Source organism: Pezoporus flaviventris, unplaced genomic scaffold, assembly GCF_033815535.1.
Source record: "Pezoporus flaviventris isolate CSIRO_AGI_PZ_B2104156 unplaced genomic scaffold, CSIRO_AGI_Pfla_v1 ptg000007l, whole genome shotgun sequence".
NCBI classification, from domain to species: domain Eukaryota; kingdom Metazoa; phylum Chordata; class Aves; order Psittaciformes; family Psittacidae; genus Pezoporus; species Pezoporus flaviventris.
The window spans coordinates 92,777,581-92,849,669 of NW_026892555.1; the positions used below are offsets into that span (position 1 = coordinate 92,777,581).

At 42.3% G+C, this 72,089-nt stretch overlaps 3 long non-coding RNA genes across 6 annotated transcripts; 2 read left to right on the top strand and 1 right to left on the bottom strand.

Annotated features, from left to right (window-relative positions):
* Nucleotides 1-17,051: 17,051 nt before the first annotated feature.
* On the bottom strand, nt 17,052-40,694 carry LOC133267317 (uncharacterized). Of its 4 annotated transcripts, none has more exons than XR_009742737.1 (5): nt 40,603-40,694; nt 39,960-40,254; nt 33,133-33,233; nt 22,729-22,823; nt 17,052-17,188 (listed from the first exon to the last, which is right to left on the bottom strand). It is a non-coding gene; the product is annotated as an uncharacterized LOC133267317 (long non-coding RNA). The 4 variants fall into 4 exon arrangements; XR_009742736.1 differs by having other exon boundaries at nt 33,126-33,233; XR_009742739.1 differs by having other exon boundaries at nt 33,126-33,233; nt 40,496-40,688.
* On the top strand, nt 22,605-25,848 carry LOC133267318 (uncharacterized). The gene is made up of 3 exons (XR_009742740.1): nt 22,605-22,856; nt 22,887-22,964; nt 25,642-25,848. It is a non-coding gene; the product is annotated as an uncharacterized LOC133267318 (long non-coding RNA).
* Nucleotides 40,695-40,820: 126 nt separating the features above from the next.
* LOC133267320 (uncharacterized) lies at nt 40,821-57,074 on the top strand. The gene is made up of 2 exons (XR_009742743.1): nt 40,821-40,975; nt 56,810-57,074. It is a non-coding gene; the product is annotated as an uncharacterized LOC133267320 (long non-coding RNA).
* Nucleotides 57,075-72,089: the final 15,015 nt, after the last annotated feature.

The window sequence follows — 72,089 nt, forward strand, 5'->3', positions numbered from 1 at the left end:
AAATGTGCATGGCTTTCATCAAGTTACATATATTTATGTGGCTGGCACATAGCAAAATGAGACCAGAGTATGAGACAGTGAAGCTTGTGATAAACTCGAGGATGGTGAGCAGAAGACAAGTATCTGACATGACGAGCACAGCAACATACAGTCAGCAGAAAGTTTGCTTGGAACTGCGTGTAGTAGTCTCCTACTACTTTCTATGGCAGGAGTGCATGTAAAAGCTATACATTTAAGCACTGAAAGACAGGCACTCTCAAAGACATCTATCTTCAAGCTCCACTTGTAGAAATGTGGTCTCTCAGCATGAGAGGGCCAGGATCAAGTGTGCAAGAGGAGGAGGAACTCAACCACTCCTACAGGCCTAGGAAGTCATTGAGAGAGCGTAGGTATATTTGCGTGAGATCGCTCAAGAGTCTCTTAACTGTGACTCTTTGAATGATGGATACATCAGTGGCTGGGAATATCGTGAGTATCAGAATGACCCAGCATATTCCACTTCTGCATTAACCCTTTTTCAAGCTGGGGAGGCACCTAATTCCATGGTTACTACCAGTGACTGGTAAGGGTGAATAGAAGAATCTAAATCTACATTTCTGGAAACTGATTTAGGTCCATTTTCTCTGTTTATTTGAAATTTCCTTTTCTATATGAAGAGATAGAGAAGCATAGAGAAGTACAGATTATAAATGTGTAAAAAATGCAAGGTGATGGATAACATATATTTTGAAGATTAGGAAAAATTCTGGGAAAGGACAGACTCTACCTTAGAGAGATCAGATCTTTGATAGAGAAGTCTGTCAAGGGGTAGATTAGGTAAAAAGTTCTAGTTCTACCTTTCAAAATTTTCATTAGGCTGCTTGATATCAGAAAACATTTCTGTACCTGGTCAGTGATTGGACTAAAATCCCAGCTGAACTGTATCGGAGACGAGTTTTGGGTTGGAAAAACAACCTAAAGGCAGCCAGGCTTGTCTGACTAGTGAATGCAATAAGAAAAGACAGTTAAATAAAAATCTGGTATTCCATTGTGAGAAATGTAGGTGAACCAGAATACATGACAGAGGTAAAGTATGCAAAGAAAACTGTCAAGTTTCAAATTCGTTAGAGCTGTTGAATGAGGTGACCATGATGTCTATCTGTTAGCTCAACTGGCCTGCATGTCCTAACATATAGAAGGGGGAGAGGAGTAGCACAGAGAAGAGGTGTATTAGAAAGACAGCGTTTGGGGTTTTATTTCCTCATTTCATGTTAAAGTCCACAAAATGCTTTATAATACCATGGCACATAGATGTAAAGTCTAACCTGAACCATAGGAAAAGCCCAGTTCAGACGTAGTGCAGTGCCCTAGGTGTCCGCAACACACAGGATGAGTACATACAGTATGTGTAGGTCAGTATCTAAGTTCTTTCATCCGGACTGATTTGCTTAAATAGCACTTTCAAGAAATTTACAGTCTTTTGAATCTGCTGTTAACAAAAAGAAGCCCCAAAGAAACCCTAAAACAACAACAAAAAAAGCAAACCTAAATCCCATTTTCCACTAGTGATGCACTAATTCCAGTGTCCAACTTAATTTTTGACTGCCCCAGAACGTGGTGTTTTTCTCTGCATGGGATTGCACATTAAATGCAACTCATGAAGCTTCTCATATTCTAAGAGTTGCTGCTTTAAAGAAAACTGTGCTGCATGCTTTTGTGCAGGTACAGAGGTACAGGCTAAGTAGGGACTCATCACCTCAAGAAGCCAGCAGAAGACTCTCCATGACCACAAACGGTGCTGTCTTGTTTCTGTAGCACTGAGTTGGGTAAAGTTTAAAGGCAGAGTAATTCTGTGCTGTCCTCAGTGCCGGCATGTAGGGAGTTCTTGGCAGCTCAGATGGTGGGTCATAAATTCTCCTTCACCAGTTTGGGGGCTTGATTATTCTTTTGTGCTCTGCTGGAAACATTACTTATGAGAATTGGGGCATTTTAATTTGGCTGTGCTACCACTTTATTAATATTTGAACATCTCACTGTTTTCTGTCTTGGCACAACGGGATCCACAAAAAGAGGCTAAAAGAGAAAACGCTCCCCTCCCTGGCACTGGATTCCTGCCCTTTTATTTTTAATTACTTTGAATTATTTCTGGAACTTTTTATGCCATTTTGAGAATACAAATTAAGTTTTGAGTGTAAGAAAGAATACTATAGAAAGCAAGCAAATGTGGCCTTACATGTTCATCCAGAGACTGCATCAAACAAGCAAGGGACAGACTCTTGCCAATCTATCCATTATATCCTGGCATAACAATAATCCATTAGCCTGAGCAAGGCCTATGTGAACTGTATGCACATTTGGCTAGACCCACTCAGTTTATTTAGCCTCTGGTGTCCTCTGGATTAAAGCAGGCACTCATTAGAGAATAGTATTTCTTCCACAAATGCTGTTTTCCATCATCTGAGGGAAGCGACAGAGCTTTTCAAAAGCCTTTGGTATTTGAGGACAAATGCTCCCTTCTTGTAAATGTTCATCCAAGATTCAATAGGTTTTAACCATTAGTGTTTCTAAAAGCAAAAGTTATCCTGAGGGTAAAAGAAGACCAGAATAGTGGAAGATTGTGCACCTTTAGCTGGGATTTACTACTTGACTGCAATATATTTCTGTTTCCCAGCAGCTTGCTACGAAAGGTTAAACCCCCGAAGCTCAGACCCCTGACATTTCTGAGGCATACCTTGAGATCCCAAAGTAAAAGTTACCTCATGCAGTGGGATAATTCTGTCCTGTGGCTTTCCAGGAGGATTCAGTCACCAAATCAGGAGTCAGAAGGAAAAAGCACCTCAGAATATTCAATAATTATCGGACTGTCAAATATAGGGTATCTGATTCCTACTGGCACTGCAGCATCTTTACACCGGTTACATAAAGGGCTTTGAAACTGCAATTATAGGTGCATTTTACTCCCCTTCAGGCATTCAGACTTCAGAATCCCCCTCAGAGGAGTGGGATCCTACTGTATGTGCCAGGGCAACATAGCATTTATTTTCTTTAAAATCACTTTGGTGTATTTTTGGCATATTCACTGGGAGGGCTATCGCTCAGGATTGTAAGAGCATTGAAATACACATATCTTCAAGTTAACCCCCCCCCCCCCTTCATGAGGTTAAACCCTGAATCTAATAAAAAACAATGTGAGTCCTCACATTTTTTCCCAATAGTTTGTGATCTTTGGCTGGAGAAGATGATTTGTTCATATGGACTTTGCTGCCCTAGACAGTAGTTGAATTAGTAGCTTTACGGTAAGTGTGTCAAATTCAGTCCAGATACAATTCTGTTACCCTGAACTGCCAGTTGTGTTGCTATCCAATGTGTGTAAAGCTTCATAGGTTAACTTACAAGACTTCCATTTACTTATATGTTTTACTCTGAGTTTCAGTCATTTGCCAGCAATTGCTTTGTGATATACACAGAACATACCCACTTTTGAAATTATATACTTTGCATATTCTGACATATAAATAATAATGCCTAATAAAAGCAAGAATGAGTTTGAAACAGCTTTTTTTCCCCAGGATGTAACTGATTTTGTACTTTCCTTCCATCTTTGGAGCACAAAGTCTATAAACTCTGTACCATATACTTTTACCGTAGAAGGATAAAGTCCCGAAAACCACAGCTTACCTATATGTAACATTTCTGCAGTTCAGGGTAATTCCCCCTTTCAGCTCAACTTCAGGGCTGTGCTTTCTGATAGTAAAGAAGGACCAGGTGCAGCCTCTGCCTCCATCCCTGAGGAATTATTAGGCAATAGCATGTGAGATAGTTGAGGTAATAGGGTCAATTATAGCCAGGGTTAAATGACAGACCCACATACCAATTAGCAAACAGGCTGTTTAAAACTCACTGGTTCATAGTATCTGAGCTTAAATATTATAATGGAAAAAGACTCAGTGGATCTTATTAAGGTATTATTTCATTATTGATTTGGTGAAAGGTATTCAATACTCTTGGCTCACATATGAAGATATTTATTGATACAAAAAAGAGACAGATATAAAAAGAATATATGTTGACTCTCAAAAAGGGATTTAACAAAAGGAAAAATATCCAGAAGTTTAAAGTTTCTCCATTCCTCTTCCCCCAAAACAAAGACCTGTAGTAACGAATCCAAGACTCTACTGGGCAGAGGATGAGTATTTCCCACAGTCTTTCAGAAGCACCAGTGTTACAGCAAGTGATAGTACTGGGAAAGCAGGTGACATGTAGGCTGGGTGAATCTGCACAAAGACCAACTTAACCACTTTAACTATAAAGACCCCTTAGGAAAGGTTCTGTTTTGTCTTGTTTTGCTTTACAAAACAATTTGAAGGTGTTCAGAGGAGCCTGGGAGGAACAACAGGTTAAGTTGGTAAGTGAGGGTAAGTGAGCAGCAGCCTCCTGCCACAAAACCGGGAGAGAGCTGGGGTAGCAAAGGGGATGCTGCTGTCAGCACCTCAGCTGGTTTCAGCTAGTGCTCTAGATAAAGTCTGTGTGAGACCTCACGTGATCAGTTACAACAAAAACCTAGAACTGCATCCAGGAGCAAAGAAATCAGTGCAGAGGATAAAATACATTCATAGCCCCTCAGATATGCCCTGCCTGACCTCAGTCTGTTTGTGGAGAGGAAGGTACTGGTTGAGGGCACCTCTTCCTACCCTATATTTGCATAGCTTTGTACTGATATCTGTCTGTCTGTCTCTCTCTGTTCCTCCCAAGTTAGTGAAAGAGTTCAGTGCCCACAGGTAGGTAGGAAGAATTCAGGCCACCATGCTTTCATCATCTGCAGGGCTAAAAGGCATTTTGAAATGCTGTGTCTGCAGTGGTGTGTCTAAGATAGAAGAATGGTAAATACATCACCTGGCTGCTCCTGCTGCTTCCCATCCTGCAACACTCAGAAATGAGTGGGAGTCTGCCTGGAATGGGCTCTGCTAGCTAGCAGATCCACATGGACTAACAGTTTGTTTTGTGTACATTCCCTGAGCTGAGAGATCTTCTGCTCCTTCTTCCTCACGTTACTTCCACCTATCTGCCTAACCTCACTGCTGTCTGCTCCAGATGAAATCAGCCCTCCAGCAGCCAAGCCTGGGATCCAGCAAGCATGAGCAGCAGTCAGTCCCAGCTAAGGAGGATTTGCAGGCGGTGCTGTTGTGCTTTGTTTCCTCTGCTATGTACTGAGCAGAAAGGGAACCAGACCCCTGTTACCATCAGGAGAGACAACCTATCAGTCTCCTCAATCTGCTTAGTCCCCTCAGAGGGAATAGGAAGGGGCTGCTGAAAGGCAATGTCATCTATTCCTGCCATGTCAGCAACACTTCATACTATCAGAGGCAGCTGATGGGACACAAAGGAGAATAGTAATTTTATTAACCACTTCTCTTGTGCTGAAGTAGAAATCTGAATAACTGGCTTGTCCCCTGGGTTTATTGGATGTGGTTTGTTTTGCAAGTGGGAAAACAATTGTGAGTTTCATGCCTCAATGAGCTAACGTGTTTACACAACACTGCTGACGCAGCAGAAACAGGATACAATATGTGTCAAATATTGCTTGGGCTGCAGGCAAAATAACTGTTGAGCTGAAAGGCAGTGCTTAGTGCAGGACTCCTTTTGCCAGGGGCAGCTGTCTGGTACGTGTGAGGGAGAGGGGAAGCGAGTGGGACTCGGTGTTCAAATCCCTTGCTGCAAAGCAGTTCCAGAATGAGGAGAAATTTTCCAAGGTAGCTACTGCTCTTCTGATAATGAATAATAGCTATTCCCATCAATTAATTTGTTTAAAGAGGAAGCTGAATGGTGCCTAGATCTCAGCTTTGCCCTTAGGATCTGACTCAAAGCCATCTGAAGCCTGTGGGAGACTTCACTGACTTTGGTGTGAGGCTCGTTTCTTATTTTGGATTGTGAGGAGATAGATTTGCACAGCTTAATTTCTGCATCGGGATGTCTGCACAGCAAGGAGAGAGGGAGCTTTGCTCTTTCTGACACACAATAACACAGAAAGATGGGCATTTCAGATGATTGGCTTAAAAGAGCTATCCTATAATGGCAGCACAATTACAAGCCTGCAGGGAAAATTTCTGGGCTTTTGTATAAAAAGGACCAAAGAAGAACACAAAAAAGGCTTTACTGAGTTACGGTGCCAGGGTTTCAGTTACCAGTTTGCTTGGAAAGCCAATAAGAAGGCTTAACTAAAGATATTTCCAGCACGGAGACCGTATACAAAATGGGTGGATATGCAAGAGCAGGGCAGGACACAGAATGGGAAAGAAGGAGGGGGTTGGTGCGGTGGTGGTGCTGTTCAGGGGCAACTTGCTGCAAATAAGAATCACTACAGAAAGTGAACAGACCAGCAAGGGGCAGAGAGGCTTTCTGGGCAGAGAAGGGTGGTCTGATGCTCTCTGAAGAAAAGAAGAATTAAAAAAAAGAAAAAGAAAGGGAGAGTGAAGTCAGCTGCCAAGGAGTGCTGGGGCCAGAAAAAGCAACAAAGCCCTATTTTTAATGTAACTTTTTTTTTTTTCTGCCAGTAAAAAATCAAATGATAAAATAGGCTAGAGAAAGGAAGCAATTGGGAATGGCTGAAGAGGATTCCCAGCTGTGCTTGCAATCAGTGCAATTCATGACTCACAACATGCTGGCCACATCATTTCCCAGGAGCAACATATTCTCATGAACAAGCAAAACAAGTGAGAGACAATCTTTAAAGGCTCTTTGGATCATTCATGGCTTAGTTGTGAAATCGCCCATGAAGCAGCTCACTGGCTTTGAGGGTCAGGCTAATCTGAGGATTGGTCAGCTTTGCTTTTCTTTCTGCTTCAGCTGCTGCCCCATCCACCAGCCCTTTGCAGTGTGGCTGAGGATGTCCATTCTTCCCTGTCTTCTGACCGAAAGGAAGATCTGGGAATGAAACTGCTTTACTGGCTTTCAAGCAGCTCTTATCCTTCCTGTTTCCCACAGGGATCATCTTCTACCCTGAAAAGAGTGGGGAAAAAAAGGATCTGAAAAGAATATTTATATCTTTATGCGAAGCCAAATATCTCTTTGCCATTAGAATTGACTACCTGTACCTAGGTCCTACTAATTCTCACCTGACTGGTACATAAATCATCTGATTCAAATGATAACACTGCAGGTCCATCCAAATCTCAGCTTTGACTCAATTGAGTTAGACTGCTGTTTTTACTGAGTAATTATTTTTAAAAATAGAATAATGCACTTGCACCACTCCACCACAGTGAAATGTTTAGCAATATATATAATTAATATGCAGCCACACTGCTAAAATAAAGATGAAATATTTAGTTCTGCAGTAAGCTTGACGTTTTCTCATGGTTGGTGTTTATTTACTTATTCTCACGGCTGTGTAATTTTTTTTCCTCATTTCAGAAGTCTCATCACTGATTAAAGGTTTCACAACCTGTTTATAATAGTGGTGTGGATCACGCAATGACAGTTAGGTTTATAGTCCAGCTAAAGTGCCAAGCTTCTGTGAAGCACTATTGCTTTCATCAGTTTTCTTACCCAGCTTTGACATCTCCCTTGCATTGGAGTTTTCTGTGCAGAGGTTGCAGCTACACCCACATGTCGCAGATAATCTCTTTTCCTCAGGGAATTTTTCAGATTGGTTAGCACTCTCTGTCCCAAGTCAAAACTTTGAAATATCCAAGGGAACTGGAAAATAGCAAATACGAAACATCAAAACATCTTGTTTCTACTTGACTGAGACACTGAATCTTCTATAAGGTTAAAAGATCTATTTTTTTAATACTGAGATGTTAGAACTTAATATATCCTTGATATAGCTACATTTTCAATGAAGAAGGAAAATAACACATACAGTGCACTAACGGAGAAAGAAAAATAAAATTACCAAAAATTAAATACCTCTTGGAATAACATGCTCTATCCCAGCAGAACTCCCCCCTCTCCCTCCCAAGAAGCCAAAATGTTTTTCAACACTTTTCTTTTGGAAATGTAATTGGATTTTGTGTGGATTTTTATAATTTTTTAACAAAATGCATTCTCTGAAAGAGCATGTCTGATGTCCTTCCAGCCAGTTCTCTGTTAGAATGCAGCTTATTTTAGAATGCAGCTTATAAGCTTTAATAGAAGGGGAAAGGACTTCTTTTAGGAAAACAAGATTTCAACTGTAAGGATATGAAATACATAGGCAAGGTATCTCGTGGGAAATCAGGTGGCAAAAAAGTGTTGATTATTTTATGCACTATAGCTGAATCACATCCTTTATATACATACTGTAAAGGTATCAAGCCAATGGGCCAATTAAGTCCAAGGATCTCTGCTCCAGAATGAATTTAACAAAATGCAAGTAAAAGAGGTGGCAAAGCTTTGTATTTGCCTCCTATTGCAGTAATTAATAAAACTTCTAGAAAAAATACAAAGCCATTTTAACTTAATATTTTAACTTCTGCTTACAGCTGGGGCCAAGAGATCTCTGCTAGTTCTGCTCTCTTTTGGGACATTATCTTTGAGATTTGCCCTGGACTTCTCAGATTTCTAGTGAGTGAAGTCCAAGAGCTGAATTTCAGAGCAAACAGACTTGTGAAACTCGGGTGCTTTTTCTCTCTTCATTTGGGGTCTAATTCCTGGGGAGGCAGGTCATTTCCAAGTCACTGGGAAATTCAGAGCTTAGTATAACAGTAAACAGACCATTAGCTTTAGTTTTTGATCTAAAAAGGAGTTCTAAAAATGTGAATCAGGGGAATACAATAGCATTGGTTTGCCCTTGCAAAGGCCAGTTTCACCACAAATAAGTTACATCTTCAAGATGCTGACCTTCTCTTGACAGACCCCCTCCAACCTTCCCAGCAAGTAAAAGGCCAGAGCCTGACCACAGTAACAAAAAAGAAAAGAAAGAAAGATTTTCTGTTGCTGAGAGATTTCATTAAAAAAATCCATGAAGTATTGACACATCTGCTGCTTCTTCTCTTTGGAATTCTTGCTAGACAAGACTTGACTAATTTTGTTTAGTCCAGCCAGCAGAGGCTCCAGGATTGGCTACCTGGAATAACTCTCACAGTAGCATTTATCTCTGCACAGTTTGGGAATCTAGGGAAAATGCGAATTACAGTATCGAAATGCTGAGCCAGCAAGAGGAACAAGGAAAGAATGTTTCAACTTTCGGCATGAGAAAGGGGATGTCTCAGCCTGGCAATATTTATAAGCTGATATAAAGCTGTTTATGTCACAGTGGTCATACGTTCCTTAAATGTCAAGTCACAATCAATAACCTCACTGAAATTTGACCCTGTTGGGCATGGTGCAGGAGAATTGGATGCTCTCCAGGCTATCGGCTGAAAGGCATGAAACAGCACGCAATTGATGAGAAGCTATCAATAAAACCTCAGTATTGTTTTGAGTTCAATTTCAAGTAATTGCTAGACATCTGAGATTGAGTCTGACAGACATGAAGAGGGTTAATGTTGGTTCCGGGTAATGAAAGTAGGTTTCTTGTTCAAAATAGCACAATGGGACCTAATAATGAAAAGGCTTCCCCCTCCAAAACAAAGGTGCTGTAGGAATCAGTGAAGCCAGTGTTGTTATGGATTTGTGCCCTGTGTTCTTACAGCCTTCTCCTGTGGAAACCCCTCTGTGCTTCACTCTTTCCCCTTTGCATCTCCAGCAGCTCCAGTCTCTCCCTCTATTCACTGCACAAAGCAACATGTGCCCTCTATTTGTTACTCCAGCATTCACCAAAAATTCCAGGTCGGGGGTGGGTTTTCTATTTTTTTTTTTTTTTTCCTCTTTCTTAATGATAGAAATTATTCTGGCACAAAATACAACATCTCAATTGCTTTTCAAGTGAATTCTCTGTAAAAGTGTCAGCTCTCTTCACAAAACTGGGACTTACTTCACACCCTAAGTTAAAGCAAAGGTTTAAATGGTACATTTTGCCTCTCCATTTTAGGCAGGTTAAGTACATATGGGGAATTACAGTAGCAAGATTGAGAAAGGGTTACTTGTTAAGCTGCTCTTAAAGTAATTATCCGTGATCATGTGTTGGAACCCCCTTTTTATATTATTTAACAGGCTCTGCAAAATAATTTGTCACAATGTTCTTTAGTGATGCATAATTCAGGAAATGAGTCCTTAAAAGAAATGTCTTCCCCCATTCTCGTCCTGTTAGCTAGGAACTTGCCAGAACACAAACTTCTGGCAGAAATACTATTGAGCGTATAATAGCACCAAAATCATTGAAGGAAATTACAGTCTTCAGGAGCCTTTCAAATCCCACACAGCTCAGCACCAGTTTTTCAGCTGAGTTCTCTTGTACTCTGACCCTACAGTATTTCAGAAGTAGTCAGAGGCACTGGTGCTATCAGGCTCAGTGGGAGGTTTGATCCTGAGGCTGAATCAGGATTTACTGGTCAGACTGGCTAAAAGAGAAGATGAAACTAAGAGGCAGTTCCCTTACTACAGTTGCATCCTGACCAGGAAGTAGAAATCTGATGATGCTTTTTAACTTCCTTGGCCAAAGCCTCATGGAAGCAGGTAATCACATAAAATTAAAGGTGTATTTGGAATCTCTTTGGGTTTTTTTTTCCTCCTTTTGCTCTCCTTAGGAGGATACTTCTTCACTTTAGTCCATGGCTTGCCCTCTACCCTGGCTGTGAGACAGGGCTAGACTGCTGGAGAGTGCACTGATTGACTGTAGAGAGGATTTGTGATTTATGAAGTAAATACCGAGCCTCTGGCATGAAATGGTTCATTTGCAGGTAAATTTTCCTGCCTTTTACTAATTATTCCAGCAATTTCTTTAGATAGTATTTTGGAAAGCTTCACTATGGAAGAGGAAACCAAGCCTAACTGGACCTAACCTTGATCTGATGGCTAGTCAGATGGAGGATAGGAATGGGAAGAGCAGGAATGGGAGATTCTGCTGTTGCTCTTGATGGCTTTTTAAAAATTAAATAATTTAATGAGCTTGACATTTGGAGATTCTAGTTCCTATCTTTCTCTTGACATGAACATGGATAGATGTGCATATTTGCCTGTGGAAATCACTGTGCTAAAATTCATGGTTACTTTTAAGGTCAACTGACATATCCTGAAATCACACCTGCTTCAAGTCACTTCCTTCATGACCATGCTGTGTTAAAACATATAAAATGGTACAGTCTGAAGACCTTTAAACTCTTTTTAATAGCAAAGAGTAGCTGGATTTTTTTGCTTCTTCAGAATAGGGGAAGTTTGATGCGCACTGAAAGCAAAACCAAATATATATCTTTGAGCTACAGGGAAATGTGATCTGTGATAAGGGCAATTCAGCTTCTTGAGGTTCTGCTTCACAGGGTGCTTTCTGATGGTGTCCTTCAAGTCCTTACCACCATCACACTGTAAGCACTGGCTTACAGTACTTAAAAAGGTCTCCTTCAAGGTACGTGTTGGTAAGGAATCCATCTCATCAGAAAGGCTCAAGGAAGACTGAGTATGAAAGTAATCACATAGATAGCAGAGCTGGACTTTTCGGTTTTATTTGTTTCTGTTCAAAATGTATTTCTTCTCTACTACTTTTTTTTCTTTTTTTTTTTTCACTGAGGAATCTCGAAGTGGATATAGGTAGGACTGAGGGAAAAAGTTCCTACTCTTCTTTGTTCTACAGTCTACATAAGTATGCAAGCCCAACTTAGCTTTCTATGGTAAGAGAATAGAAACAAGGAAGTAGTATTAAAGATTGTCTCTATTCAGTTTCCTCTTTCAGGAATGCTTATCCCAAACCTTGGAGCCTCTATTGTCATGAAGCTAATCTATCCTGCTAATAGCCATGTGGAGCAACAAATTGATTTCTTGCCCAAGTGGATAGAATACATTTAATCTAATCACCATCTGGCTAAAGGGGTTCAAATTAATCTTGCCTGGCTGCTTTGTTTATTGTTCATCTCCCCTCAGCTCCCTGTGCCCAAGAGCACCCATTCCACCTTGATCCTCTTCTGTTTCTTACACTTAAATGTCATGTTGGCATTTGCCCTGAGAATGGTGGGAAGGTTTCCATGTCTCCAAACTGCTGTCAGGGAACCCCATGAACTACCCTCTCCTGAGGATGCTTTGGAGCATTTACTGTGGCATGTTTCACAGAAACTCTGGGAAGAATCACAGCCTCCAGAGACCATTTCATTTAATTCCCGATATTACCACACAGCCTCCCAATGGACCCAGAGATCTTTGCAGAGCTTCTGGAATAATAAAAGACACTGTGATGAGCTTAGTTTGACAGAGCAAAGACTGCTCATTATGGGAAGTTCCTTTCCCATTTTTGCTACATTTTCTAGTGTCTCTGAAAGAAGAAATGAAGAAATCTTTGAACTTCTGAGTTCCAACTGTTACCTCCTGTGGGGGGACCTCTGCTCCTGTAGAAGTAATCTTCCTATGTGCAGCTGTCTGTGTTGGCCAGCCTGACCTAGCCACTCAACCAGCCCATGTGATCACTTTCTAACAATATATTTCACCAACAAATGCAGAGCCTTGCAACTATGGTAATTTTCTTTGATCAACAGTTGTTAATCTCATTACTTTAAAGACTTGCCTTCTTGGGATTGGTGAGTCAGTAATTTGAGTCTACTTTATAATCCAATCTAATAGAAGTCAATTATGAAAAATAACAAATGAGAAAGGAAGCAAGCTCACTAGGTTCATTCCTCTTTGGATTTGTCATGAGCTGATCTTCTAAAGAATGCACATAAATATTTCCTTCCAGCCAGCTTTGTGAATCCAACTCAGGTTTCAGAAATTCAGCCTCTAACAACTTCCTACTCTTGTATGTGAATCCTGACAAGGTGGTTGGTTGTTATTTTTATCGTTGGTTTCCTTTTTCAGATGTTAGAACGTCAGAGATTTAAAGCCTGATTGGTCAGATGTAAAAACAGAATAAACTTTAAAAATCTTTTTGATCTTTGTAAATTTTAAAAGATCCATAGGATCTACAGCAAAAAAAAAAAAAAAAAGTTAACATTTTGACAAGGTATAAATATGTAGCAGCATAGGAAGAAAAGTATACCGTAACATTGATAACTGCAATTGAAGCAGCAGGTATTCAGTAAGACTCCATTTTATTTGTCTTTATGAGGGCACTTGCATTTAGAAATGAGACAAAAAGCATGCACCATCCCTTCCTACTACTTGCAACACGGAATTAAGCAAATCTCATAAATGGATGTTTTCTACACATCAGAGCTTTACACATCACATTACCGAGTTTTGCTTCTGTAAGATTTTTGGGGACTTTTTCTTCCAATGAGGAACTGCTGAACATAGTGCTCCAATATGAAGGTTTATGTGTAACATTGGAGCTGTTTGCAAGGCTATTTGTAGAAAGGTGTGTAGTGTGGGATTGGTGATCAGATATCATATCCTGAGAGCGTCATTAAAACCCTACCTTTCTTTGTAGTACACTGTTGTGAACATTTGCAATCAGGCTATAGCAAGAAAAGGGAGATAATGTTAATGAAGCTGATGCCATTTAGTATAGTACCATCTACTTAGACATCATGAAGAAGAGAACTTACTTCTAAAGGACACTGAAAACAGGCAGCCTAATCTTTGCAGATTCAATACTTGACCTTCAATTAAGATTCAGGTTTGGGGTAGAGAAGGGTTGGAAAAAAAAAAAGCAAATTGTGGAAGCAGCTAAGCCCTAACGTCAGCTCAGAGCAGCTTTCCTTCTTGATGTAAATTAAATATCACAATATCATAAGGATCTTGGTATATTGTTATTCAGATTTTCAACATCACAACTCTCATATATGTGGCTGGGAGTATTAGTGTAGGCAGTATTGTGAACACCATGCATTGCTAAGCTACAGCTGCCCTTCCCATAAAGGGGGGAAGGGGGAAGCCCTCAGTTGCAAGCAAAATCACAGCACGACACATTATCCTGTGAGAAAGCTCTTACTTTCTGTGCCTGAATAATATGGGTATACTGTTACTTGCTCTGAAATCCTGTTGGAGAAAGCAATTACACTATTACTTGTTGTCCTGAAACTTGTCGAGTTGCAACTCAATGAGTGTCCTGAGAAACAGTTTGAGAAGCACCCCTTTTATTAAACCACAACAGATTTGTTTTTTGTTTCTCTGTTGCAAGAGTATCGTTGCTACTTATATATATACATATGTGTGCATATATATATATATCTAAATAGCAAAGACCAGCTGCATGTGACCTCCCCCACTTCAGTTTTATCTGAATTATTGGGTTGATGTGATAGTATGAACTACTGCAAACGTAAGAAATTTGGAAGTACAGCTGTGAGGAAAAGTTTAAATTAGATTCAGCCAGAACTCTGAATTATTACTAGCATAGCAAATTATTTTATATTTGTTGTGAAAATTTTAGTAGAACTGTGATGGCTTTTAACCTAAATGACACAATTTTTTGTCTTCACAAGAACTTAAGTGTAATGTCATTTACTTCTACTAGCAGTTTGAAATAAAATTCAATATACAGTGGGAGGGAAGATTTATTCTTAGCATGCTTCTGGCACACAATCGTTGGTAATTTCCCTCTCCTGGCCTTCAACTTGCATATCCTGCCACACTACTGAGGGACTAAAGGAATTGCAATCTATGTCACCAATAAAGATGTGCACATTGGTTTAATTCAGCATATGAATGTGTTTCCATTCAGATGAAGAGGTAGCATAGCAAGGTTAAGCACTTTTTTTTTAGATTATCTTATTAAGTCCCACTGGCTGCACTGACTCCTCCCCTGTAAACTGCAGCTCATCAGCCTGATGATTGCCTCTGAACTAGGTTATCTGTGCTGCATTACTGAACTATAATTCCCACCGCTCATTATGTCATATGGACATGTTGGTCACATCCTACCCTTTCTAGAAAATATGAGATATTGCAAACTGGAAGATGCTTGAAGTCAAAGTGGATTATGCTTTCTTTACATGCATGTTTCTTACATCTTCTTCAGTGAAAAACAAATACATGGGTAATGGTTTTACATTTTATTTATAATCAAATGTGGACATTCTGCTATACTATCATTTATGTTGTTTAACTGCTTGGTGATGGGTTTTTCTTTGTTTCTAAGATGAGGTTGGAACAGAGAGATTGTGTATCAGCCTGTGCATGCCAAGAGAGAAAAAAACGCAGCGGGTGTAGGGTTTAAAACTTGATGTTGTTAACCTGTCATTAACGTTAGCTCTCCTGAAATTAAGGCAGATTCCCAATGGTTTATCAGCCTCTGTTAAGGTTTGCTGTTGCTAATGACCATTGCCAGTAAGAATGTCACCCACAAAAAGCTGCTCTGGATTCTGCAAACACACTGGTCCCTAAAGTGAATATGGTGAATTTAGCTCTGGCTGCTCAGTCACTATCTCACCCCACCTTCACAACTCTGGAAAGCAGACACATTCCTGTGTAATATACAGCTATAGTAGCTTGCATGACAGGGACACAGTTTTGAATGGAAAGATACACAAGCAGTCTGCTCCTAGTGCCTTGTATGTTTAGCACGAATGTTGAGAGCTGCATGTTGTGGTTGTGGCATCATGTAATCTCATGGGTGTGCCCCCACCACATATGACTTCTTGATGATGTCTAGGAAGCTTTATTTAAAAAGAAGACAAAACAGTTCAAGCTCGTGCTTAAAAAATGGGAAAATAAATGACATTGTCTATAAGCTCAATGAGCCATATTTCTCAGTTTACGAGCAATGAATTAACTACTAAATAAATGGGTCGACACAATCAAAATGTAAATTGTAGGGAGAGGAAAGAAAAAGAAGGGAATAATTTGGAAAACTTTAATTGTTCACAGTAGCATAAATTCTTAACTTATGGCACGTTGACAATAGCCCCTTACAAAGCCTTCTTGTAGTAGTCAGTGGGTGTACCATATAAGCATTTGAGTTTGGATCAGGCACGTTTTTCTGCAGTAAATCTCCTGACTGCCCCCCACACTCCTACTAAGTTCTGGTTCATACTGTGGGGTATTTCTGGAGCATGCAAACTGGATTCCTTTTGGATGAAACTCAACTGCAGTATGTGCTCCAGCAATGCTTTTAGTGTGATCCGATTGTGAGTAGTATTCATATCCTTGGGATCAGACTAAAGCTAGTTTAAATTAATCCCCAGACAAGCACATATAGCGCAGATATGGGGAGCTCAGCACCATTTGTTCCATTTTATGGATGCTTTTTAGGCCACGCTTGCTACTGAATTGCAAGTATTGAATAGCAAGTGTTTTTCAATACTTGTTATTGAACATCCAAAGTCTTTGCTAATACTTTTTCAGTGTTTTTACTCTTCTCAGACACTGTTCCTCAGGTTCAGAAAGTGCAACTGAACTGAAGGCATCTGAAGGGTGTTCCAGCCAAGGTGTTAGCCACTGTGAACATGCATGCAATAGTTGTTTCACACATCAGTGATAATCAGAGATCACCATCAGAAGGCACCAAAAAGGACAGCTGAATTGCTGTTAAGACCACAAACGTGTGAGGGGTAATCTGATGACATTTTTGTGCCTGAACTTTGAATACTGGGTTTTCCACTCTAGCAGCAACTTTGAGATATAGTTCCCTGAGAATAATATGAGGCCAAAACAAAGATCTAGTGCAACATCATGCCTCTGACTGTGTCTGATAGTGGAGAAAGAATAAGGAGTGTAAACTGTGGTTCTAGCTTCAGAAAATCTGTCACTTCTTCTGTAAATTGCATCTACATTATCAGGTTTCATCACAGACCTTTCTTCCATTAATTTGTATAATTTCTTTTTGAACTCATTTATGGTTTTGGCCTTGCAAGCATCCTGTGTAATGTGTTCCACAATTTCATTATGCAGTGTGTGAAAAAGTACTTCCTTTTCCTTTAAGTCTGTTGCCTGCTAATTTCATTTGGTATCTTTACTTCTGATGTTAGAAAAAAGAGTGAATCATTATTCCTTGTTTGTCCTTCCCAAGTACTCTTTGATTTTACAGACCTCTATTATAGCCCTTTCCAATCACCTTTCTTCTGCCTTGAACAAGAAAATCCTATGACTGATAAAAAAACCCCACAAATAAATGAACAAAAGCCAACTACTCCTTATCTACATTGGCATTTTTATTCAATGTGAGGTCTGAAGCAATTACTTTCATTTACTATTCATTTCTTGGTTGCTTCTGGCTGTACCAAACTAAAACCTGTGCTTCAGGGTTGCTGTAAACATGTTACAAGTCCTACCAGAAACAGAAGGGTCTAAATCAATGACTGGTTCCACAGTCAGCTTTGGACCCCATGTGTAGTAAGGACATTCAGCCCAGGTGACTGAACTAAATCTAGCCTGAAATGATTTCCCTTCAGTTGTAGAGCTCTCAGCATCAATTGCTTTGATCTGTCAGTTCAGCCTTCAGCACCTAATTACTTTCTAAAGTAGATGCGACCTTATTTTTCCTGTATGGAAGCTTTATTTAAACCTCAGTTATCCCAGTTACCTGCTCTGCACTTCACCTCAATCTACTAATTCCTCTTTGTGGTGGTTGGAGCAACACAAAACATTTATACAATGGCACAATGATGTTTTCTTTTTTACCCTTGATTTCTTTCCTACTGATTCCTAACACTTTAGACACTGCTTTGGCAGATGACAGCCACTGAATTGATATTTTCAGAGCCTTGTCCACATAACACCAAGAACTCAGCTATAACACTGTGTATATGTGAACACACATAGATGTTATTTTATTAATGCATGATTGTCCTGGGCTTAAACCACAGCAATGATATTTCACAAGTGTCAGAATTAAATTTACTTTGCCCTGGTATTATCCAGTTGCTCAATATCATGAGATATTTCTGAATTCTTTGCAGACAAATTGCATTTTTGTTATCTTGAATTATTGAGTATCATCAGCATACTTCATTATTTACCCAGTTTTTCATCTTATTTTATTTATATAATCCCAGTACACATCACTGTGTTATTCCACTAAACTTTCCTCCACTGTGAAAATTGGTCATAGAATCACAGAATGGTTTGTGTTGGAAAGGACCTTAAACATCACCTAGTTCCAGCCCTCCTGCCATGAGCAGGGACACCTCCCACTAGACCAGGTTGATCAAAGCCCCATCCAACTTGGCCTTGAACACTTCCAAGGGTGGAGCATCCACAACTTCTCTGGATAGCCTGTTCTAGTGTCTCACCACCTCCCAGTAAAGAACTTACTCCTTGTATTTCATATAAATCTCCTGTCAGTTTAAAGTCATTCTCCCTTGTTCTGTCCCTACATGCCCTTGTAAAAAGTCCCTCTCCAGATTTCTTGTAGGCTGGAGACTTTTTTTTAAGTATTGGAAGGCTGCTCTAAGGTCTCCCTGGCGCCTTCTCTTCTCCAGGCTGAACAAGCCCAATTGTTAGCCTGTCTCCATAGAAGAGGTTCTCCACCCCTCTCATCATATTTGTGGACTTCCTCTGGATTCACTCTAACAGGCCCACATCCTTCTTGTGTTGGGGGCCCCAGAGCTGGACGCAGTATTACAGGTGGGGTCTCACAAGAACAGAGTGGAGGGGCAGGAACACCTCCTTTGACCTGCTGGTCACACTCCTTATCCACCAATGGTGTAACTCCGTTGTGGAAGGCCACCAAATTTGTCAGGCATGATTTGCCCTTAGTGAAGCCATGTTGGCTGTCACCAATCATCTTATTTTCCATGTGTCTTAGCTTAATTTCCAGGAGAATCTGCTCCATGGTCTTCATAGGCAGCAAGGTGAGACTGCCTGGCCTATAGTTCCCTGGGTCTTCCTTTTTTCCCTTTTTAAAAATGGGGGTTGTGTTTCCCTTTTTCCAGTCATAGAATCACAGAATAGCTATGGTTGGAAAGGACCTGAAGATCATCTAGTTCCAATCCCCTGCCATGGGCAGGGACACCTCACACTAAACCATGTCACCCAAGGCTCTGTCCAGCCTGGCCTTGAACACCACCAGGGATGGAGCATTCACAACTTCCTTGGGCAACCCATTCCAGTGCCTCACCACCCTAACAGGAAAGAATTTCTTCCTTATAACCAATCTAAACTTCCCCTGTTTAAGTTTGAACCCATTACCCCTTGTCCTATCACTACAGTCCCTAATGAAGAGTCCCTCCCCAGCATCCCTATAGGCCCCCCTTCAGATACTGGAAGGCTGCTATGAAGTCTCCACGCAGCCTTCTCTTCTCCAGGCTGAACAGCCCCAACTTTCTCAGCCTGTCTTCATACGGGAGGTGCTCCAGTCCCCTGATCATCCTCCTGGCCTCCTCTAGACTTGTTCCAACAGTTCCATGTCCTTCTTATGTTGAGGACACCAGAACTGCACACAATACTCCAGGTGAGGTCTCACGAGAGCAGAGCAGAGGGGCAGGATCACCTCCTTCGACCTGCTGGTCACGCTCCTTTTAATGCAGCCCAGGATACGGTTGGCTTTCTGGGCTGCAAGCGCACACTGAAGCCGGCTCATGTTCATTTTCTCATCGACCAGCACCCCCAAGTCCTTCTCCACAGGGCTGCTCTGAATCTCTTCTCTGCCCAACCTGTAGCTGTGCCTGGGATTGCTCCGACCCAGGTGTAGGACCTTGCACTTGGCATGGTTAAACTTCATGAGGCTGGCATCAGCCCACCTCACAAGTGTGTCAAGGTCCCTCTGGATTCCTTCCCTCCAGCGTTATCAACGGAACTACACAGCTTGGTGTCACCAGCAAATTTGCTGAGGGCGCACTCAATCCCACTGTCCATGTCAGCAACGAAGATGTTAAATACAACTTGTTTCTGGTCTCCAGCCGGACATTGAGCCATTGACCACAACTCTTTGTGTGCAGCCATCCAGCCAGTTCTTTATCCACCGAGTGGTCCACCCTTCAAATTGATGCCTCTCCAATTTAGAGACAAGGATGTCACGTGGGACAGTGTCGAATACTTTGCACAAGTCCAGGTAGATGACATCAACTGCTCTACCCCTGTCCATCAGTTCTGAAGCCCCACCATAGAAGGCCACCAAATTGGTCAGGCAGGATTTCCCCTTAGTGAAGCCATGCTGGCTGTCACCAAGCACCTTGTTGATTTTCATGTGCCTTAGCATGCCTTCCAGGAGAATCTGCTCCAAGATTTTGCCAGGCACAGAGGTGAGACTGACTGGTCTGTAATTCCCCAGGTCATCCATTTTCCCCTTCTTGAAAATGGGGGTTATATTTCCCTTTTTCCAGTCATCGGGAACTTCACCTGACTGTCATGATTTCTCAAATATGATGGACAGTGGCTTAGCAACTTCATTTGCCAGCTCCTTCAGGACCCGCGGATGGATTTCATCAGGTCCCATGGACTTGTGCACGTTCAGGTTTTTAAGATGGTCTCAAACCAGATCCTCTCCTACAGCGGGCCCAAGGTCTTCATTCTCACAGTCCCTGTGTCTGCCTTCCAAGACTTGGGTGGTGCGGTCAGAGCTGAATATCAATCAAGAGTCTTGGGCGCCCCTGCCCTCTAGGGCTATATCCTATGGAACCTTACTAAGCAGGTTCCTGAGGAGGCCAAAGTCTGCTCTTTTGAAATCCAGGGCAGTGAGCTTGCTGCACGCTCTTCTCACTGTCCTGAGGATCTCAAATTCGACCATCTCATGATTGCTGCATCCAAGGCTGCCCTGGAGCGTCACATTTCCAACGAGCCCCTCCCAGCATGAGGTCAAGCATGGCACCTCTCCTTGTTGGCTCCTCTATTACTTGCAGAAGGAAGTTGTCTTCCACACAACTGAGGAACCCCGGATTGCTTGTGCCAGGCCGTACCGTCCTTCCAACAAATGTCAGGGAGGTTGAAGTCACCCATGAGAACAAGGGCCTGCGAGCGTGAGGCTTTTCCTATCTGTCTATGCGAGTGCTTCATCCGCAGGTTCCTCTTGATCAGGCAGTCTGTAACAGATCCCCACAGTAATGTCTCCCATAGCTATATTCCCTTTAACCCTGACCCACAAACTCTGTTGACTGCTCACCTGTCCCCAGACAGTTCCATACTCTCCAGCCTATCCCTAACATAAAGAGCAACTCCCCCTCCCTGCCTGCCAGGCCTGCCTTTCCTAAAGAGCCTGTAACCTTCCATTCCAACACTCCAGTCATAGGAGCCATCCCACCATGTTTCTGTGATGCCTATTATATCATACCCCCGTAGATGTGCACACATTTCTAATTCCTCTTGTTTGTTCCCCATGCTACGGGCATTTGTATAGAGGCATCTGAGCCGAGCTCCAAATGAAGCCGGCTCATTGGCTGGAGCGGCTGGAATATATCTACATTGTTCCAAGCATTTATTATAGGTTCTGGCAACTGACTGGGTGTGTTGGGATGGAATGATGCCCCCCTCCCCCAACACATCTAGTTTAAAGCCTCCTTGACCAGTTTGGCAAGCCTCCTACCAAAACTGTTCTTCCCCTTAGACCAGCTCCACCAGCCCCCCATAGACCTAGCCTACAAACTTGGGTCCCGTGTTCAAGGCACCCAAACCCCTGACTATGACATCACCCTTTTAACCAGTTATTAACCTGGCTAATCCTCCTAGCATTTTTTTTTCCCCCAGTCAGTGGGAACTTTACTGGACTGCCACCACTTCTCAAATATGATGGATAGTGGCTTAGCAACTTCATCTTCTAGTTCCCTGGGGATCCACAGATGCACCTCAGCAAGTCCTATGCACCTTCATGTCCTATATTCCTTTGCTTCCTACCTTATACCAATTTACCACCCCACATGAAAATCTCATCTTTTGCTATAAGACTTCATAAGAAACTTTTGGATATGCAAGTAAACTGTACCAGTGTGGTCACCCTTTTCCATCTGTTTATCCTCTGTCAACATTCATAGATTTTGGTGGTGTGACTTCCTTCCTCAAAAGCTTTGTTGACTGTGCCATTATATTGAATTTATCCATGTGTAAATATATTATGTTCTTAGTTGCAAGTAGTATATCTGGTCTGGAAACCAAAGAAATTGTGTCTAGTTTTCTGGACCACCTCTGTTCCAGAACCATTTTTCAAATAGTGGTATCACTTCTGCCACTTTCTGTATGTCTGAGATGGAGACCAGTTTTCAATATTTTATTTTCTTCGGAACTTTTGGGTAACACCACATGAATGTAGGGGTTTACTATTAATTGTTATGATGTATTTTAAAACCTCTTCTACTGACATTTTGATATTAAACATTTGCTCAGACTCATTCCTTCAGATTCCACTGTGAAAAATTCCATAAGCTTTCCTGTAATGAAATCTGATACAGAGAATTAATTTGTGTTCTTGTGATTCTGGCTAAAATCCCCCAGGTTTTCACTAACAAAACTGACTTAGGTTTCCATTACTAAAAAGTCTCCATCATTTCCACAGAAGTGTTACAGATCACCAGGAGTTAAAGAAATTGCAGAAGGAAAAGCCTTATTAGCTCAATTGTTTATTCTCCTTGTCTGGTCTGAGATCACTGTGATGACTATGCCAGATAAAGTTATCATCTGTGGAAACTGGGCATTCTAGTATCTCTGCTACACCCATTAGTGAAATATCAAGATATCTAGGAGACCTTTAAAAGTAGGGATGTTATTTTTTTATTTTCTTCTTTTCTCTTCTTTTGCAATTTCTTTTATTGGAGTCTTGTTGGAAATCTTCCTGACAGACTATATATTAAAAAAAAAATAATCTGCAGCTATAGTCCCAGTCAAGAAGGATTAATTGACTTTAATGGTTCCTTTGAATTAAGACTGTTGCTGTCTACTCACATGACTTCCAAGGCCTTTTTTTATTCAACTTCCTTCAATGATTCTGGGCTCTGACTTCGCATGTTGTGGATCTTTAATCATGAATTATCAGCCAGCTGGAACAGCAGGAGAAGGATAGTTCATACATGGTCTGAGCTCCAGTTAGTATCTGTGAGAAGTACACAGAAGCTCCACTGTTTCCTGTCTAATGCTGGCAGAGAAATTACCAGAAGCTTACCACTCCAACAAGTTTTAAGGTAAGCTTAACAGCTAAGTGTTGATACTGGAATATTTGTCATCAGCACTCAGGGGAACCATTCACACCTTCTATTTGTATAAACTTTACATCTTAATGTGAAAAACCATATGTAACCAACACGTGTAAAGCTGCATTTGAATTCAAATGAGATTAAGAAGTTGTTCCCTGACAGTCTTGTTTTTAGAAGTCTGTACTAATGCCTTGCTGTTAAAATATCTGATTTTTTTTTTTTTTTTGTCATCAATGCTGAATGCCATTTACTGTGAACTGCTGAACCTACAACAACAAAAGCAATAGCTAATCTTAGTTCCAATGATAGGGGCCACTTCCGGCTATCATAAATTGCTATTTCCGCACATTTCTGCCATCGTTGTTTCTTAGGGTTAAATCCAAAAAAATGGCCCTTTGTGATATTGATATGAATCAATGGAGACACATGTAAGTGGGAGATGACAATAATTGGAGAACCTTGATGACTAAGGAGTTGCTAGCTCAGGGACTCCCAAATAACAACCCAGCCATCTGTCCAGCCATTCAGCTGCCTGCTGTGAAAGCTCTGCATTTAAAAATTATTATCTACTTTAACAATAAAGAAGCAACCACTTTAGCATCAACTTGCAGAACAGACAGGACTAAGGGAACCATTATTTAAATATAACCCTTTCAGCCAGATAGGAGGAGGAGGAGGAGAAAAGAACTCTTCCTTATCACTCAAGCACCCTAACAGCAGAAACAAACAGTGAGACAGAGTTGGAATAGTTACTTCTAGTGCTTCTAATCAACAGAGCAAAATCAAATTGGCGATGTGTCCTTTCCACCCGTTTCCCACTACCTTCTCCTCTTTCCAGAGGAACTACAGAAAGTATTGTTTCATACAAAACCCAGACAAGATGAAAGGCATTGCCAAAACCCATGCCTTAAAAAAAAAATAGACTACTGAGTGCTTGCTTAGGTGATGAAACAGATGGAAATTAATTGTTAGAAAAAAAACAACCTCTGGTAGCAGTTAGATGGAAAAAGGTTTATCTTGGCCTGAAGAACACTGTAGATAAAAATGGATACTAAAATGAATGCTTTTCTTCTGGGTAATACAGCAATTAAAACAGCTTTTCTCTTTTGATAAGTTGGAACAGTTGATGTTCAATTGCCAGAGAGAATAAACTCCTCCCAGCACCATCTTTAAAAGCAAGAACTTTATTTACTGTGTACAAGATTCACTGGACATTTGGTAAAGCTGCTGTAAGAAAGCAGCACCCTTCTGCTGTTGTGAACACATGATCTGCTCAGTGAAGATAATCCAAGCTCCCTTCTTTCATGCATTTAGCCTTACTAATAATTCAGATCTTCCTGGGCAGAGACTGTAAATGTCATCAGATTAAAACAGCCCACAAAAGTAATTTTTCTTGCTATTCTGGGAGCTAGGTACTGGTTACAGTCTTCACTCATACGAACTAATCATTAGTTGTAAGTGATGTATTTGCAATGAAAGAATAAGTAGTATACAAGTATCGAAGGACTTGGCAAGTTTCATGAAACTGTGAGATAACATGCTGTGGGGAAACGCTGGGAGGTAGAAGACTTGCCCATCGTTTCAATGATTCAGAATGTGTCATTACACACAAAAACATACATGTGTGTATGCACACGCCTAAGATCAAATGATGTTTATAATGACCAACCAAAACATTAGCCATGTTCTTGAGGAAAGTCTTATAACTGATTTATATGATTTATGGTTAAATAAATCAGTAGATATATACATACATTAAATATACACATTTTCTGTACATGTATTATGCTCAAGTGCTGTCCTGCCACTGGTTTAGAGCACATTTTTACTTCTGTTGAAATTCTTAGTGTCTTCTATTACAGAAATGGGCTTGTGGATTTTTAGTGGGCTCTGAAGGTAATGCACAACTCCTTGTTGTGCAATGTATACTAGAAAGTGGCCAAACCTAATGACAAGGCTTAGACCCTTAGATATGCCTGACTGTAAAGTGAATAGGAAACACACTTTGCTTTAAGTGTACTTATTTGCACACTGTAATATCCGCCTGTCTATGATATCATTAAGTAAAACAGTTTGGGATCTCTCAAAGCGCACAGGGCCTTGTTCACCACACTTGGCTTCCTAAGGGAAGGGGACTGAAGCGCCTCAAGTGCTGTCCTGGAGTCATCATTTCATACAGCAGTGGGTATAATCCAAACCTCTCTGGGCATCACAACTCTCAAAAAATGAGAAAGAAAGGTCCCAGATCAAGGCTGAAGGTGTATCTTATTTCTAATTTCATCCTTATGGTCTCTGAGTCAGCAATAATTGCCAGCTATTAAAAGCAGGCGCACAGTTTAAGTTTGAAAAATCCACTGGAGCTCTGACGGTGGCTGTGTTTTGAGGTTTATAGTTGTGATTGCTCCCTCACACCTTGCTGAATCCTCTGGATGTCCTTCACAAAAATTTGGGCATACTGTCCCATTCTCTGATAAGAAAGGCAGAAATGTAGTTATCTGTCCCATTCTCTGATAAGAAAGGCAGAAATGTAGTTATCTTCCCTTCTCTGCAGGTGAGCTCTCTGGTGTTTTGTTTCTTCTTCATCCAAAGAAAAGTTGAAGAGATAGAGTGGGTGAACAGACACTGGGAGTACAGATGCTTCATAGACATATTTTTATTTTCTCAGCAAGGTATCATCTGTTCCTCAGAGCATTTTCTCTTCTGCTTGCTTGGAAAAATGGTCCAGACAAGGATCAGATGTTTTTTGTCATCTCCAGGATAGATTATTGAGTTGTGTCACATCTGAAGCTGAATGTGAACAGAGTGTGCAAGTTCTGGCTTGTTTAGAAATTGGCTGTACACTTTCTGAAGGGTTCAAGCCTGTGCTCAAATCTTTCCCAGAAGCAGTGCTGCTTCAGTGCTCCCAGTGCTGCTTCATTTCCAGGAGAACAAAAGGTTCAAGCCTTTGCTACATGGGACACCCCAGTTTGATCTAGGAACTATCTTTCACTATCTTTCTCCTGGTCAGTGCAGTTTTCAAAGCCCAAGATGAGGTGTGAGAGGACCAGGAGTCCATCGTCCCTTGCCACTGGGGCTCAGCTACGTAATGAAGCACCCTCCAAACAAGATGAAGTGAATCATCAGTCTGCTTGCTTGCATGAAGCACTGAAAAGTATTCTTTGAGGAGCATCTTTCTTTTATGCTTCCAGATCAAAGAGCCCTTTTATTTCCATTAATTCCTCAATCCCAAACACAACTTTGACTTTCTAAATGCCAATGTGCTAGATACCACAAAGACTACTGCTGTTATTATTTTATGCTTATGGGGTTCTGTTTATGATGGGCAGCAAATAAAAAAGTCAATGTCAAACACTGATACCAAATCTCCTTATGTAATCTTCTTCTGCCTAATTTTGGTTTCCTGTGGAAACAGGCATTGCAGAGGCTTAGAAAGAGGATAGGTAACTGATATGCTTAAGGATGGGAAACCCTTTTATTCTTAGCTTCAAAGCTTAAAAGAAAAACACAGAATAAAAGAGAGTCTTCAGAGTGTATCTCCTGGCCTGAGGCAATGGAACAACCCTGTAATAGTCTCCCTTTTTTTCTCAGGCACCCTGGTAACATAAATTACTTCTGTTCTTTCACAAGATCACATTAGGGCTGTCTCATGTAGGATCCCCCAGTCTCAAGGCATGACTTCGAATGGCAAGAGAAAACCACGTAAAGCCTCACAGAGTTACTAATTCAACTCATGTCACACACATATAGAATCACACAGCCAGATACAGAATGTGCCATGGCAAATTGCAGCCATGAGGAGCTTTGGCAAAAATGCTGCTTGACAAGTGAACTCTTTGTTTCAACAATCCCCCTAAAACTACGCATCAAAGAGGAACAGGTTTGCTTTATCATGTTGTTACCAGCGGAGGACACCTATGAATCTCAGTGGCTGAGCACTCTTAGGTCTTGTTGTCAGTAGTAGCTACTAAGGGCTAGGACACCCAGCTGACACAATCAAATTACTGTGGTTTACCAGGTATTTTACCAATGTTACAGACAGGTTATGACCTGTTTAAGTACCAATGAAAGAACACTCCTGATTGAAGACATGTAGGAACTGCTTTAGAGCTGTCCTTGGTGGGCCTACGCTGCCATACTGACAATTTGGGTTGCCTGCTCCTCTTCCTGCTGTGCAGGGCGTAACATTTGGGATGTCTGCTTCTTTTCCAGTGCTCACTTTTCCTTCACAGTTGCATATGCCCTTGAAACAGTTACACGAACGTTTGTGTGTGGGAGGGGTTGGGGAGGCTTTGGGGATGAAGTGGGACACCTTCATGGAGTACTGTATGTTAAATAACAGACTGAGAGAGGGAGTGATGAGTCTCTCAAGGAAGCATAAACACTATGTACTCATTAGAAGGCTCATTATAAATAAAGTACAGGGAAGGTGCTCTGAGAGCAAGCTTTTTCGTTGGTATTTATTAGGACAAAGAGCTCCTTTAATAGGGCAACTGAAAAACACTCTGCTGCAATCATTAATAGGCATTACCACTTTTACTGACTTCTTGGGAACAGTTTTGCCCTTCTCACTTCCTCTGCATTAAAGGGACAGGCTCTTTTTTCCATATTTATTCCAAAACTACAAACCAGGCCAAGCTTTGCGGGGGAGGAGTGCAAAACCCCAAGAACTTTTACATCTCAGCCCAGAGGCGAAGCTTTGCTGATCGAGTGAAACAGCAGGCTTCTGGATTTCCTCTATTTTGGGATTTCCAACTGGGTACCTCAACCCACCAGAGGAAAAATATAGCAAAAAAGGGGAGTAGGAGAGAGAGAGTAGCTCACTCTGAAGTTTCACTATGTATTTTATCACTTCTGCCAGGCTGGAGCAAAGTTGTCTGTTTTAACTAAGCACTGTGCTTCTGGTTGTCAAACCGCAAGGACGGTTGTAGTTTGGCACCTGGAAATTGTAGCCATTTTCTGTGTCAGGTTAACATAGCCTTCTTGAAGCTGTGAGAACTACCAGTCTGCTGGAACACAGCTACGGTGAACAGGAAGGTCTGCTGTTTGCACTTGTTATTTTTCCCTCTCCCCAATGGAATTTTAAGGTATGCAAACATTATATGTTTTCTGACATTTCTTTCCTGCTTGTTGTTGGATTTTACCTGGCTGTGCTTGATAAAGGTCCATGGAAGCCTGAGCGCTACGAACAATTTGAAAGTTTTGCATTATGTGATCTTAAGCCAACACATGCGATGAGCACTTGGAAAGAAAAATATTAAAAATAATTGTGAAGAGAAGTGAACTTTGTTACTTTTCTTTAAAAAGCATACCCATGTGAATTTGAATTGGCTGGCTCTCCCTTCTGCACAGGCGCATGCATGTAGCAGTCCTCCTGCTTTTCAGGAGGAGATGAAGCAGGTGAAATATTTTGCTGAGAGCCAGTGCCTGCAATTGCATGTGTTGCATCCCATAGAGGATATTGCCCTGTACGTCTGCATAGTCATCACAGCAAGGTGCGGTGGAGAGCTAGGCTTGGAGTAATCTGTCTCCTCTATCAAGCTGGATGAATAGCATAGTGCTGAACCCAAGCTGACTTGGCTACACTGCTTCTGGGCTGGAGGCACTTGCTTCCAGCTGTCCCAAAATGTGGAAGGAGTGCACACACAACTGCTTACGCTCAGAGAGGCCTGTGTCAGGCACTGCCTGAACACTGGCAGACAAGCACTGCATACAACATGAACTGTGTGTACACCACAGCTTTTTGTCCTAGTTGTCCAAGCACACCAGCTGCCAATCAAACCCTTGAGAAGTCTTTCTCTGCAGTCTCACTCTTCTGGTCCTCTGTGTTTGCATTTCCTGTTTGCTTCCTCTGTCCTTTTCTCCTTTAGTTCTGTTCATATGGTTCAACACTGCATGGTTCCTTCAGCCCCAGATATGTGACAGTGCTGGGTGAGATCAGCAGTCTGTCCTGCTCAGCTGAAAGGAGAAAGAACTGGGTGCTCTGAAGAGTTTAAGAACAGTCCAAAAAAGAGGACAGAAGTAATGTCTTTGCCTTTTCATGTAGCATTAGGCTTACTTTGGTGTTCATTTTGTCTATAGAGAAGCTTACTTAGAACGAAGAAAGTATTCTAGATGAATTCTCTGGCTTATCATTTCTCATTCTTCTTGCTGTCACGCAAAATAAGTATCTCTTTCTAGGTTGTCTGTGTTATATATTTACTTAGGCAAAGTATTGACCATTCGCTCCCTAAATAACTTTCCTCAGCTGTCTGCAGTGAAGGTTAATGAGAGAACTGTCAAAATCAGTATTGAGCTGTGAGTTTTGTCTTTGTGAAAAACCTGCAGCCTTTTGGTCAAAGGTTTTCTTTTAAATTCATGAGCTTAAAAAAGTGCATAACACTCTTCAGACAGGCTTAGTTCATTTGAAATCAGGCTTGTATCAATTTAGATTAGACAGACAAGAATCGATGCAAGCTGTCATCCATACCAGCCAATGCTAAATTGAAGTGACAGCAACCACACAGTGCTTTACACTAGTTTAATCACTGGTTTTAAAAACAACATTGAACTGCTATGACCACCTTGTAAAGAAAGGGCTTTGCTCCACCCCCAGACATGTTGCCTGTGGGCTTTAGTTGAAACAACAGGAGCAATGATGAGCATTTCTTATCTTTCTCCTTCTGCATGCACCTCTCTCAAGACCTTTCTGTTTTACAGGGCAGAAACTCCAGAAGGTTTTAAGGAAGGGCACACCCAGGTGGAACAGCTCAGTGCCGTGTAGCAGTACTTGCTCCAAGCAAGGTAGCTCAGGGACTGTGATGCCCCCCACGGTGATATGTCCAACCTAAGTAAGCTGGGCTATACCTGCCTTAAAAAGTACAGCCAGCTAGGACTGTGGGCTGCATGGTAGCTGAGAGGTACATGGCAAGAAGAAATATGGATGAGCATTTCACGCTGTTCTTGCTGACCTCCCATTTTCTGCTGCTGACTGCTGGGCTCTGGGTAGGAGCTGCAGGACACCTGCTGCTGTTCTCTGTACTGCAAGCTGAACTCAGCCTCCTGGAGCTAGTGCAAAATACCCTCAGAGCTTCCTCCCTAACACAGACTTTTGGAGGAGGACTTTTTCTGAATGAAATAAAGGGGGGTTGAGTGTTTGGTTATTTTACAAAATCTCTTTGAATTTCATTTTGCAGAGCAGACCTAAAAAGCAAAATGAAGAGAGGTTTGCCTATTAATAAACTACATCCAGGTCCCAAAATCTGCAGTTACGAAAGAACTGGGGAGCTTGAGCTGTGTCTGGTGTCCCAACTGCTTATGATACTGTTACAAACAACAAACACGCTCCTCCCTCAAAAAAAAAGGGGGGAGAAGAAACCAACCCCCAATAACCTATTTACAGCAGGCCTATGCTGAGTATCTAACTTCCTTGTAAATTAATCTGGACAACTTCCCAGATAACATATCTGTCCCTCTAATTCCTATCTCAAGGATAAAGTTGATCAGAGAAGAACTGTAGAGGACTGGTGAGTTATTCTCTCTGTTTATCAGGGTAGCACCTGGAGGTGATCTGATCTTCCCGCCTCCTCAAAAAAATAAATCTGTCTTCCCTTGGCTAGCTCACAAATCTGCACTCAAACCCTTCTGTGCCAAACATGTGCAGGTGTACAGTATGTGTGTTACTACTGAGCCATCTGCAGCCTCCCCTGCGTGGCAGTTGTTTTACTTTGGAGTTCCTTTCCCAACCAAATGGAAGTCCACAGACAGTTTCAATAGCACAAATTAAGAAGCTAATGCTTTCTCACAGTGAGATCAACTTTGCCTGAGCTCACGTTGCAGGAACAGGAGATGTTTTCTTTCATCTTGCTTGTCTCAGTAAAGAAAATATATGACAGGCAAAGGAAGAGATATTGTAGGGTCCACCTTTATCCCTCACACAGGGCATTTGTGCACAGACAGTCCCACTGAAGGAAAAGAAATGCTAAGGATTAATTTTCACACCAAAGGATTTTGGTCAGCTGGTCTGAGAGCACTGAGGATATGCCCACCCCCAGAGCTGGCCTCCTCAGCAGAACTACCCTGGATCTCAAAATCACACTGAGCACCCACTGTCAGATATATAAGGCATCCCAGCTTCCCACTCCTCTCCTAGAAAGCACTGGCTTCTCCCCCAGAATAAGCCATTTCCTATCTCTAGCCTCCTTAGATTGTGACATGCTCAGCATTACTGTGAGAAAAAAAAATGCAGCCCTTTTGTTTGTAAGGGAAGGAAGACAGTACTGTATCCATGAAATTGGGAATGTCACCATTTTCCGGTTGTCCCAGTTGGTGCAACAGAAAGCATCAGTGTGCCCTCCTGTTTTTCATAAACCTCAGGGAGCTGTCAGCCAACACGCTGAGCCGGTGAAATTGATGGCTAACTAGATGAACAAAAGTGCACTTTGGGGACCTCCCCGTAGTCTGTCGTTCACTAATGTTGTCCTCCCCTTGACTTCCGTGGGCTTCCCAGGGAGCCAGCTGTTCCCCACATGCAGGTCGGCAGCTATGTTGCATTTGTGAGTGTAGGCACAGCTGTGAGTGGTGAACCAGAAACAGGTAGAGAACTTGTCCTGGTACCAGCAGGAGATAGTATGGATGATGAAATCTGGAGGCTTCCCACAGCGTCTAAGCACTTCTGCCTAATGTGGCTTTGGACCCCAAAAGCTATGCCCAACTGAGTACCAGGGGCCTACAAATAACATGCTCTTAAAAATCCCAAACAAACACTGAGAAGCTTTCAGCCCTACTGAGCAGATTCTTTGTGTAACATTTTCAGAGATTTCGTCCTGAGAACAGGCAAATAGACACCTGTCCACACCCACAGAGAGAGGTGGAAATTGTGACTGGATGAACAAATTTTTCAAGGCCAGGCTGGACAGGGCCTTGGGTGACACGGTTTAGTGTGAGGTGTCCCTGCCCATGGCAGGGGGGTTGGAACTAGATGATCTTAAGGTCCTTTCCAACCCTAACTGTTCTATGATTCTACGAAATCAGTGTCTAAGTGCTTCAAAAGAAGTGTTACCTGAGTTAGCATAATCCACTTCTGCTCCTCACAATTTCAGGAGCTTTTTTTATTTGCATGTTTTCCATTCTTCTGTGTGGTTCTGTACTTTAGCAGGAGGGACAAAAGATGGGTTAGACCACATCATTTGATCATTTGATGAAAAGGAAGAAGTTCAGGATGTGGAATTTCTGCATATCAGCAGGAGAAACATGTCAGCTCAGACTTTTCTGGACTGAAGTCAGAATGTTTAAAATTTAAAACCAAGCCACACAGCAAAGGTGTGCTTTCCCAAAGAGTCTAAAAGTGACCCCCCAAAATCACTGAGACCCTCCCTTGTTTGTGTCATGTAAATAATCTGGAAAGCATAATATTTAATATAAGGAGTCAAGTGTTTTACATAAGGTTAAATTGCATCCAACTGTATACTGCACTTGTAGAAAGCCTGCCTGTGTTTGCTTGAAACAATACAAAGAGCCTCAGCCAGTGTTTCTGGTGAGTGGAAGACCTTTGATTCTCCCAGTGCCTACAAAGTACTGTCTGCATCTCTGATAAAGTCACTGTTGTCTCCAATTCTGAGAAGGCACTTACGGTTTCTTCAGTCCTAGTTTGTATTCTCTTTGCTTTTGGCCTTTTCTCCCCCCTCCTTCCTACTTCTTCCACTCCTCCCATCCCCAGCTTCCTTTTATATGTTAGTGCCTAAAGAGAACAGGAAAAGCAAGAAAAGTAGCCCCAAACTGACATTCAGTTATTATAGGAAGTTTTTGTAACTGCATTTTATAAGTTTTGTTGTGTGTTCCTTTTACTAAAAAGATTTACTAATCCCCCTGGAATGAAAATGATTCAGGAAGCGTCAGTTCAAAGTTATTCAGAGAAGTAATTAGCAACCTTAGCCAGCTCTTAGAAATACCAATTTAGGCCAAATCCTTGTGCACAAAACTTTCTAGTTACTTATTGTGTCTGCAATGCGGACACAGCCTGACCTTGGATAGATACTGGGTTCACCGTTTGTCTCTACAGGCAAACAGCCATTAATCTAGTATAAACATCAATATTTTTGTAAAATATAATCTTCCCCCATCATCACTTTATCACTTTGTGATGTACAAAGTCTTAAACTTAGTTAAACTCACCACATACATTGTTTGTCTTAAGTACGGTTGTTTTCTGCAGCAATCAGGTGTTATTCACACAGAAGTTCTTGACTGTCCTTGACTCTGCCTTGAAAGGGAACACACCCTCTGTGAAGCAGAGATGCAAGAGTAAATATTTGGCACTAGTATGTTCCTTTCGGACCTGCTTCCTCTGTGCATGGTCAAAGATTTTATTTTAGTGAAAGTATTGTATTCCTTCCAATGAACCTGAACACTCAGCTGTCTTACTGACATCAGTCTGGCAGTTTCTGTGTGAATGACTCTAGGTGTCATTCCACCTAGAGGAACTGTCCATAAAAGCGAGCAGTGGCATCAGTTTCCAAACAGACTGAACACAACGACTTGTCTTACATATAAAGCACTTTCCAGCCTGACAGTTGTCAAAGTGCCTGTCTTCCAGTGTGTACTGTGTATTTTGTTTTCATTCTTAAGTGAACTCCATTCAAAGCACTGATATGCATGCATACTGTGTGTGGAATCACCTATGAAAAGGATCCTGTGCTTCCAGCCTTCCCGGGTTTCATGGAAGCTGCTCTCATTTGCATGTACAGAAGAAACCAGCCTGGGCTCAACAATTTTATCCTTGCCCCAGAAGTTCTCCCTTTTAAGTTCCAAGGGTGAAAGATAGCCATGCCTTGTTTAAGGGCTATATTACTGCATTTTGCAAATGTCAGGAACTGAAAGCTTAGCAACATTTGGGAAGCCAGAGCATTACTTTAATGGAAGAAATGATCAAATTAGCTAAAGAAACCTCACTATGACAAATGCCATCCTGGCTGAGCAGTTTACAATTTACTACCACAGAAAGAGCACAGAGGAAGGTAAATACTGACAAAAGAGCGTTCTTTTCCAGGCAAACTGCTTTTGAGATGAATGTCAGCTCCTTACCTTATAATGAGACATATCTATAAATCCTTTATGTGAAAGGTTAATAGGAGCTGGCAGTCTCTGACTTGTGCGGTTCATTCAGTGCTACAAGGAAAGAACCACAGGCAGCACATGGCAGAAATGAGCCTAAGTGCCAGAAGTCAAAACTGGTATCTCCCACAGTGATTAGACGGCACATCTGATATATGCTAAAGCAGGACGACTGACAAATAGCTACTATGTGGAGGTGGCAAGGTCTTATATATATAGTAACTACTTTGGCTGCCTAGAACCGAGCCATCCCATATGTTTTTGAAGAAGTCCTAAAAACCTACAGCCAACCACTGTAATGAATTCAGGGGGTAGTTTAATGGAAATCTCAAGAAGGAATGTAATTAGATGAAGTCAATTAGGCTGCTTGGGGATTTCTAGCTGCTGTTGTTGCTATCTGGGAACCCTAATAGGACGATTAGGATTAACTGAAATCAGCCTGATTGATTAGGGCATATAAACCTACATATGCCAAATTCCAGGGGGACAGCGTGTTTGAGCTTGAATCCATCTGGAGCTATGAGTCAGGAGGATGAGTTTACTTTTCTGGCCTTGGAGAAAGCGACAGATCAAGACTAGATACACACAATACAAGCAAAGCCAAGCAGTGACAGAGAAAGGCTGCGAGGGAAAGGACTGATTTTATCTGTTACGGCACTATGTGTGAAGGCCATCCAGTCTATCCTGAGGAAGTGAGATTAATACTAAGCAGATCTTTTCCTTAGAAAAAAACAAACCAGGAATGTGTGTGTAACAAAATACATCTACATCTTCTTTGTACAGCTTTTTAGGCACAAGTCTTTACTCAGTATGGCTGTGAAATTTCCCAGGATGTCGAAATCTTGTTATTACTACAGTTCTCTTAGTTCCAGAGCCAAATTTGAAAATGTGAACTTAAAAGTGCATGAAAAAACTGTCAGTGAGTAAATCCTCATGCTTTCATGCTTCTGTGCTACGGGGTCAAGCACACTCATGCTTATTTGCATACATTTAAAATTCAACCTATGCTATGCATGGGAACCCCACCTGCAACCTGCTTTAGAGGACAACTGAGTTATCTTGGCTGTATTTGTTGCAGAGAAAGATCCTTACGACCACAAAAGTATTTCAGGAATAAAGGCTGGGGCGTGTGTTGGGGGGAAGCAGAGAGAAGGGGGGAACAAAAGACCAGCTCTCTCTATTCAAAGAAGCTGCTCTAAAGCAAGGTAAAGCAGCCCAGGCAGAAGCTTGAGGGATCTGATCCCAGTCATTACCACTCATGTGAGGGAGAGGATATGTCAAGGGTAGGGAATGTCTTGGGGGACCTGCAATATGGTAACTCACTTTCAGCTAAGTGGAGAACAACAGCTTTAGCTGTACAGTTTAATAACAGGCTAGGCCACTTTGTGCACCGGCAGGGCTGTTAATGCACAGTTGTCTGCCTTTCATTGTTAGGAGAGGAACCCCGCAGTTCCCACTTGACAGCCAGGAGTAAAATTATTTTGCCACTAACATTTCTCTTCGGCACGAGACAGTGGGGTTGCGCATTGCACTCATCCTGCCTGCAGCCCTCTGCACCTGCAGCTCCCTGCTCACAGCACAGGAAGGTTCCCATGGGCTTGGAAGCAAGGAATTTTTGCTTTCCTCCCCCGGCTCCCATGCTATTCAGCTCTATTTGGGTGGCATACCCGCCTGTGTACCATGGCTGCCAGCTGTGGAGTGCTGTGCAGCATCCTGGAGTGCCTCCAATGGTATTTTGAACAATTAGTAACCAGCCCGGCATGATCATATCCTAATGAATTACTGAACTGTTTTCTTCTGGTTGAATACTGTGCTAAATGCTGAAAGAAAGTGGACACCTGCAGATTGTATTGGCCAAGACCTGTCAGTGAGAATTTGCCTGAGTTAGGACCACAGGACTTGCCTCAGCCCTTCCCAAATATGTCCTATATTGACCTTAATATTGTTAATTTCTCTTGCTGTTTAGAAAGTATGTGTCACATAAGCATCACGCTGCAATTCAAAGGAACAGAGGCCCTATCATAACACCAAATGCCACAATCACTACATGGTACTTCCTTTAGTTACCTGCTGACCCATGAAAGCATTTTTCTTCCATTAACTGTGCTTTATTGGGAAATGATGGGGAGCAGAGGATTTTTCCCAGTACTGCCAACTTGCCCATATTATTAATAATCCAGCTCATGTAGTCACAAAGCCAGTGTAAATCTTCCAAGAGAAAAGCCATTATCAAAAATAGATTACTCAGAGAAAAATGTCTGAATTTATCCAATATTTTTTTTGCATCTCTTGCTTATTTTGCCTCATCTTATCAACATACTAATTTGATTGTTTATAAAATTTATAAAAATTTACTCTGGAAATAATTTTAATGAAAGCACTTGCTTCACTGAGAAATATTGTATAATATTTCCAACAACAATCTTAACATAAAATTTGGTAAAAATAAGGAAAAGGAATCTCCTTTGAATTCTGCTCAGCAGAAACTATTTTGCTATCACTCCCAACAAGTCAAGCAGCTTTTCTCCTTTTCATAAATGTTTCATATCTATGGCTCTGATTCTGTGGTAGGTGTAATCATATAGGTAATTCTTTCAGCAAAAGAGATCACCTCTGACAGCAGATACTAGTGTGTTTTCTATAACAAACCAGTTACTATTGACTGGGGCATCTGCTAACAAAGATGATGTTGTTCTTTGTGTTGATTTTTTTGTGTGCTATAATTCTATTTTTTATTAAATTGTTTTATTGCACCTGGCCTGCAGGAAGATTTTATCTGTATCAGAAATGGCTTGACTGTTCATTTTTATTCTAGTTTAAAAAAACTAAAATCACCATATTTCTGGTAGTTAGTCCCATTTTTCTTCACAATCAATCCCAGTATCCAGACAATCCTGGATAAGCAAGAGATACTGCAGGCAGCACTTGCTTCTATAGCTAGACCATTTCACAGCTTATTTCATTTGCTAAGTTTTCACAAGATTTGATAGAAAGTCTGTGAAACTTAGGGGAAAAATACAGGATTGTTTTTCACATGGTGGCATTTGACCAAACAGGAGGGAGGAGGAGGGGCAATGGGAAAGTCAAAAGCGCAATAGAGGCTGGAAATTCTTGAACAGATGTAGCAGGTGTAAACATGATTCCTTATTTTGGTTCCTGGATTTAACATCCTCCTACAAGACTTCCATGTGCTCAGAAAAAAGGTTATATGTGCAGATGGTAAACTGCTAAAATGCCCAGAAGGTTCAAAGTCATCTGCACTTGTGAGGACAGGGAGAATTTCCCATCATCTGACTCACAGGTGTTTAGAGCACTCTGCATTAGAGGCAGGTTCGGCAGTGCTTCTCTGCTTCAGCAGATGCCTTAGGTTGTGTGTTAGAAACATGCAGGCTCTTTTTCTCATGATGTCCAAGCGGCTAAGAACATTAGGAGAGCTCCCTGGAGCAAGGAGGTGGGGAGAGACTTTTTGGCATGTGGTCCACACATTCATTACAAATTGAGGCTCTGGGCTGTTGCTGTCCCTGGGCTGCTGCTCTCTCTTCCTGACACATTGCGCTGCCTCGGGTCACTGCCTCACTGCTTGCCTGCCCATTGTAGTTTTGATCATACATTCCCTTTTGGCACAGGATGATTATTTTCTGCATTCTGCTAGGTCCTCTTCCCGTTTGTCCCTATTAGTCCATGGCCAGCACAGGAACGAAAAGAAGCAGGTGTCTTAAATGCTTGGCTGACATGCTGGAATGGGGATGCACCGGGGACAGCTCTGACTGCATGAGTACCGCTCGCAGCATGTTCTGACCAGCTTCACTCAGCACTAGCAAACAGCGAGAAAGCATGAGGCCTGCCCCCAAAAGCCTCGCTCGTTATTAATAATAAGCATACCTGTCAGGTCTTGTGTGGTGGAAGGTATGATGATACCACCACCAGGTGGGCAAAAGGATGGGCGCTGCCTCCACAGGTTTGCCCTCAAACCAGGATTGCCCTGAAGGCTCCACTCAGTCCATCCCATCTGCCTCCACCACAGTGTCCAGCTGAGGCCACTGCACTACTGTGTCAGATGTCCCCATTGCTGTGATGGGCTGACTAGCACTTGGGACTCCATGTCTTTGGCCAGATCCTCAGCTAGTGTAAATTGGTTATGTCAGCTTAACAGCTGGCCTTCATGCCAGCCAGCCTTCACCAGCATCACTCCAAATATGCTGCAGGGTCAAAGAGAGCCTCTCAGGACCTCCCTGAGGAGCAGCTGGCTCAATCCAAATCTAGGTGAGATGTAATCTGTGCTGATGGAAAGAGAAAAAGTAGTCAAGGTACCCACTACTACTTCCTCCCTCCCCAGCACCCCACTGGTTTTGCTAGAATTCTAAGTAGGTATCAAATCCATCTGCTGGACTCATACTCTAGAAAGGGGATGAACAGCAAGGTAGCAAACTTGTGGGTGACACGGTATTATTTATGGTAGTAAAAACATGACACATGACAAAAAAACCATCTCATGATACTGAGTAATCGGGTGATAAAATGAAGGAGGAATTTCAGCGTAGATATGTGTACTATAATGAGCAAAACAGACAACTTTACATACAGAGCCAAGGGTACTGGACTAGCTGTTAGATCTGAGAGATTAAATCCTTGAAGTGCTATGAAATCTAGATATATTTACGAAAATGCCAGATCCATCCCCAGCTGCATTCAAAAAGGCAAATAAAATTTTAGGATTTAGTATGGAAGGAACAAAACCGAAAACACTGCTACGTCCTCGTATAAATGCATCTGATATGCCTACATCCTGACGTCCAAGCCCACTAGCTCAAAAACAGTAATGATGGAGCCAGAGGAAAGTCCAGGATGTGGGATGGCTATTGTATTAGGATTTCAAAATAGATTAGAAGTATCTGTCTGAAAACTGAAAATGTGAGTGGGATGTGAAAGAAGTCTACAAAATAATGAATGGCACCAAGAAGGCAAATAGGGAATGATTGTAATTGACTCTCATAACAAGAGAGCTAGGAGCATCAGATAAAATTATTAGGTGGCCTGTTCAAAACAAACAAAATAAGGGCTCTTCTTTTACACCCTGCTTTTTTGGAGCGTGCCACTAATTGTCACAGGATGCTGCAATGTCAAAAATTGATATGAGTTCAAAAAGCAATTACACAAATTCATGGAAGCAAAAATCCATCAAGGGCTATTAAATTTAAAGATACCACATCTGTCTCAGGGAAGTCCCTGAGCCGCAGCTTGCTGGAGTTTGGGACAGCATGCCAGGGAACTATCACTGCGTGCTTACCCCTCTCTTATGCTGTTCCCCAGGCATCAGCTGCTGTTTGAGACAGGCTATTGGACTGGATGGACTTGTCTCAACCAGCATGGCTGTTCTTGTGTTTGGATGCCAGGAAATTAATTTTTCCACATCCAGTCTGTCGGAAATGATGCCCTTTCTTTCATACAAGGACTTGGGTAGGATGATTCGTGAATTTGTTATCTCTTGATTATTGTAATCACCTGTAATGGGACTTGAAGTCTGAGGCAACACAGACGTTATTCAGAGCAGACGTGGTAGTACTCTCTACAGCATGAATAAAAGCAAGGGGTGTAATTTTCGCTGGCTCTTAGGGCCCTTCCTCTGCCCCCACCATGCTAATTCCAGACCTAGTGCTCAGTCTTCAAGGCCTGAATAGACAGGGCTTCACTGGTAACTAGAAATTCACCTATCAGAAAACTCTGAGGCATGCTTTGAAGTGCCACATTCGTGGGACCGCAGCAAACTGCAGCAGCTTATGACAGCCTAAAACCTCACGAGCAGCCTGTCAGACAACAAATCTTTTCTTCTTTATGTATTTACAATGTAGATATATTCTAAGATGAAGCCTACTCCTCAAGCTTTTCGGCACCCACCAATGCTTATAACTGCGACTGATTCCTGTGGTAAGCAGCTTCCTGATGCTCTCAAACACACGAACAATGGGTCGCAGATACCCTTTTTTTCTGCAGAGGCTTGTGTCTCCTTTGCACTGCACTGGCTGAGGCGAAGATTGAGAGCTGCGGCATGCTTCCAGCGCTTGACGAGTCACCACGGTACACACACCAGAAGGTCGGCCTTTTTTGTCCATTATCTTCAATGGCAGCACGGCCGCAGAGCCCCGATCCTGCACTTCACAGGCGTGCAAAGTGCACGACGATCTAAATTTGCCTGCAGGAAGACTGGATTAACCAGCTTTTCAGGGGAAATCATATTTGAGCTAATGGGCCCCATGTGTTGGTAGCTGTGGTTTGAGGTAGCTAAGGTTATTCCAGAGCCTTCTGCCTTTCAAAGGGGGATGGCCATGCAATGATCACTGCTGAATTTAGTATTATTATTATGACTGCTATAACACACGCTGAATCAGGGAGTGACCGCCTGGTTTGAAAGAGCAGCCATGAGACTCCCGAACCCCTGTGCCGATGGAGCTCAGTGCCAGCCCCCGGCTGCCACCTTGCTTTCCTGGTGGGCACTAACCCTCCTGCGGGAGGCACGGATCCCCTCCTTGAGGACCCGCACCTGGAACGACCATTAGCTACTCCGCGGGTGCAGCGGTGGCCGCGCTTCACGCACCCCACCGCGGGAGCTGCCGGGCCGCGCCGAGGCAGCCCCCCTGAGGCCGGTCTCCCCGCGCCGCCGCCGCCCGCTCCCCGCCGCCCCTAGGGGGAGCCCGGTGGCCGCTGGCCGCTCAACCGCCGCCTTCGGGGTCGGGGGTGTCGTCCAGCGCCATTAACGCGGTTCGGGTAGCAGCGGGCCTCGACAGGCAGGTTGCTGAGGAGGGCGGTCCGGTGCTTCACCCTCACCCCGCGCTCTCATGAAGGCGGGAGGTCTGCGGAGAAAGCTCTGCTTCAGCCTCCTTGCAGCGAACGCCCCTCCTTGCCAGCGGTTTCAAGTACACAGCGTGACAGTTCTTACTTGGCTTTTACTTGTTGAGGACCTGGGTATTGTTTGAGGGAGGAGGGATGACACTAGGGAAGCAGCAGAACATTCCTCTTCAGTTTTCTGAATGTGGTGTGTGGGTTGAGTGTCTGTGTTTCCCTCCTCCCCCAAAAGAGGTTGCAGACTCATACCACTTCAGGTCTTTAATCAGGTCTTGCCATACCATCGTGGGGCAGGTAAATACTGTATGGAGGGTAAACTGTTTAGTAGCTGAAATATGCAAGTAATTAACAAGTGTTACGAGACAGGTTTGCTCAGGTAGTTGAGTTAGCGTACTGGGACATGTTCTGCCACTGGGGAAGCTGGGATGGGGGGGGATTGTCGCTAGGTTATGGCGGGAGCCCCAGCAGAGCCATGCCTGGAGCCAGCCCTGCTCTGATCCTAGCTCCTCAGAGCCTCAGGACTCAGCTTTACTTGTTAACATTTTGTGGGGGAGGTCTGTTGTGGGTAGGGCTGGGATGGACAAAGGTAGCCAGCAGCTCAGAAGTTCTATAGCCAGCACAGAAATAACAAGTGATTTAAAACACAGAGTTTATTTTATTCTAAGGTGACTGCACACCAGTGCCTGGCTCTGTGGAGAGCAGAGTAAGTGGGGATTATTGAAAAAAAAAGTGATCTGTCAGTTTATGTTTTTCCAGAAGTTATGTAGGGACTGTCAGCTCTTAGAGCCAAATCTTGTGTTTGGCACATTCAGGAGCATGAGGTATTCTGGAAACGGGTGAATGGGTGCAGGCACAGGACGGCTACACACGGAGGCTCTGTTTTGCTGTGGCACAAGTGTTTCAGTCCTGCTGTCTGACACTGTTGACTGCTCACAGTCAGTGTTGGGAAAGGGGTTTTTTCCCATAGATGATAGACAGACATCCCAAAGAGCCTCAAAGTGGCAAAGCAGATGTACAGAGCAGCCCTGGACTGGCGTATTTCACTTCCCTGCAAGAAACTTTAGCATGCAGATGTGATGAATTCATGCAGTGGCTGTGTTGACATTTTGATCTGACTGCACTGATTCAGCCTGTTGCTGTTATGACCTGGCAGTGCTGCCTCCCTTATCAAAAGAGTACATCTCACTGACTGAAGAGCTGTTTGCAGGGAGGTGCTCAGGCCCTGGCAGGATGTGTGGCAGGGCATGTGTGACATCCAGAAAGCTATGCCCCAGTAAGGAGGCTCTTTCCACTAGACACAGGAGCTGTTCAAACACATGCAACTACTGACGAAATAGCAAAGCAAAACAAACTCTCTGAGACAACCAGTGGTAGTTTGTTGATTCGGGCTGGATTATGTAACCTGGAGAGCAATATTCAGCTGATGAGCTCTATTTTAGAATCATAGAATCAACTGGGTTGGAAACTACCTTTAAAATCATCAAGTCCAGCCATTACCTCAGGACTGCCAATTCCACCACTAACCCATGTCACTGAGGGCCTCGTCTACATGGTTTGTGAACACTTCCGAGGGACGGTGATTCCACCACTTCCCTGGGCAGCCTGTTCTGTGCCTGAGCACCCTCTCTGTGAAGAAATTGTTCCTAATATCCAGTCTAAACCTCACCTGGTGCAGCTTGAGGCTGTTACCTTTTGTCTGTTAGTTAGTTGGGAGAAGAGAGCGCTTGTTAATTGGGAGAAGAGACCAACCTCCACCTCACTACAACCCTCCTTTCAGGTAGTTGTAGAGAGAGATGAACTCCCCCATGAGCCTTCTTTTCTCCAGACTAAACAACCCCAGTTTCCTCCGCTGTTCCTCATAAGACTTGTGCTCCATACTAGCTTCGTTGACCTTCTCTGGACCTGCGCCAGCATTTCAATGTCTTTCTTGTAGTGAGGGGCCCAGAACTGAACAAAGTATTCAAGGTGTGGCCTCAGATGCTATTTTGATTAAGTATACCCTTATCTTAACCCTGAGGAAAAGCAATCCCTCCTGCAACACTGCATCCTTTTTGACATGCCTCTACTCATCTGTCACAGCTACAGGTATGATGACAATGGTAAGACCCAAATATTCCCTACCTTTGCAGAGGGATGACGATTGCGTTAGTATTCTTTCATAATAAACTCTAATCATCGGCAGACAAGTTACAATCAAAATTTTTTTCCGTACTCAGCCCCACTGCTGGTTCAAGTAGTGTATCATTAGAATGATTGGATAACAAATTCATGTACAATGCTGAAATTAAACTTGACCTGTCTAATCATACCATAAATAGCTATTGGAGGGTGTGGGGGGGTTTGTCTTAAGCTGTCATCCACACATCCAATCTGAAATGTGTTGGCATTGTAGTTGTAGTTGCTGAGAGGAGGAAATATTAGCAGAAAAGGTGCATGGAATATCAAGATAGACAAGTGAGTTATCTTGTACCTGAATAATGCGCTTGTTTAGGAATATCCCTGTGGAAAAAAAATCCAGTGTATTTGGCATCTGGGAGGCTGAAGATGAATGCTTCATGCAGAACTTCTGTGATTGTTTTGGCATAACTTTGCAAAAAGCTAGCTGGTTAGGCCTGCCCTTGTCAGTGTTTGTCAGCAGTTACAACAGTCACCAAGAGACAATTCACCCCTCTGTATGCAGAATAAGATACAGCTGTCCCCTCTCACACACCACTCTTGGGTGGTGAGCATTGTACAAGGTCAAACAGCTCTCTACAGAGCTATAGGAAAGACATGGGAAAGCACAATAATACTCTGTCAGAACAATTAACATAAATAACCTATACACCACATGAAAGTGTAATAAAAAACAAAACAAGAAACTTCTTTTCAGCTTCTTCTAAAGCTGTTATCCAAATTCTGTAGCACAGAGTGTGGTGGAACTGATTAATCTTAGTGCTTTGTGAGGGAGTTCACTGGAGGTTTGCAACAACACATTTTATTGATGAAGTCTTTGCCCAGTAGGTTAAGTGTGAGAGAAGTGAAAAAACAAGTGAGAATTCACCATGTTGTGGTGGTTTTCGGTGATTCTTTTAATGTACCTCATTAAAAAAAGGGAAGGTAGGATGAAACAGAGATAGGAGACTGCAAAATCTGTCCCAATGTTATGATATATAATATCTTAAAAATACCTGTGAATTAGCGTAAGTGCATAATGCATAGTAAATGCACAATTTGGCCTGGTATGTTACTCTAAAAGAAAGTGTTAAGACTATAAGCTAATATTCCATGTAGTACACAAAAAAAAAAAAAAACAAAACAGAAAATATGGTTGGTAGCAAGATCAGCAATCTACTACTGAAAGTCTTTGTTATCTTTGTAGCTGGGGAAAGTTTAAGGTTTATATTTTACTGGCAATAGTTAAGGAAAAAATATATATATTTAATTTAGGCAAAATAAAAAAATAAGAATTTTGAAAGTATAATTCAGAGATGAGAAGGATTCCTTTTATTTTTTTGATTTCAGTGTTCTTTTAAAAATATTAAGGGTAATTTCTATTTAAGAATTACTAGTAGTGACAGATAAGGATAATGATATCCATTTAGGATAACTGTCTTTTTTCCTAGTACAGAGTATCTCCCATTTATGTTGTAATGCTCAGACTGTCAATGTTACTTCACTACAACTCAAATAGAAGATATATGAGAATTACAGCTGTTTTGGTACTACATAGCAGGAGCCCTTATTGATGTGACAGTAAAATGAAACCATTTTTCAACTGTTCTATTATCACATAGGTAAAATAATAGCACATATGCCATGAGCTATATATGAACATGTGAAGACATTGTGGACGGGTCTGTATAAAACTTAGACATTACAATAAAGTTTTAAATTAGCCTTTAAAATAGCAATCAGATTTTACAAATATGTGTAAGAGCACTATCACCAGAGCACTATCACCAGGAATCTTTGTCAATAAGAGATCCCACTAGTTCTTGCTATACATGGGTTTTGAAAGGAATGGGTGATCTGCCTAAATTTGCAGACTCCCTCCCCAAGCAGCCTCCAGATGAACTGTGGCTGAAAGGTTGCTGTGTCTGGTTACTGGTTTGCAGACTATGTGTGATGGTCTGGATGTCCCGGTAGACAGGCTTCCATATCCATACTTGAAAATGTACTTAGGGAAGAAGGCTGAGGAGAAGACACATGCCTAGCACAGATTTTAGGCTTCTCCTGGGTATCAGGTAAGCGCTAGGGTTACCATTCCTCTGTTCCAGGTTCAAGCACTGTTACGCAGAACCAAAACTCAGCCCATGATTTCTGCTTGACTTCAAAGACCAGCGAACCATGGAATCTGCTTTCAAACCTCTCTGTGCTCTGGACTATTGCTGTTGTGTGCTCTCAGTCACTTCCTGTCTTTGGTTATTTCACCAATGGAACATAAAAAATAAAGTTTAAAATGATTTCCATAAAAACAGTGTGTCCAGTCTTTAAAACAGTGTTTTTTCACCTTCTTAAAACAAATAAATAAATAAATTGTGGGTGAAGTAAGTATAAATCTTTGCGTGGTCAGTTTACACCCACAGGCTGACAGTAGGCTTGCTTCTTGTGGTTGCCTTTCACAGACCTCCCTTAGAAGTAAGCTGTAGAGCAGGAATCTGCAATGTGAAGGTAGAAAAAAAATGCTTCAGTGTAATGAGACATTACTGGAGACTGAAGATATGCAGGGGTTCCCATCTTAGACCAAGCAAAACTACATTGCTGGCAGGCTACATCCAGCAAAGAATTTTTTCTTCCATTAATTATTTAGAGTACACACTGCCTTTTCAGTATAAGATATGCACAGGTCCAAGCTAAATAGTTTCAGTCACTAGGGCCTCCAAGTAATACCTTGATGCAAATGTTAAGCACTCATAATAAGGCTGTAACTACAACTGGTTTCCCATTTGCTAGATGCAGATACTCAGACCTTATGTTCCTAGAGGACACATTGGACATAATACAGAGCAGATGATGAGCCTGGATTTGTTAGGTGTGGAATGAAACAGAGTAACGCACTTAAGTGAATGAATTTCAAGTGTGACCAATAAAAATAAGCTTCTTATGTAAGTATTTTGAATATATTTGATGCTAGCAAGATGAGAAATCATCTGCCTTAGAAGTTAGCCATTGCAGAATGAAACCTGCTGTGGACAGAAGACTTGTAATTTTCTAGGTAAAACTGAATTCAGTTCCAGGAAGAATGTACACGAAACATAGCTATCTTGACAACTGCATTCAAAGAGCTACTGAAGGTGGGAGCTGTGTGAATAAAAAGCCTGAAACCATAAAAGCAGCACTCTGAATCTAAGGTAAAAAAGCTCTAAATTACTGGGATTTGTCACAACCTGTCAGTTTATTAGCAAATGCTTCTAAATGAGGATTAGGAACAAAATATCAAAACTTTCAAGAGTGCCATGATGGGACTATTCTGAAAAAGGAGAGAAAACATGCACCACGGGACTGGAGTTTCTAGGACTTTTGTTAACGATCTTCAGAAGGATGTAGACAGCAAAGCAGATAGCAAGCAGTCAACGTCAGCTTTTCAAAACAGTAATTGATTTTATGATATGGAACCAGAAAAACCTTTGCAGTGACTTTCTGAGGAAACTTTTTAGTCAGGAATAATAGCTAAGCAAAAGAACAAGGAGCTGATTCTGGTCTACACCTTGCCTTTTGTTTAGAAAGTTTAAAATGCTACAGTCAAATTGGAATTTTCCTTTCCCAAAGGGATGTGTTAATATTTTACTTCCAAGGATAGGCATGACTACATGTGGTGGCGACAGACTATGCAGCCAAACCTAATGTTAAGGGGTCACAGCCATTGATTCAGAAGGCTTTTGGCCTGTGGGTTAAACAAGATGTAGCTTTAACTGAGTGTCAAGAATACTGATTAACAGCAGAAAGTTGCTTATGATGTCTGAATTACCCAATTAGCAAAAGCAAAACAGAGGATAGACCACTGAATAAAAACCTGGGACTAGATCACTCCTAACAATGCTGAGGATAGGATTTCTTGCATTGGATGAAGTCCTGAGGCAAGTCCCAGGACAGTTTGTTGAGAAAAACAATGTTTAACCACTGCAAACATTAGTTCAGCAGCAAGTAGTGTACCTGACAGGGAGAAGGGTGTAGAGGTGAAGGAAGGAAGGAAGGAAAGAAGGAAGGAAGAAGGTACCTATCTGGCCTTTTTAAACATGGTGGAGCTTTAAACTAATCCTGACAGCTTGTTTGCTTTTGGCACAAAGGACATCCTGACCTGATGCATTAATTTTGTCAATCAAATGCTACCAGTTAGGTTAGGACTGGGGGAAACTACCTGCCAGGGTACATGGCAGGCTTAACCCAAATGCCATAAACAGAGGAAGAACACAGGCAGGAGGCAGCCAGCAGGCAGGAGGGTGAGGATGCAGTGAGCTGTGCAGCAGCTCACCACAGGGTTTCTGCACAAGCCTGAGGTCACAGGGCTCTTACCGCTTGCACTGGGAAAGAGCTGAATGCATGCACAGTGGCTGGGTAGGAAAGCAGTGGATGAGACAGTACCTGTCTCCCATGTGGGTAGTGGTCACAGATGAGGGGGATGGGGATATTGATTACCCTAAATGCCATGTCTGTCCTCCTCAGATGATGTGTGGCTAAGCAGGCCAGTTAGTACGATGGGGCCAGAGGCAGCTTGTCACTCCTGCGGACACTATTCCACTTCGCTAAAGTGCTTCAGGCCATGCTACAACCTGTGTTTTTCCCCTCTCCAGCAAGTGCCCTAAGCCCTTCACTAAAGTTGTTCTCATGCTTTCTGAGTCAGTGAATATGCAAGCATTGCAAGCAAAGTGGAACAGATCCAAAAGGAGAGATTGAGTCAAAATGGCCTCATAAGGCAATCTCCTTGCATTTAGGGCACGCTTCTGAGGCTGCGGTTCAATGATGCAGTAAGTCCAGTTCCAGTGCTTCTCTTATGTGGCTAAATACATCTCAGCTAGATTTGTATTGCAGGTGCTGACACTGGGTTCATACTGGTTCCAAAAATGTTTTTGGGTTATCTTCAACACCCAGTTTTATACTGACTGAGACTGGCTGTTGTCTTGCAGCTAGCAAAAGGTCAGTGTAAGGATAAAGACAGCATAATGATCAGTCATATGGCATGTTCAAGAGAAATAAAATGGAGTGCTCCCTCCGGCCTGGATCAGATCGGTACTGCTGGTAGATATACCAACTTGTACATTGATCCATAGATTCAGAGGCGAGAGATGTGCTCTCAAATCCTTGCTCTGAGAGTGATTGGGACAGAGAGCAATTATTGTGGAGCAGACCATTGAAGATACTTTCTTGAGAGGGAAGATCTTTTGTTGAGACTCTGATCAAGTGACTGTCAGTTTATTGAAAATGGAAGGAATACCTGTTGTCTCTTAAGTGGCAGTCTTACTAGAGTTTTTTGAACTATTGCATTCAAAGTTTTAAAAGGAAAATGGACACCCATCCCAATCCATTTTCCTCTTGTTCAGAACGGTTGTGGTTTTCAGCAGAAATAGAAGAAAATTTTCAATCCCAGATTCCATCATCTGCTGAGTACTCAGCGGAATCAAGCACTTTAGTTTACATACCATGTGTCTGTAACTGGATGCTGGATGCAGTACACTCTCCAGTGCTTGGAGGAAACTTGCCCTCTTTCTCAAAGGCTAAACCAAATGTATACTGCTCCCTGTATATCAGTTAAGAAATAATGGTCTCAGCAAAGGGCATTTCCTGGCGATTAATGACTGGCTGGGTGAGCGGATGGCTTGAGATTTTTAATTAAATGTGCAAGCTTCATCTGTTCCGGGATGTGAAATTCCATTTAAATTAGATTCTATTGAATTCAGAGGTTTTTCATGGTGTGAAGTTCACTGGTGCTGACAGATCCATGCCTCCCAGTTTAATGGGTGGCAGTGTCTCATCAGTGCCTAAGTATTACTGCTATGATGTGGCCAAAGAAACCCATTTGCTCTGCTGGGGCCTTCAGAAAATTTTGACTGGTGCGTCTGCGATAGTGAAGGAATTGGTTTCAAAGTTGTAGGTCTGTGAAGTCATACCAGAGGATCTTTTCCATTCAGAATGTACACTGAAAACCATGATGGCCCATCACCTATGTAAAGATTGACGACAGAGGTAGAGGGTGGTAGGAGATGGGATTATGGAAGGAATGATAAAAAGAAAGTATAGGAAAACCAGAGGTGGATCTTGCCTGAGAACAACTAGAAGAAGCTTTGTTATGTGTCAAATGGGCCCTGTTAGTAGCTGTGGCATAAACCCAAGATAAATTAAAGCTCCTTGAGTTTGTTTCCTTGAAAGCAAAAGAAGATGCAAGTGTTACAAGTTTTTGCTGTTGAAAATCAAAGATCTTTGCCCTTCCTGAGCAGAAGTTATGCTATATGCAACCTTTGTTCCAATCAAGGATAAAGCTCCAAGGGCCAGCAGCAGAACTGCTGCCAAAAGTGGTATTAGCTCAGTCAGGCCTGGACAGGAGACCTGTTGGTCACAGCAGAGATGGACTGAACCGAGAGCAGGAACACTAGTTACCTCTCTTTGGCATGAAAATGTCGCAACAGCTCCATCACATGCCTGCCTTTTTTTGCTGGGCTGGGCCATTACTTCTGTCTTTAGTTTGTCTGAAGCTCATGCATTATCTCCCTTTAGTAGTCATTAGCAAAACAAAAGCAGGATCAGGCCCTAAATTTATGGAAATTATATGCTGTCAAATCTGTTTAACTCCTCTAGGACTTTTTCACAACTTTATTATAGTTGCATCAGAGGCTGCTTTGTTAGGAAATAGTAACATATTTTCTGCTCCCCCACTTCATAGCACTACTGTACAGAAACTGATCTGACAGGGAGCAAAAATATGGTATTGGAAATAAATTTTGTGTTATGCTGAAAATCAGCCATGAAACCTCACTGAAGATGGTGGGTGAGAAAGCTTCCCTCCCCTAAGGAAAAGCCTAAGAACTACTTTCTTCGTGGCATACGCTCACTGGGAGCCTGGGAGCCACACTATACATGCTGCACCATACATGCCTGGCAGTGCTGAACTGTGGGGGCTGAGGCATTTCTCCAGGATCTAACTGCAGTGCTGGGGACAAGGTGCCATATGATGAAATGGAGCAGTTCAGAAAGTGACAGCAGAAACATCAAGGAAACAGACAGAGGAAGTAGAAAGGATACACCAGAGCCAGCAAGAAAAACCCTTGTAGCCTGACCCTGAGAGAAAGTTAAGAGAGAGAGAGCTTGTGTTGTGGCTCGTGTTGTGGCTCAAAAGAAGCTTGAAAGTGTGAAGAGAGAAAACACTGCTTATTGTTTTGACTCCCGCTGTGCCCAGAGTAACAGGACGTTGGGTACAGTCTTTCTAAACAAACAGAAGCACATTAAAAAGCCCAGTTCACTCCCTCATCCATTTGTTCTCCAAACAGAAACAACCTGTAGGGACCCTAAATATTGGCTAACCACCCAGGTCAAAGAAGTACATAAATAGAGGGAACTTTCTCCTCAGAATGAGTTTTGTCTTTTCTTGCCTCTAGTAAAAGATTTTATTCCTCTGTAGTGATAGTGTCATTAGCATTGTCATAGCAACTAATAAACAAGGAGAAAGAGATGTGCAACAACTTTCTTTTTTTTTTTTTTTTTCTCCAAACAGGCAGGCCAAATGTCTTATTAACAAGTAATTTGGTGACAGAATTTAGCAAAGCAGTTGCACAGTAAGAGAGTTTATCTTTAAACATAATGCTCTTTTCCATTTTAACTGTGCATAGAATTGTATCTTTAAAGGATCGGAAAAAAGCGGGGCTTCATGCCTCTTGAGCAGTTCATGTGACATATGGTCTTTCCAAGCAGTAGTTTTATCGGCTGCGCACAGTAGCAGCAGATTTGAGCTAATGTTCCTGTGAAAACAAGTAAAGGTTTGTCCAAAAACTGAAGAAGGGGAGGAGAAAGGCACCTTTGCCCTGCTGCACAAGAAAAACAAATTTTGTCTTACGTCAAACTTACGACATATCTCTATAAATATAGCAGCTGCTGGTAGTGACCTAACTTCAGCACATGCACCGAGTGGGTTGAGGAAGACTTGGTGACCTGGTTGATTCCCTGCCCACTGGTGATGCTCCCAGACGTGTTTCAGCCATATGCCACCATGAAGCTTTGGATGGAGATGGATTTGGGGCCAGGTGGAGCATCACCTGTGTTGGGAACCCAGCACTGGCAGAGATCACGTGTTGCTTGTTGCTAGATGAATCACAGGAGGTGCTGAAGAGCACCCCACCTCCCTGCTCCCAAACATCCTGCTTCATGCTGGGAAAAGGGTTGGAGACTGTTTACTTAGCAGCTGGGCAGCAGTGAAGAGCAGGATGAACCTTGTACACAAATTACACATGCCTTGTGTTTATTTTAGCACACAGGTCTGGCCAAATACTGGCCTAAAATTGTTTTTGAGCTCGCTGCTACTTCAGCTGGGGACTGCTGCCACTGACAAGCACTAGAAATAATCCCTGTAAATTAATTGGTGCTGGCATTACAAATGCAGGAAGAAAGCATAAATTAATGGATTGCAAAACGCTTCTGCATCTAAAGGATTTTGCTATAGTAGTTGTACACACACAGAACAGAAATAAACAAACATATGCTCATATGGTTATATTCCTGCATACATATATATATGTGCATTTATTTGCATTTACATTTATATATGTATAGTGACATTAAATAAATAACAGGTAACATAGCAGGGAAAACTGATCTGTAAAGGCACAAAGTTAGAAAACAATTCCTATGTCTTGATAGCTCCAGAGAAGTCATGTTTTCAGAAAAGCTTTCAATGTGCTTGAATGTCTCTATGATTCTTCTGTAATAACGAGTGATTTTTTTTCTCTCATTCTTGCAACAATGCAATAATTTGTAGGTTGAGTTGCTCGAGTGGCTGGCATCTCCGTGTAGCAGTCATGAACTTTTTCAGAATTGTCATGAGGTTTCACAGTTGCAGCAGTGGTGCACTTTTACACAGCTGTGATCCCTCCTGGAGGACACGCATTGATTCAGGGAGACATCTGAATCAGAGTGCAGCCTGTGGATTGTCCCAAATCCTAAAACTGCATGGGAAAGCAGTAAAATTTTATTTGAGGCCTGCTACTACACTTAGGAATAACATCTGCCTGTAGTAAAAAACAACACAGTAGAGAGGAAGAAATTACTCTTTTGCATTCTATTCAGGGTGGCTGAGGTGGGAAGGAACCTCTGCAGATTATCTGCTCCAACCTGCCTCGTCAAAGCAGGGGAAACTCAAGCTCAGTCCTCAGGGCTGTGTCATTCAGGTTTTGAACATCTCCAAGGAGGAAAACTCCACATCCTCCCTGGGCAGCTTATTCCGGTGTTCAGTCACAGTAAAAATGGGGTTCCTTATGTTTAGAAGAATTATTTTCTGTATTTCAATTTGTGCAATTTTCAAATTGTGACAACTGATGAACCCCAGTCTTGTGAGCTGCCCTGCCTCATGCCCCTCTAGTGGCCTTGCTTGGAGTGGGCAGAACAGCCAGACTTAAAACCAGGCTCTAGGCTACTGCTGTTCTTGCTTTTCCAACTTTTTCTTGAACGGAGTTTCAATTTCTTTAGGCTGAATTACACAGGGCAGAGTAAAAACATCTTCTGTATCTCCTTTAATTCTTGATTTCTTTGCAACAGCTGTCAGTTTTAGTTTGTTCATCGATCATTCAGTTGAGCAAGAGCAATAAGATGAAGGACCATTTACCCCTTGATGTTTTTAACAATCCTGTCAGGCTTTGACAACTTGAATGAGAGACATTTCATAAAATTATGAGTGAACTTTCAGATGTCTTTTTGAGGTAAACCACAAAATCCTTTGCTGTCAAATGAGCCCTAGCAGTAACTTTGGGGTTTTTTTTTGCCTGACTCAGCAGTCTGCTCACATCAGACCCAGCAGTTTTTTTGAAACTTCTCTTTTGTAGTGGGCATTTGCAGCAGCATTAACACAAGTATTAACACGCAGTTTACCTGTGGACATTACTGTTGCACATCAGCACTCTTTAAAATGGACTAAGGTTCTCTGTTTCCCTGTGAGTTTCACCACCTGATTCAAACTTACAGTATTTCACGACCAATTCAATGTACTTTTTCTCCCCTGCCACTGATTGAGTGGTCCACAGGGACTTCAGGTGATGCTTAGTCCAACGACAAATACCCTGTCTGTGTTTTTTGATTACTTTTTCCTATAGCCATATCCTGACCCCACACGTTTTGTGAAGGGGATCCATTTGGCTCTTGGCCCAAACAGGAGGCCTGTGCAGCAGGCAGTGCCACCAGGGCTCTTAGAAACAGCTGTGCCCGAGCTCTGCTGCTGTCTTTCAGTAGCTGCAGAAGCCCTTATGTCTGCCATGCTTGACAAAGTCCATCACCCAAAGCACAGGACCAGAGGCTTGTCTGCCTTTCACTGGTACAGACATGTCAGAGCAGCCTCTGTGAGGGCTTCCCAAAGTTTGCTCTTCAAGGTACATCCAAGCATAGTAGTTTATTTCCATAGAGGCTTCTGCTGAGACGAGCACATGCAGCCTTTGCTTAGTTGACTCCAAAGCCCATTTGAAGAGAAAATTTTGTTTACACAATGTACGCACATGTGGTGCCAGAAGGATCTATTGTCTTACATGAATAACAGCTTGCTTCAAACAGAATAGGTATCTGTTTCTGAACCAGTAGCCAAAACCAGATGTAACCATGCAATTTATAGCTAACTAGGTAATCCATCAGCACATAGGATTCAGCTTGGAAAAACATTTTGAGTACCAGCTTAACTTTAAGTGTATGTTTATATACATAGATTTCAGTGGGGCAGACACATGTTCCTAGAGCTAAGTGTGACTAGAGCTATGTGTGATTAAGTGCATTGCTGAAAGAGTATCACTAGAAAACCGCCTAAATTTTAGCTGTATGAATTTGTCTAGGGATAAATATAACAACAGCTTTGCCTTTGCTAGCTCTGTTTCTTTTTAGTGTAGTGCAATGTAAGCAAGATCCTATTACTCTGCAATATTGATGGCATACCTTCATGCATACGTGATAGCAGATTCCCAGCATATTATATAGTTTAAAACTAATCTTTTCCACTACTGTGATGATGTTTTTTCCCCAGTTTTAATCCTCAGAATCTTCTAAAAACAATAATACCAATCTTGTGTGTTAAAACCATGTGAGGAAGAGGAACCTACGCAGTTTCCTACTTTCTTGTTCTGTTGTCCTCTGCTGCCCTTGGTTGTCTGTACTTTTTTCCACACTCAGGAGAGAGCATGCTTTCTGCCAGAGTTTCAGCATAGTCTGTCACACGTCCTCCTGCTTGGAGCTCTTTTGTTCTAATACTCTTGACATTTAAGCTCGGGCACTTTAAAGGTTCTTTCTCTTTACTTTATTCTATGATTTATTGATTACTTCCAGCTTCTGTTTCCCTAAGCGTATTTCCTTTCATGTTTCTCACCCTTCCCACTTCTTGTTATTTCATTTCTCCATACAAATAGTGCTTCACAATTTCAGTTTTAAAGCCACTACCACCATACAAGTTTTTCTCCCATTGGCTTGGCATAATGGTACTTTTTTACACACAGAGGGATAAAGGCATTGTAAATGATTACAGGGGTCATTGTTAATGATGAATGTGTCACAGCCACACATTTACAAAGAGCTTGCTGAGCTGCACTGTCCTTTGCAAGCAGTCCCTGTAGAAGTCATAGGCACTACTCACAGATCAAGGGACTACTCAGTGTGGGAAAGTGACACTGTGCACTGGGACTCAAGTCAGCACTGTAAGGGCAGAAGTCTCCTTCCCAAAGGCTGAGCTATGCTGGCTGTGCAAGCTTGAGTTAATACCAGAATAACTATAATGCCAAATGAGGGGCATGCCAGCAGTTTAGGATTTTTTGTGTCTACGTATTGGCACAAATTCTGTGCTATTTTCTACCTGGTGGGAGCCACACAGACATAACAGAGCATGGCTGTGTGTGCTCTCAACCACACTTCTGTGAGGTACTATTTTGTGCTCACCACAGCAGCCAGCTGTAAAAGGAGGCTTCCACTCACCAGAAAGATCAGTTCTACCGTAAGAAACAAGCATGTAGCAGGAGCTGTACTAGGTGTGGGTCTCTGAGTGAGTCTTGGACTGTAGCTACCTAAATTGTCCACGTCCCACTTCCCTGCCATAGCATGGGCGTAGTATCTGTGTCAGCAGTGGCATCTTCTGATGACTTAAACTATACAAATGGTTTTTAAATCATCAGATGGGAGGGCGTAGAATGGAGTGAAACATTACTACTGTGTGGCCAAACCCTATGTAAGACTTTGATTAGCCTTCTTTCTCTGTCTCCTTCTTTGTTATGTGACAGGACCCTTGTCTTTCTCATAAAAGTGTCTGTGTTCCCATCCTGGACTGAGCAACACATTGGGCCCTTTTACTTCCCCTGCTGCCCAAAGTAGTGCAACGTTTTGCTGCTGTACATATGCTACAGCAAAACACAGTAATTCAGCTAGATTCAACTAGAAGTTTGAATAGTAGGCATTAAGGAGTACATTGCCCCAAGGTAATAGCTTGATCTACAGTACAGTGCTGTGTTTGGACGGGCACTTTTGCTCACTTTCAACTCAGACATAAGGGGGTTGAGAAGCAGAGTGTAACCAATACATGAATATAAAGCATGCTCCAGTCAATTAGGTAGTGATTTTTCTGTCAGCCAGCTTTCTGTGCAAATGAAGAGTTATCAAGGATGCAGAAAATGATTGAACTCAGCTGAAAATGTACCTCCTGCTTGTGTTCCAAAGTAAATAAAGACCTTTTTACTAGCAAAAAAAAAGAGCATTGTTATTTATATTTTACCTTTTCAGTACAGATTAAAAATTAAATTGCCAATAAAATTTTATGAGAAAGGAAATTCTTCTTAGAAACTTTATCTCAGGGTATTGATTTTGCTACTGTGAAGAAAACTGTTCTCTAAAAGTTAATAAATAAGAGTGAGCAAGGATAGACTTTTAATTGTCTAATTTAATTTAAAATCATCCAACATGTAAAATATTGGTAAGATTATGATTTAAAAGGAAGAGGTAACTTGCTGGTTTTCCTACATTTATAAGTCAGATAGAGGATTTTAAATAGTGAAAAGTTGGTCTTAGGTATATGTTAGTCTGTGAACAGAGGTCCTTATTAAACTGTGAATACAGCTGACTAAATCATTGGTCTCTAGTTTGTCTATCAGGATATCTGATGCACACATTGAAGGATGTTGCTCTGGTTCATTTTACATGCAGCACACCGAAAGGGGCTGTAGTCCTAGAGGCTTGTACTAAGTTTTACTTTGCATTAAAAACTCAGCCAAAAATTATACAGCCTGACTGAGAGATTTCTAAATAGTAGTAACTGTGCTTTCACTAACACCAGAAATTTGGCAGTTATGCTCCTGGCAAGAAAATTCATTTTACCAATAGCAAATATTAGTGAGAAATATTTTCACTGTGCTTTTATATATATGTATGTATGTATACATATTTGCACATGTATATTATATGCACCTGTACTTGTCTTTCTTTTAGGCAACCACGCAGTGATGTCTTCTGATGAATGAGAAACTGAATGAGCAAATAAGAGAATGCTATGAGTTTTATTCTTTTTCAGCAGTGGAAACAGTATTAGCCAATTCTGTGGCTAGAAATATTTTAGAGAGAGCCTTCAGCAAGTTCCCACTTATTTTCTCCTTCGAGAAGCTGCACAAAACACATACATAACAAAAAAATATTCAAGGTATTTCAAGGTTACCTGTTCTCTTTTGTGTAAGAGGAATTTTAGTTGCTTATAGGGACTGCTGGTTTGTTTCTTCCAGGTTGCCTAGAGAATTACCTCAAAGCAACCAAAGGCATGTTACCCTTCCCTAGGACTCTAATATGATCCGTGGGACCTCACGGCTCTGCCAACTCCCGGGTTGCAATACAAATGAGGGATTCTGCCTCAGACCCCTACGTGGTGGAGTGATGCTCTTACATGGGTTTTAGCAGTGTTATCCTGAGATGAATTCAAGGGAGGCAAGCTCGGGAGCTGACAAGCACAAATAAATCTCTAAGTGAATGACCTGGTAGTCTGTGTGTGTATATGTGCGTGTCCTTCTTCCCTACTTAATTTTATTCCAGGAGTGGCTACCATCTTGTACTGTTGTGGCTTTCCTTTTTAATCTCATGGGTGCCTGCCAGCTGCTACATACTCAGAAGAAGATGGCCACTTGGGCTTTTTCCCATAAGCCATGTCCCGAAGTAAGTTCTCACACACAGAAAAGAAATTCAGGACAACAGAAAGATATCAGTGAAAAGGTTCTTTTAGAGTAAAAATTTGGTGGAGATTAAAATAGGGCAAAAGTTCAAATGAGAACAAACCACTGCCAAGCAAGCAAGAAACTTGGCAAAAAGGAAGGAAAAGGAACACTGGTTTAAAAGGCAAGTAACCATGGCAAGGCAACAACTCAATGCTAGAATCTGGTTAAGAGCTAATATCACACAGAGCTGGGATTGTTTATTCAAGGCTAGCCCATGAGAGAACAGTTGTCTCCAATGAGTGTTCTCACAGCTTGGATCCAAAATTATAACTGCATTTTTTTAAAACATCCAGCACTTCTTCACAACCCATTTGCTGTTAGACAAAAGGAAAAGAAAGTACAAAGTTTATTCTTAGTGTCCCTTGTGTGTTTAAGGCGCAGCTTTACATATGGAAAGGCATTTCATGTCAGCTGTTGAACCAGTATCATGCTATTCTGCAGCAGTTGCCAATGGAAACTGTTGATACGTTCTCACTACCTTTCCCAAGTTTCAGAAGTAGAAGAGAGTATGGTTTAAGGATGTTTTGTTTGTGGGGGTTTTTCAGGGTGAGAGAGGAGGTCTTGTACCTATGAGTTGCATTACCACAGTTGCCATACAAAGCAGATAATGGACTGTGGGAGCTAACAGCTGTGGAATTAAGTTCAGGCATGAAATAAAAATAATGGCAGCTTTGATACAAGTAATAATTTACTAAAGATGTTTTGTGGCTATCAGCAAACTCATCACATATCCATACACCTGCTTAAGTTGTGCACCTGTTGTCCTACAAATAAAAGGGAAAAATGGAAGCTCTTAATGTTCCGCTATAAATAAAAGATGATTAATACCATTATAGTGACAAACAGGTATTGGCAGCACACAGAAAGAATGGAAGATTGTCATCTAATTTGTGCTTTTGTTTCGACATCTAGATGAGCTTGGAATACATATACAGTGCTAGAGAGCACAGCTGCAGCCCAGCAGATGAGAAAAAGAGAGCAGGTCAAATCCATCTTTCACTGTATGTCAAAAGTAGCTCAACCAAAGCAGGGATTTTCATGGAAATGAGCACAACCCGATTTTTCTACAAACTGGGTGATTTTATCGCTTATGCTGCTTTATTGCTCAGAATATCTTGGGCTAAACTAATACACAGTGGTCTGTACCAGGTCTGCAAGTCTCAGCACTTTTGGGGACCTGGCTTTACAGCTATTCTTTGGAGATCCTCAGGTCTGCATGGAAAGCCTTTTTTTTTGGAATTAACATGTATGTCCTTAAAAAGATCTTTTCAAGCTAAGACCTAAATCACCACATTTGCAGTTTGTGGAATCATTTACACATGTGCAGAGGGCAGCTTTGAGAGTTGCTGGAGTCTTTGGTCAAGAGGGCACATGAAAATTGCTGTGTAGACAACTTCAAAGTTCCCCATTTACCCACAGACTAATTAAAATTTAGGCAATGGAAGTACAATATCTTTGAACTTCCCTACTTCAGAGCTGGCTACACTGGCTGTCAAGGTGATTTTGCAAAAGAAATGTTCTTAAAGGAGAGGATTGGGTTTTAGAGGGTGAAGCTGAAGTACTTCATTTGCTTCTGTCCTGTCCTTCCCCACAACCCCTTCTCACCCAAACGCATGCCATTCCCCTCCAACAAAGCAGCTGCCTCACCTGTGGAATCAGGCTTTCTGGTAGTCTAAGAAAGGCAGTCAGGCAAATCAGCTTTGTAACAGTGCCATTCCTTCTTTTACGGGGCAAGGTATGGGCCACTTTTCCAAGGTGCAATTTATTTTACTACATTTATGGAATCTGAAGTGTGTTTTGCCCACTCTTGAGTAAATGTAGCTTATATTAGGGGCAAATAGCTCCAGTGCTGGGAGATGGAGGGCTTCGTGTGTGATATGACTGCATTTTCCCTATGCCTTTACATATCATAGAATCAAAGAATCACAGAATGGTTTGAGTTGGAAGGGACCTTAAAGACCATCTAGTTCCAGCCCCCCTGCCCTGGGCAGGAACACTGTCCACTAGACCAGGTTGCTCAAAGCCCCATCCAACTTGGCCTTGAACACTGCCCAAGGAGTATCTCCCCAAACTCCCACCTGCCATTATATCCAAGCCAAACCGCTACAGCACGTTAGAGAGATACGCAGTCTTCTATTCCATTTGTTTCTTTGCCTGTCATCTAAAGTCTTTCTAGGTTGAAAAATCATAACCTCGTATTTTTGTGATGCTCTGGATCCCACCTGCACTAATCTCCTAATGTTAGATTCTGTATCCCTGGCACATCAATGGAGCTGCACAGTGGTCTTAAGGAGCACAGAGGCTTTACATTGATTTTTATCAGTATATGTACTTTATATAATAATAAATATATATTTATATATATACTTTGTGGGGGCAGAGTAGGGATGACTACATTTGATCCCAGGCCCCTGTGCAGGACAAAATCTGCTCTCAGATTCTGTCTGATCAGTCATGAAGACTTTCGTACTCACAGCCTGATGCAAAGGGCACCGAGTCCCTCTCTGCACAGATATATCGCTGCTATGAACAGGTGCTTGTGCAGAAATCAAGAGGCAATTCAAAGCATATGTGAAATCAGAACTCATCCTACTGTTAGTGCATATCTTAAGTTTGCTAAAGAGTAATATGCATTCCACTTTTGTGTTATTGTCTTTTCCTTGGTTGTCAGTGAGCACCTTTGGATTCTGTAGTATGAAGTGGGGACACGTTGTCACTCTTCCTTGACAACTCTCTCCTTCTTCACTGTTGTCAGGAATTCACAATTGAAATGACTCATGTTATGTGAGCAAATATTGCCTTAGTTTGAATGATTTTATTTTCCTTTCATCCACCTTTGAATGTTACTATAGTAATATCTCTGTTTTTCCTTGTCAGGGAACTGTCACGGACAATTTCATAAACCTTTTATGCAGCTACAGTGCAAAGAAAATGATGCATTTATTTTATGCTTGCCTGTAAATAAAAAGGGTTTTTTAAATGTATGGCATATAATTGAATCACAAGGAAAGAATAAGGTGCCAGAACCAAACAGGTTAAAAAATGAGAACATACTGGAATTCTCTCCCTTGCTCAACCTTTTCCCAGAACAATACCTCATCCCATTCACTTCTTTTTCTGGACATGAGCAGATGGAGAATCGGGAATTGAAAGAGATAATTCCCTGGCTTTGTGCTGCAGTGACAATAACACACTATCCTTCAGCAACTGCAAGGAAGGACTAGGTCGTACTGCTGGCTGGAACATGCCAAGTCACTTGATAGGAAGAGCATAATAATTTGTTCTCTAGGCATCAGGGGATGAAGTGTCCTCACTGGGAGGGTCTGAAAATGGGACTTTTCAGATGCTTCAGTTGCTAAGATTCAAAAAGTCTTCTCCAGACATGAACATATGGTGATTTTCATTTTATATATATATATATAATTTGCCACATTTGCGAAAAATGTCCACAAAAATGGCAAACAAGCATATGCACAGATCATCCTGAAAGTATCAGGATGTTTCCTGATCCCAAGTTTCAAGTAGCACAGTGTTAGAGTATCTTAATGAAGGCTGCATGCTTTCTTTTCTTCCTAAACAAATAATTTTCCCTGATTTCAATCACAACTTAGGAAAAAAAAAAGAAGGCCGAAGTATTTTGGTTGAATTTCTCCCACATCCTTAGCTTTGGATGGATCACAGGAAAAGAAAAATATTCAGTTTAATAATTTAGTTCAAACAATTAAGTTTGGTAAAGTTCTGAGAACATGAAAGCGGTGTGTTGCAATGGAAAGATCTTCATGGTAGAAACTGTGATCTGTGTGTCCTCTAAAGAAGAGCTATCCATCAGGTGGGCCAGTTCAGTCTAGCCTGCAGACTTGGTCTGCTGCAGGCCAGTAAGACCCCCTACACATGAATGTCACTGGTGTGTGTGGGAAGACACCTAGACTGCTGAGACATCCATCAAGGATGGAAAAGACACTGGAGATGGGTTGTCTTATCCACATGGCCTTTGAGCAGGCTTAATAGCAACACTTAGTCTCCCTATAGTCATCGCCACTAATGTCATAGTAGAGGTTGTGAGACACTACTAGAAATGTTTGCATACATCTCTCTCCTGTTACCAGTAACATCCCATACTAAACAGGTTTACCTGTCACTCCCATGTATGTGGCTTGCTGCGTGTTAAATGGGTTGGCTGCCTCATCTTTCATTGATTATGAAGTGTGGCTTTTTGTGAAATTAAAGAATTTGCTCAAAGCCCCACAGATTGACATGTGTGCAGTGAGCAGACCGAGACCCAAAGGGGCAATTCAACATCCCTGTAGCGTCTGTCAGGAACTCCTCTTTCTTCTTCTCTATACACTGCTTGACCCTCCTGCTGCCAGTTCTCCCCATTCAAAGTATTGGAGTGCCAATCGCAGAGATGTCATAAGCTGAAGGAGAAGGTGCTGGATACTGCTGCATGAGCAAAACCAGCCAGATGTCTGAGTTTGTGTAAGCACCAGGATCTGGCAAAAAGTGAATACAGGTTTTCTCTGAGCCCTGAAATGAGCTAGAGAGCCCCTGTAAGAGTAGAGCCTCAGCAGAGCCTCAATAGGCATCTTGAGGGCTAGACCTGCCCTGGGAAAGTGACCTGTCTTTGCAGTGAGTAGGAATTTCATGTGGGCAATAGGCTTTCTCAACGGAAACCATTCCTACATAAATTATTGTTTTTAAACCTCCTTAAAAGAGGTTGAAAGCACAGAACAGCTAGGAGAAGATACCGTATTCCCCATGTTAAGTGAGGTTACCATGGTAGGGTCCCACCACTGGAGTCACAATTTTCTGCTGCACTACTCTATGCTTCCCAGAGAGGCCTGTTATTTAAGTTTCCTTATATATCTCCCAGAAAGGGGTGCTGTTAGGTAACAAAAATCTGCCAATTTCATTATGCTCCGTTCAGTGGTAGACCAAAGACAAAGATTATTGCGTAGAGGGATGCTTTGTGAGGGTCATGAACCAGCCCACACAGATTAATTTTATACTTTAGGCTTCTTGTGGTTGCCATTTTATCAGTCACTGTAAGCAGCCAGCAGGCTCTCATTTCATCTATGAAGAATGCAGCATTTTAGATGAGGCAAATGGTGTTAGGAACTTGACATAGCTGTAGGATAAGATCTTTAAAAAAGAATGTGCCTGTGCCTTCTGCAAATGTGAACAAATGTCCATAGTTGGTTAGGGGCAAAGGACGAAGGAAGTGCTAGTACGGAAATGCTGCTTCAGGACAACTGCCAGGGGAGCTTACGAGTACTAGCTGAAGTCTACAGAGTAGAGAGGATAAAACATGATGGTAGGTGATGGGGATGTTGTACATAATGTCCTAAAAGAAAACAAATGAGAGAAGGCACTAGTTAAAAGAGAAGCTAGAAGAAACGAGAACCATTGGAGAGGGAGGAGGAAGCAGCAGACAGCAAAGGCATGGCATTTAATCAAAAATAAAGAGATGAAAAAGTGCAGGAAGGAAATATTTTAGCACTGTAGGAGGATAAGCTTGCAGACAAATTCTGTTTACTTCCTCAGCCAGAAGCAGGCCCTCATACTTTATACAACAAAGCAAGCTCTGGTGACGTCTCATATGCCAGCTCACGGATTTTTCTCCTTCAGATGTAGCCATTCTTTATTTGTGTATCCATGGCTGCCTTCCCTCTGGCGCAGGAGGAGGGTGCTTGGGACCATTTTGTCAAAGTCACTTTCAATGGGACAAAATTCCAGTGTCTGGGACCAGGAGTCCAACCTGAGGCACTTGGTATTCTTGAACAGTTTAACTTCAACTTTTAACAAAAATGTGTTTGCAGAGAGGAAACCACTGTTCAGTATTTCACTTTGAAGCTCTGAAATGAAGCTGTATTCAACCTATCTGTAGGGATGTGTTTGCAGTGATTTCATCACTAGCAAACAAATCTTCATAGGCTCGCAGTGTAAAATAAAGACTTATTATTTCCCATCTGTTTTGCCACTCAGCATTTGTCCATCTTGCACTGACACTTCAAGCTGGCTTGTTGTGATTAGATTAGTGTGGCAGAGAGGTTGCTCGCATCATCAGTTAGAGCTCAGGCTCACAGTCCTGGGCTGAAGGTGTAGGTTAAATCCACACGAAATGCTTGTACTGTCATAAAAACAATGGTGGCTATGGCAAAATTCTTCTTTCTTTCTTAGAAAGTTTTGGTGAATAAGGTTTAGAAACAAGAATGAGGTGTGGGGGTGAGGAAGCAGCTCTGGAAGGGGAAGGGCAGAAGAGGCAACTTATTTCATACATATGTGCTGTGCATATGTCATGACTCACCAGGATGTGAATGTGCAGTGGGAATAAAGAGCAAAGGAAAAAGGCAGGGTAGGTTTTCACTTGGAGTCACAGAGGCTTTTTTTTATGAAGACTTCTCGGTCTTGGTTTCCCACAGTGATGGGACTGGTCAAGGCATTTTTAATTAAGTAATGGTTCCAGCTAAAGCTGATAGTAATAAGAGAGCTGGCTAGCTTATGTGAGCAGTGATTGGTCAGCTGGGTCGCAAGTTGAAATGTGCTCAGCTTTGTATGGTAGCAGTTCCGATTGGATATTGCTTGCAGTGGTGGCCTGTGTGAGTTTGGAGATCTTGGCCAAGTTTTCTTTGGACACAGGTCCACGTCATAAAAAAGAATGACAAGCTCTCTTTTAAGGGTTTTCATGGAATCCCCTGCAGAGACCATGAAAACACAGGCATAAAGAAGAAAATCCCACAAAGTAGACAACTTGCCATTCAGAAGGCAGCAAGCCCATCTTAGACCTGTCACAGACAGGAGAGAACCTCCTGTGCAAGATGGTTGGGCACCTTCTGGTGAAGGTATAGAAAATGCCTAACATTCACTTTCTATTACTGCCTGGCTGCCGTGAGAGTGCCTTTGTGCTGTAAGAAATCATTGTAACAAAGAACAGTGATCATATCACTTTAATTTATGCAACCAGCAAGGAGGCAGAATTTTGAAGCAAATATGTAGAAAACCCCCTCCCATCTCCATCTGGGAAGGCTGCATATAGAGACTTACAGCAAAGTGAGGATTTCCAGAATGACAACTCACCTTTGTAAGAAAAGGATTTAGGTTTGGCTTCTGACCTCCCACCCCCTCATCACTAAATACTGCTTGTATTTAGCCTGAAACGCCTTTAACCAGGAACTGTCTTGGTCCCACAGAGTACAAAAGGAATATGCCCCTTCAGCTGATAGATGCAGAATCAAGTCCTGAATTTCCCTGGAACCAGATACTTTAGAGATTTTTAATTTAGCAGTTTCCACTGAATTAAGAATTGATGACATTTTTTCCACCACAGTGAATGGAACGTATTGTTGCCAAAGTTCCTGCTACTGTGTAAGCATGGAAAACCTGATGGTTTCTTAAGACGTATTATCTGAATAGCTTCCATTGGCTTGTTGTAGTTTCCTCCCCACTGAAAAGCTACAGTCCTTTGAAATGTGAGTTGCAGGAAAACTAATTAATAAGGCACATGCTATGTTAAAACCAAGAGAAGTGTTATGAGATGGATAAGAAATATGTTCTCTTGGACTAAGCTGCCTCAGTAGGTAAACAAGGACACTTCAGGCCCTCTAACAGGTGAGATAGAGGTGAGATAGAGCTATCCTCATGCAGGAAGTTGTTCCATTCCAGGTACAGGACTTAGCCCTTCTTCTTGTTGAACTTCATGATCTTCCTGTCAGCCAATTTCTCCAGCCTGTTTAGTCCCTTCTGAATGGCAGCATGACCCTCTGGCGTATCAGCCACTCCTCCCGGTTTTGTGTCATCTGCAAACTTGCTGAGGGTACACTCTGTCCCATCATCCAGACCATTAATGAAGGTGTTGGGGGATTTGGAACTAGGTGATCTTAAGGCCCTTTCCAACCTCAGCCATTTTGTGATTCTGTGATTCTGTGATTCTGTGTTAAACAGGACTGAACCCAGTACTGTCCCCTGGGGTACACCACTAGTTACTGGCCTCCAAATAGACTGCATGCCATCGATCACCACTCGGCCAGTTTTCAGTCCAGACGATGTGTCTTCATCCAGCCCACACATCAACAGCTTGTCTATGAGGATCTTATAGGAGACAGTGTCAAAGGCCATACTGAAGTGCCAGTGAGCACTAGTCACTGCATCTACCATATTCACAATATCGATTGTGATGAGATCGTCGCAAAAGTCCAGGGATTGTACAGCTGAAAAAGTGGGAACATCTGCCCTGCTTCCTTGATGAGAGGGTTTTCTGCAGGAAGCAACCATGAGAACTCCCCATGGCACAGACTGCAGCAAGTGCTCAGGGCTTCAGGAAGAACTCCCCATGTTGTCATTACTAACCCAATAACATCAGGTAGCTCTTGAGTTCGCTCTCTGAAGTATCATGCGTTATTCACCCTGAACTCCTCAAATAAAGCTAGCAGTTATGAACTAAATGAAGGCTGTGAAGTTGTTTATTTTCACGGCAAGTATTTTCTGGCAGGCTTGTGTGTGGTTGGTTGCATGGACAGATCCTGAAGGGGAAAAAATGTCATGGAGCTGAGAGTCACTCTACTGACTTCTGAAGAATTTTCTTTTCTCATTCATATTCTTCACTAGTGGTACACCCAGGCCAGAGAACCGAGAGTTGAAACTGAGGCTGACTCACTCAGCAGAACAGATAGTAAAAGACATAATGCACACTGTGAGTAGACCACAGTGATCAGATTGCTAAGGCCATATATTTTACCCACAGAAGATAAACGTAATGCATAGACAGACCTACAAATATTTGCTCTTATAGAGGGAGGATACAGACCCAATACAAATCCTAGCACTGTCATGATCCTTTTCAGTGACAGGAATAATTTATAAAACAACCAGAATATCAAATCACATCTGAAGTATTTCTCACCTAATACCATCCACGGTGGGGAGGGTAAAAGGCTGGTTCAGGTTGTCTCTGGTGACATGTGATTATACATGTGAGCAGGTGTGTATGAATATATTGATCGAGGTAGCCTTTGCTATCTGAATGCTAGATAGATAAAAAGAAAGATTTGGATGATTTTAGGTTTCAAAACTCCTCTCCCATTTTTGTGTGCATGTTTTTACGTCTCACTCTCTTCCTCTCCCTTTCTCTCAGGTGTTTCTCCAGCTACCTGGCAATCAGCTTCAGTTAAATCTGAAATACAGTTTTCACTGCTATGCAAGTGGTTGAGGAGAAGCTTGCAGGTGATTTACGAGAGCTCATATGCTGGGGACTATACAGTGACCTAAATTGGCTCTGTCAATAAAAATCTATCTAAGCATCTTTTCAATTTGGAAATAATTTCAGGTTTGAGGTTCATTGTTCCTGAAACGCAGATGAATGCGTGCCATTCTCTCCCCCTCCCGCCTCCACTCATACCCAAAAGTGGTATCAAAACTGGCAACTGTCTTTTATTTTTTGTTCTTCATTCATGAACAGCATAGCTAACATTGACTATGGGAGAGAAAAAGATGTGAAGGCAGAAATACCACATTTTGTCAAATGAACCCTCTCCACCTTCACTTTTTAAGTGCTTAGGACCAGTTTTATTACAAAAGGTAAATCCCTGAGCCCACAGATCAAAAGATAACTCGTTCCCCCCTCACCTCTCCCCATCCATGAAGGAGTGGGACAGCAGATGTCAAGGGTGCACGGTGCCCAGGAGGAGCGCCCCATGCTCTGATGCCCATCCCAAAGTGCCATGGCATCCTTTACTCCTGCCACTTTCTGATGGGGAGGAAGCCAGCACTGCAGAACCAGAGGCAGAAGCTCTTGCTTCTCATGGCACTGTCAAAGACACCCAGCCACTACAAACCCTGCTTTCCTTGGAAGCTCAGTAAGGTGAGGGACCACATCTCCTCCTGACAGAAACCCACTCCTGACAAAGTCTTTTGACACACGACCTGTACGATGAAGGCCAGGCTGGTGGGACCATCCTGCCACTGTGACTTGTCTTTATGCTGGCAGCAGGAGTGCCTTAGCTGTTTTGGCCACTGCACAGGGCCACAGAGCCAGCAGCCATCTCAGATCACCCACATCCTCAATCATTCAGGGCTGGTTATCTCCCTCTCCACAGTAACTAGATTGATAGATTGAGATTTAATTAAAAATGATCAGCTACTGCAAGGACAGGCTTTTTCCTTTTTTTTTTTTTTTCCTTTCTCTAGGCACTTGGTTTACATGTTTACTGTGCTAAAAACAGTTACGAGCAATCTGGATAGCCCTCTGTTAGCTGTGATGAAAACATTCTCTAGTATAACCGATGGTGCCTGCCACTGAAGAGGCCCGAGAAACACTGCAACTAAATGGGAAATGAACCTCGCTTTCTACAAATCATAGGCTGAAGACCTGATGCTGTCTTTCACCTAGGGTCAGCGCTGCAGCATCTTTCCTGGCAGGGACTCTGGCTTGTCCATGGTGAGGTCCCTTTGGTGATTCCTACAGCTACAACACAAGCAGTGATGCCTGTGAGCTGTGCTGGGATACACCATGCCTCCATCTTCCCTCCACCACGCCACACCTCTCACAGAGCTGTGAAAGACATGGATGTGGGTGGCACAGAGCTTGCCTTCAGGGCCTGATGCTCTTGGGGTGACTGACTCATTCAGCAGGGGAATAACGTAACTCCTTACAATCGTTGGCCTTTGGTGTGCTTGGGCACACAAAACCAAGCTTATACCCAAAATCTTTGCAAAAATACTTCCCTGACATGAGTCTGGGTCAGGGCATGGAAGCAGCTCAGAGCTCTCAAACCAGATTGTGTCTCTGCCTCAGAAATGACTGACCACTGCATCCTCTTATGGGACACAGCTGAGCATCACAGCAGCAATGTGGGGCTATGGCCACAGCCAGCTCTCCTTCAGGGCATCTCAGAGCACCTTTCTCCAGGAGCAGTTTTACCAGCCCTTTCCATGTCTGCAAAGCCATTTTCTGCTCATTCCTACGCCCATCCTTATAGTTCACCACCCTCCCTCTTATGCTAGTCTGAGGCCATCTGTATGCTGGGTCCATCTTAAAAAGTCCTCCATGCAGAGTTGCCCTGAGTTCAGTGCTCAAAGTGGGCCAATTCTCAAGTAGGATAGCAAAAAGAAAGGAAAGTCCATCTCTCCCTTTTGGTGACAAAACATCCATGCACTACTGAGTCACTACTCCTGAAAGTCCTTCTAGTTCGCTCCCAGACCTCTACTGATAATGCAGAAATTGTCCTTCCTTCCTGCCTCGCACACAATATGAAGATATATGCACATACACACACAAATACAAACATGCTGTTAATCTCATGGTTAGGAATTTATTATTTTAGGTATTAGTGGGCTGTCGCAAGTCAGGACGTTCCCAAGCAAAGCTGCTTTATTACCAGTTTTGAAAACACCCGTCCATCATTATCAAATATTCTAAATACCGGTGTTCAGCAGCATTCTGCTGGTACTTAGATTATGAGGTAATTTAGCCCTGTGAGAGAGATTGTAAACTGTTCTCCTCCTGTCTTTTCCAGAGAGGAGATGCCAGTGGGGTACCTTCATTAATATTCACTGTAATGTACATCTGTTTGCCCTCTCAGCCACTGCGTGAAAATACACAGGCAAAGGGGGAAGAGCAGAGGGAGAGCTTCAGAATGTTTGTAGCTAAGGCAGGAGCCAGGGGTGCACCCCAAGCTGTTTCTGTCAGTCTGACAGGAACAGCAAACATTTACCGTTTCTACAAGCCATTCTTTGTGGCTTTATAGGCACTGAAGCATTTGAAATAAGAAAGGGACTAGCTCTGGCTGTGGAATAATAACAAAGGTGAGGTTGATAATGCTCTTCAATAGCTCGGTAGAGGCTGGTTCTTGGGTGTGGATGCTGGTGACCCACTTAAGATTTTTAGTTGCCGTTGTTCAGAAAACCTCACCATCCACCTTCTGTCCCATTGAGACTCAGCTACAACAGAATCATACTTCATATTCATCTATAGGAACATCTGGCCCATGTCTAACATTTAATTTCCACACCATTAGAGTCAAACAATACGTGTACATCAGTAGATAATGTAATGCATTATCACGCAAGGCAGAGAGCAGCAATTTATTAGCCTAATTTAAAATAGCCTTCAGCAAAAAATAGTGCATCTTAATTCATGGATCTGAAAGGAATGACATATTTTCCTGTAAAATGCAAAGGTATGAACAGAGACATGCTTTTCCACAGTGGTGCATATATTATTTCTTTTTTTCGGTAAATCTTTTAAAAGATGAAATATCAGTTCTCTGTTCAAAAAAAGAAAAAAAAAGAAAAAAGAAAAAGTTCAAAACCTAGATACATACATAATAATACAAAAGGAGATCTTACCAAGGGGACAAAAGAGAAAAAGCTGCCCCAGAACACAAGCACAAGTGACCTTTCCTTTACAGTGAAGTTGTGATCTGAATGTGAAGATCACTCAGACCTTCCATGCTCGAATTTGAACAAATCGAGGCTCCTCAAGTGCACATCAAGCATTTCCTCCTCTTTTTTATGTCTTTTTAATCTGACTTTTTCAGTAAGGGACAATCCCTAGATAGGATGAAAAATATCAAAACAAATTAGAAGCCTTTGCCACCCTAGCACAATGAGTCACTTTTCACAAGCCTTTGATTAAAGACCGTAACTTCCTGCTAGGGGGAAATTTAAATTCCCAAATGCCAGAGCAACACCAAGCTTATGTGCCACCCAAAGTTCACCTCAGTTCTCTGAAGCGGGATGAATTTTCTCACTTTTGGTTAATAAATACGTCATGTCTCCAGACATACTACCCAGCTTCTATCTCTAATGTACCCAAAGTTTATAGCTGTCTGAAGCTGAGATTTGTATTTAGAATCATTTCGATCTATCCTTTTTCTATTTGACATGAAAATGCCATTGAAAAAATACAAAGGCAGTGGCATTGGAGCAAAGTCTAACCCAATAAATCCTGAGTTGCATTTTTCCACAGTGGAGCAACTGTTCTAAGAGAACTGGAGGGTTGCTCTGCCCAGCCTGGGATGCAGCCTAGAGGTGGGACAGCGCCCACTCCCTCAACAGCGCTTTAGAGGAAAGCAGTATTATGTGGGCAGCTCAATCCTGCTGCCATGTGTCAGGTGCTCTGTGAGCTTCTTGGGAGACTTAGGGAGGAGAGTCCACAGTTCCGGACCTGATCAGTTTGAGCCCTGCCAAGAATGAAACCATGCAATATTTGAAGCAGAACATTTAGATAACCAGGAAACCTTTAAGGCAAAAAACCCCAGACATGCTTATCTCAAAAATCTGGATTAGGACCACCCTTGTTTGGCACCACCTGAACGGGGACTCCCAAGATCTCAGCTATGGACTTTCCCCAGACAACATATAGGTGAAAATCCCAAACTAAAGAAGTCTTACACTTAGTTATTCTTTCGGCATCAAAGCCAGTTACCTCCACTTCATCAGGATGAAGTGCCCTGTTTAGTAGGCTTGCACAGAATAGCATAGGGATGATTGGTCATGGGGCTTTACAAACACACAAATAGTGAGAACACTGCAGCGTATGGAGAGAGAAAAGTCAGCAGTCCCAGGTTCATGTGGGAGCTCTTACGGTCAGCAACGGGCAGGAACTGCACAAGCACCACCTAAAACATCAAGGCTGAGGGGCTGGGCTGGGAGGGGAAGGGTGAGGGAAGTATTAGAGTATTAGCTCTTCCTCTTCAGCTGCCGGCAGCTTCCTGAATAGGTGTGTGAGCAGGTCAAGTACAGTCTGCTCACGGCTCCAGGAGGGAGCTGCAAATGTCAAGGACAATGAAATTGGAGATGCAGCCCAGTGGAAAGCAACCCGCAGGAAAACTATGACAGGGCATGCCTATCAGCAGGGGGAAGGGGAATTCAGGAGATAAAGCTGGGGTTGAAAAACTGATGTGTTTGATCCAATTAAACAAGCCTTATTTAAACGAGGGAGACAGTCTCTCTGCTCAGAGGAGGGCTGGTACTCTTGTGCTTATAAAAATATTCTGCTACTGACTTAAAACATGAACAACAGCAAGAACAGGCAGGATCCAAGATCTAGGCGGGTGATCCAGCTCAGCAGTCAAATAGGCTACTGTGCTTCTGGTAAGAAAAGGACTATCAAAGCATGTGGTCTTGGAGATTTAGAAAGAGCCACACTTGACATAGGTCCACTTGACACATGTCAAGAGAAAGAGAAAAACAGTAAATCTTTCACAAAACAGAAGTCATCTCAGTCAACTGGCTGGTGTCCTGGAAGGCTTCATTTAGATGGTTTACTAACTGGCTGGAATACATACAACATTGTGGTTTGTGTGCAAAAGATGGCACATCAGCAAAAGATTTTGGCTACCCATCTCAGCTGCGAAAGAAGGGCAGAGTCTTCTCTACCTGACCCCATGGCATATAAAGTGGCCTGGAATAAAGGTGGTATATTTTAGCTGGCCTTCTGTTTATCCTCCCTGTACTAAGAGGCAGCTGGACATGCTCTCCTGACACAGTTACTACCCTTGTAAAGACACAGCTTATGCCGAGATACCTGCGTCTCTCTAGGAAGGAAATAAGACAAAGAAAAGGTGCTTGCATTAATGCTGCCTCAGGGCACCAGCAAGTTACGGGTTGGTGGGTTTTACAAGACTACTTACTATGCTATTCAATTAAAAAAAAAAGAGCAGTTACCATAGCAACACCCACATCTAATGGCTCTTATGCTACCTCTGAGATACAAAGCACCTTCTTACAGAGATACATTGACCAATACAGCATGTCGTGGGAAGTTTTATGCTTCTAGCAATGGTTTAAGGGGGAGAATGTG